The sequence below is a fragment of the Triticum urartu genome, chromosome 4, assembly GCF_003073215.2.
Source record: "Triticum urartu cultivar G1812 chromosome 4, Tu2.1, whole genome shotgun sequence".
Classification (NCBI taxonomy): domain Eukaryota; kingdom Viridiplantae; phylum Streptophyta; class Magnoliopsida; order Poales; family Poaceae; genus Triticum; species Triticum urartu.
The window spans coordinates 113293479-113365567 of NC_053025.1; the positions used below are offsets into that span (position 1 = coordinate 113293479).

The following is a 72089-nucleotide window of genomic DNA, read 5'->3' on the forward strand; positions in this document are numbered from 1 at the left end:
TAGGCTATGTGATGATATGAGATCGTGGGACTATAAAAGATTGAAGCTGGAATTTCATCCAAAATATTACCCTATGCATCTTGTTCATCGTGATCGCAATTATATATATAATTTCTGGCCTCGCGAAGGAGAAAGCATCGCTCAAGCTTGGGGGAGGCTTAAATCAATGTTATATTCATGTCCCAATCGTGAGCTCTCAAGAGAAATAATTATGCAAAGTTTTTATGCTCGGCTTTCTGAAAACAATCGCACCATGCTCGATACTTCTTGCGCTGGCTCTTTTATGATGAAGACTATTGAATTCAGATGGAATTTATTGGATAGAATTAAATGCAACTCTGAAGATTGGGACCTCGACGAAGGTAAGGAGTCAGGTATGACACCTAAGTTTGATTGTGTTAAATCTTTTATGGATACCGATATTTTCCGTAACTTTAGCACTAAATATGGACTTGACTCTGAGATAGTAGCCTCTTTCTGTGAATCTTTTGCTACTTATGTTGATCTCCCTAAGGAGAAGTGGTTTAAATATCATCGTCCCATACAAGTAAAAGTAACTGCACCTATTAAAGTTGAAGAAAAGACTGTCACTTATAATGATCCTATTGTTCCTACTTCTTACATTGAGAAACCACCTTTCCCTGATAGAATAAAGGATCATGCTAAAGCTTCAACTGTTGTTCGTAAAAGCAATATTAGAACTTATACACCTCCTAAGCAAGTTAAAATAGAACCTAATATTGCTATTGTTAAAGATCTCTTGTCTGATAATATTGATGGGCATGTTATTCGGTTCGAAGGTGAAACTGCTAGAATTGCTAAACCTTGTGATAAAGATAAACATTGACCTGTGGTAGGTGTGACTGTTATTTCTATTAAAATAGGAGATCATTGTTATCATGGCTTATGTGATATGGGTGCTAGTGCTAGTGTTATACCTCATGACTTATACGAAGAAATTAAGAATGAAATTGCACCTATTGAGTTAGAAGATATTGATGTTACTATTAAACTTGCTAATAAAGATACTATTGCACCAATTGGAATTCTTAGAGATGTTGAAGTCTTGTGTGGGAAAACTAAATATCCTGCTGATTTTCTTGTTCTTACTTCTCCGCAAGATAGCTTTTGTCCAATTATAGTTGGTAGACCCTTCTTAAATACTGTCAATGCTACCATAGACTGCACTAAGAATATTGTTACTGTTGGTTTGGATGATATGGTTCATGAGTTTAATTTCTCTAAATTTAGTAAACAACATCGTGAGGAAGAATTACCTAGTAAGGATGAAATTATTGGCCTTGCTTCTATTATCGTACCTCCTAGTGATCCTTTAGAACATTATTTGCTAGACCATGAAAATGATATGTTCATGAATGAAAGAAGGGAAATAGATGAAGTATTCTTTAAACAGGAACCTATTCTGCATCACAACTTGCCTGTTGAAATTTTAGGGGATCCACCTCCACCCAAGGGTGATCCCGTGTTTGAGCTCAAACCCTTTCCTGATAATCTTAAATATGCTTATCTTGATGAAAAGAAGATATATCCTCTTATTATTAGTGCTAACCTTTCAGAGCATGAAGAAGAAAGATTATTGAAAACTCTGAAGAAGCATCGTGCTGCTATTGGATATACTCTTGATGATCTTAAGGGCATTAGTCCCACTCTATGTCAACATAAAATAAATTTGGAAGCAGATGCCAAACCAGTTCGTGATCCTCAACGATGTCTGAATCCTAAAATGAAAGAGGTGGTAAGAAAAGAAATACTAAAGCTTCTGGAGGCAGGTATAATCTATCCCGTTGCTGATAGTGAATGGGTAAGTCCTGTCCATTGTGTCCCTAAGAAGGGAGGTATTACTGCCGTTCCTAATGATAAAGATGAATTGATTCCACAAAGAATTATCACAGGTTATAGGATGGTAATTGATTTCCACAAATTAAATAAAGCTACTAAGAAAGATCATTACCCCTTACCTTTTATTGATCAAATGCTAGAAAGATTATGCAAACATACACACTATTGCTTTCTAGATGGTTATTCTAGTTTCTCTCAAATACCTGTGTCGGCTAAAGATCAATCAAAGAGTACTTTTACATGCCCTTTTGGTACTTTTGCTTATAGACGTACGCCTTTTGGTTTATGTAATGCACCTGCTACCTTTCAAAGATGCATGATGGCTATATTCTCTGACTTTTGTGAAAAGATTTGTGAGGTTTTCATGGACGAATTTTCCGTCTATGGTTCCACTTTTGATGATTGATTGAGCAATCTTGATCGAGTTTTGCAGAGATGTGAAGAAACTGATCTTGTCTTGAATTGGGAAAAGTACCACTTTATGGTTAATGAAGGTATCGTCTTGGGGCACAAAGTTTCTGAAAGAGGTATTGAAGTTGATAAAGCCAAGGTTGATCCTATTGAAAAGATGCCATGTCCCAAGGACATCAAAGGTATAAGAAGTTTCCTTGGTCACGCTGGATTTTATAGGAGGTTCATTAAGGACTTCTCGAAAATTTATCGGCCTCTGACTAATTTATTGCAAAAAGATATACCATTTGTCTTTGATGATGATTGTGTAGAAGCATTTGAAATACTTAAGAAAGCATTAGTTTCTGCACCTGTTGTTCAGCCACCTGATTGGAACCTACCCTTTGAAATTATGTGTGATGCTAGTGATTATGTTGTAGGTGCTGTTCTAGGGCAGAGAGTTGATAAGAAATTAAATGTTATTCATTATGCTAATAAGACTCTAGACAATGCTCAAAAAAATTATGCTACTACTGAAAAAGAACTCTTAGCGGTTGTATTTGCTTGTGATAAGTTCAGATCTTATATTGTTGATTCTAAAGTAACTATTCAAACTGATCATGCTGCTATTAAATATCTTATGGAAAAGAAAGATGCTAAACCTAGACTTATTAGATGGGTTCTCTTGCTACAAGAATTTGATTTGCATATTGTTGATAGAAAGGGAGCTGAGAACCCCGTTGCAGACAACCTGTCTAGGTTAGAAAATATCCTTGATGACCCACTACCTATTAATGATAGCTTTCCTGATGAACAATTAAATTTTATAAGTACTTCTCGTAGTACTCCATGGCAGGCTGATTATGCTAATTATATTTTTGCTAAATTTATACCACCTAGCTTCACATACCAACAAAAGAAAAGGTTCTTCTATGATTTAAGACATTACTTTTGGGATGACCCACATCTTTATAAAGAAGGAGTAGATGGTGTTATTAGACGTTGTGTACCTGAGCATGAACAGGAACAGATCCTACGCAAGTGTCATTCCGAGTCTTATGGAGGACACCACGCTGGAGATAGAACTGCACATAAGGTATTGCAATCTGGTTTTTATTGGCCTACTCTCTTCAAGGATGCCCGTAAGTTTGTCTTGTCTTGTGATGAATGTCAAAGAATTGGTAATATTAGTAGACGTCAAGAAATGCCTATGAATTATTCACTTGTTATTGAACTGTTTGATGTTTGGGGCTTTGATTATATGGGACCTTTTCCCTGCCTCTAATGGATACACACATATTCTAGTTGTTGTTGATTACGTTACTAAGTGGGTAGAAGCTATTCCAACTAGTAGTGCTGATCATAACACTTCTATTAAAATGCTTAAAGAAGTTATTTTCCCGAGGTTTGGAGTCCCTAGATATTTAATGACTGATGGTGGTTCTGTTGGAAATATGCCCTAGAGGCAATAATAAAAGGATTATTATTATATTTCCTTGTTCATGATAATTGTGTTTTATTCGTGCTATAATTGTGTTATCTGGAAATCGTAATACATGTGTGAATACATAGACACCAACATGTCCCTAGTAAGCCTCTAGTTGACTAGCTCGTTGATCAACAGATAGTCATGGTTTCCTAACTATGGACATTGGATGTCATTGATAACGAGATCACATCATTAGAAGAATGATGTGATGGACAAGACCCAATCCTAAACATAGCACAAGATCGTATAGTTCGTTTGCTAGAGTTTTTCCAATGTCAAGTATTTTTTTCCTTAGACCATGAGATCGTGTAACTCCCGGATACCGTAGGAGTGCTTTGGGTGTACCAAACGTTACAACGTAACTGGGTGACTATAAAGGTATACTACGGGTATCTCCGAAAGTGTCTGTTGGGTTGACACGGATCAAGACTGGGATTTGTCACTCCATATGACGGAGAGGTATCTCTGGGCCCACTCGGTAATGCATCATCATAATGAGCTCAAAAGTAACCAAGTGTTTGGTCACGGGATCATGCATTACGGTACGAGTAAAGTGACTTGCCGGTAACGAGATTGAACAAGGTATTGGGATACCGACGATCGAATCTCGGGCAAGTAACATACCGATTGACAAAGGGAATTGTATACGGGGTTGCTTGAATCCTCGACATCGTGGTTCATCCGATGAGATCATCGAGGAGCATGTGGGAGCCAACATGGGTATCCAGATCCCGCTGTTGGTTATTGGCCGGAGAGCCGTCTCGGTCATGTCTACATGTCTCCCGAACCCGTAGGGTCTACACACTTAAGGTTTGGTGACGCTAGGGTTGTAGAGATATTAGTATGCAGTAATCCGAAAGTTGTTCGGAGTCCCGGATGAGATCTTGGACGTCACGAGGAGTTCCGAAATGGTCCGGAGGTGAAGAATTATATATAGGAAGTGCAGTTTCGGCCATCAGGAAAGATTCGGGGTCACCGGTATTGTACCGGGACCACCGGATGGGTCCCGAGGGTCCACCGGGTGGGGCCACCCATCCCGGAGGGCCCCATGGGCTGAAGTGGGGAGGGGAACCAGCCCCTGGTGGGCTGGTGCGCCCCCCTTGGGCCCCCCATGCACCTAGGGTTGGGAACCCTAGGGGAGGGGGCGCCTCCACTTGCCTTGGGGGGTACTCCACCCCCTTGGCCGCTGCCCCCCCTAGGAGATCCCATCTCCTAGGGCCGGTACACCCCCTAGGGGGCCTATATAAAGGGGGGAGGGAGGGCAGGAACACCCCAAGTCTTGGCGCCTCCCTCTCCCCTGCTACACCTCTCCCTCTTGCAGAAGCTCGGCGAATCCCTGCTGCGATCACTGCTGCATCCACCACCACACCGTCGTGCTGCTGGATCTCCGTCAACCTCTCCTTCCCCCTTGCTGGATCAAGAAGGAGGAGACGTCATCCGCTCCGTACATGTGTTGAACGCGGAGGTGCCGTCCGTTTGACACTTGGTCATCGGTGATTTGGATCACGGCGAGTACGACTCCATCATCCACGTTCTCTTGAACGCTTCCGCTCGCGATCTACAAGGATATGTAGATGCACTCCCCTCTCGTTTCTAGATGACTCCATAGATAGATCTTGGTGAAACATAGAGAAATTTTTTTGTTTTCTGCAACGTTACCCAACAGCGGTATCAGAGCTAGGTCTATGCGTAGTTCTCTTTGCACGAGTAGAACACAATTTGTTGTGGGCGTAGATGTTGTCAACTTTCTTGCCACTACTAGTCTTATTTTGCTTCAGCGGTATTGTGGGATGAAGCGGCCCGGACCGACCTTACACGTACGCTTACGTGAGACAGGTTCCACCGACTGACATGCACTAGTTGCATAAGGTGACTAGCGGGTGTCTGTCTCTCCCACTTTAGTTGGAGCGGATTCGATGAAAAGGGTCCTTATGAAGGGTAAATAGAAGTTGACAAATCACGTTGTGGCTTTTACGTAGGGAAGAAAACGTTCTTGCTAGAACCCTATTGCAGCCACGTAAAACTTGCAACAACAATTAGAGGACGTCTAACTTGTTTTTGCAGCAAGTGTTTTGTGATGTGATATGGCCAAAGTTGTGATGAATGATGAATGATATATATGTGATGTATGAGATCACGTTCTTGTAATAGGAATCACGACTTGCATGTCGATGAGTATGACAACCGGCAGGAGCCATAGGAGTTGTCTTTATTTTTTGTATGACCTGCGTGTCATTAAGAAACACCATGTAAATTACTTTACTTTATTGTTAAACGTGTTAGCCATAGTAGTAGAAGTAATAGTTGGCGAGCAACTTCATGGAGACACGATGATGGAGATCATGGTGTCATGCCGGTGACAAGATGATCATGGAGCCCCAAGATGGAGATCAAAGGAGTTATATGATACTGGCCATATCATGTCACTATTATTTGATTGCATGTGATGTTTATCATGTTTTTGCATCTTGTTTACTTAGAACGACGGTAGTAAATAAGATGATCCCTCATAATAATTTCAAGAAAGTGTTTCCCCTAACTGTGCGCCGTTGCGACAGTTCATTGTTTCGAAGCACCACGTGATGATCGGGTGTGATAGATTCCAACGTTCACATACAACGGGTGTAAGACAGATTTACACTTGCAAACACTTAGGTTAACTTGACGAGCCTAGCATGTACAGACATGGCCTCGGAACATAAGAGACCGAAAGGTTGAACATGAGTTGTATGAAAGATACGATCAACATGGAGATGTTCACCGATGATGACTAGTCCGTCTCACGTGATGATCGGACACGGCCTAGTCGAGTCGGATCATGTTTCACTTAGATGACTAGAGGGATGTCTAATCTGAGTGGGAGTTCATTGAATAATTTGATTAGATGAACTTAATTATCATGAACTTAGTCTAAAATCTTTACAATATGTCTTGTAGATCAAATGGCCCACGTTGTCCTCAACTTCAAAGCGTTCCTAGAGAAAACCAAGCTGAAAGATGATGGCAGCAACTATACGGACTGGGTCCGGAACCTTAGGATCATCCTCATAGCTGCCAAGAAAGATTATGTCCTAGAAGCACCGCTAGGTGACACACCCGTCCCACAGAACCAAGACGTTATGAACGCTTGGCAGACACGTGCTGATGATTACTCCCTCGTTCAGTGCGTCATGCTTTATAGCTTAGAACTGGGGCTCCAAAAGTGTTTTGAGAGACACGGAGCATATGAGATGTTCGAAGAGCTGAAAATGGTTTTTCAAGCTCATGCCCGGGTCGAGAGATATGAAGTCTCCGACAAGTTCTTCAGCTGTAAGATGGAGGAAAATAGTTCTGTCAGTGAGCACATACTCACTATGTCTGGGTTACATAACCGCTTGACTCAACTGGGAGTTAATCTCCCGGATGATGCGGTCATTGACAGAATCCTTCAGTCGCTTCCACCGAGCTACAAGAGCTTTGTGATGAACTTCAATATGTAGGGGATGGAAAAGACCATTCCTGAGGTATATTCAATGCTGAAATCAGCAGAGGTAGAAGTCAAAAAGGAACATCAAGTGTTGATGGTGAATAAAACCACTAAGTTCAAGAAAGGCAAGGGTAAAAAGAACTTCAAGAAGGACGGCAAGGGAGTTGCCGCGCCCAGTAAGCAAGCTGCCGGGAAGAAGCCAAAGAATGGACCCAAGCCCGAGACTGAGTGTTTTTATTGCAAGGGAAGTGGTCACTGGAAGCGGAACTGCCCGAAATACTTAGCGGACAAGAAGGCCGGCAACATGAAAGGTATATGTGATATACATGTAATTGATGTGTACCTTACCAGTACTCGTAGTAGCTCCTGGGTATTTGATACCGGTGCGGTTGCTCACATTTGTAACTCAAAGCAGGAGCTGCGGAATAAGCGGAGACTAGGGAAGGACGAGGTGACGATGCGCGTCGGGAATGGTTCCAAGGTCGATGTGATCGCCGTCGTCACGCTACCTCTACATTTACCTACAGGATTAGTTTTAAACCTCAATAATTGTTATTTAGTGCCAACTTTGAGCATGAACATTGTATCAGGATCTCGTTTAATTCGAGATGGCTACTCATTTAAATCTGGGAATAATGGTTGTTCTATTTATATGAGAGATATGTTTTATGGTCATGCTCCGATGGTGAATGGTTTATTCTTAATGAATCTCAAGCGTAATGCTACACATATTCATAGTGTGAATACCAAAAGATGTAAGGTTGATAATGATAGTCCCACATACTTGTGGCACTGCCGCCTTGGTCACATAGGTGTCAAACGCATGAAGAAGCTCCATGCAGATGGACTTTTAGAGTCTCTTGATTACGAATCATTTGACACGTGCGAACCATGCCTCATGGGTAAGATGACCAAGACTCCGTTCTCAGGAACAATGGAGCGAGCAACCAACTTATTGGAAATCATACATACTGATGTGTGCGGTCCAATGAGTGTTGAGGCTCGCGGTGGCTATCGTTATGTTCTCACCCTCACTAATGACTTGAGTAGATATGGGTATGTCTACTTAATGAAACACAAGTCTGAGACCTTTGAAAAGTTCAAGGAATTTCAGAGTGAGGTTGAGAATCAACGTGACAGGAAAATCAAGTTCTTGCGATCAGATCGTGGGGGAGAATACTTGAGTCATGAATTTGGCACACACTTAAGAAAATGTGGAATAGTTTCACAACTCACGCCGCCTGGAACACCTCAGCATAATGGTGTGTCCGAACATCGTAATCACACTCTATTAGATATGGTGCGATCTATGATGTCTCTTACCGATTTACCGCTATCATTTTGGGGCTATGCTTTAGAGACTGCCGCATTCACTTTAAATAGGGCTCCGTCGAAATCCGTTGAGACGACACCGTATGAATTATGGTTTGGGAAGAAACCTAAGCTGTCGTTTCTAAAAGTTTGGGGATGCGATGCTTATGTCAAGAAACTTCAACCTGAAAAGCTCGAACCCAAGTCGGAAAAATGCGTCTTCATAGGATACCCTAAAGAAACTATTGGGTATACCTTCTACCTCAGATCCAAAGGCAAGATCTTTGTTGCCAAGAATGGATCCTTTCTAGAGAAAGAGTTTCTCTCGAAAGAAGTAAGTGGGAGGAAAGTAGAACTTGATGAAGTATTACCTCTTGAACCGGAAAGTGGCGCAACTCAGGAAATTGTTCCTAAGGTGCCTGCACCGACTAGAGAGGAAGTTAATGATGATGATCATGAAACTTCAGATCAAGTTGCTACTGAACTTCATAGGTCCACAAGGACACGTTCTGCACCAGAGTGGTACGGCAACCCTGTCTTGGAAATCATGTTGTTAGACAACGGTGAACTTCGAACTATGAAGAAGAGATGGCGGGCCCGGATTCCGACAAATGTGTAGGATCAAAAGTATGTCTAGAGGGGGTGATTAGACTACTTGACCAAATAAAAACTTAAACTTTTCCCAATTTTAGTTCTTGGCAGATTTTAGCTATTGTAGGACAAGTCAAGCAATCATCACACAATTCAAGCAAGCATGCAAAGAGTATATTGGCAGCGAAAAGTAAAGCATGCAACTTGCAAGAATGTAAAGGGAAGGGTTTGGAGAATTCAAACGCAATTGGAGACACGGATGTTTTTCCCGTGGTTCGGATAGGTGGTGCTATCCTACATCCACGTTGATGGAGACTTCAACCCACGAAGGGCAACGGTCGCGCGAGTCCACGGAGGGCTCCACCCACGAAGGGTCCACGAAGTAGCAACCTTGTCTATCCCACCATGGCCATCGCCCACGAAGGATTTGCCTCACTAGCGGTAGATCTTCACGAAGTAGGCGATCTCCTTGCCCTTACAAACTCCTTGGTTCAACTCCACAATCTTGTCGGAGGCTCCCAAGTGACATCTAGCCAATCTAGGAGACACCACTCTCCAAGAAGTAACAAATGGTGTGTTGATGATGAACTCCTTGCTCTTGTGCTTCAAATGATAGTCTCCCCAACACTCAACTCTCTCTCATAGGATTTGGATTTTGTGGAAAGAAGATTTGAGTGGAAAGCAACTTGGGGAAGGCTAGAGATCAAGATTCATATGGTAGGAATGGAATATCTTGGTCTCAACACATGAGTAGGTGGTTCTCTCTCAAAACATATGAGTTGGAATTGTGTATGTGTTCTGATGCCTCTCTCCACGAATGAAGAGGAGGTGGAGGGGTATATATAGCCTCCACACAAAATCCAACCGTTACACACAGTTTTCCAATCTCGGTGGGACCGAATCAACAAACTCGGTCGGACCGAAAAGGTAAACCTAGTGACCGTTAGAGATTTTCGGTGGGACTGACATGCAACTCGGTAGGACCGATATGGTTAGGGTTTGGGCATAACGTAATCTCGGTGAGACCGATTACACAAACTCGGTGAGACCGAGTTTGGTAATAAGCTAACCAGAGAGTTCGTCAGGTAAACTCGGTGGGACCGATTTGCTCTTTTGGTGAGACCGAAAAGTTACAAAAAGGAAACGGAGAGTTTACACTGCAATCTCGGTGGGACCGATTCGCTCTTTCGGTGAGACCAAAAAGTTACGAAAGGGAAACAGAGAGTTTGCAATCCCATCTCGGTGAGACCGAGATCCCTATCGGTGGAACCGAATTGCTAGGGTTTGGCAGTGGCTTATGACAAGTGAAACTCGGTGGCGCCGGATAGAAAGAATCGGTAGGACCGAGTTTGGCTTAGGGTTTAGGTCATATGTGGATATGGGAAAGTAGTTGAGGGTTTTGGAGCATATCACTAAGCACATGAAGCAAGAGGCTCATTAAGCAACACCCCATCCCTCCTTGATAGTATTGGCTTTTCCTAAAGACTCAATGTGATCTTGGATCACTAAAATATAAAATGAAGAGTCTTGAGCTTTTGAGCTTGAGCCAATCCTTTGTCCTTAGCATTTTGAGGGTTCCACTTTCACATCCATGCCATGCCAATCATTGAGCTTTCCTGAAATAGTCATCTTGGAATAGCATTAGCTCAATGAGCTATATGTTGTTATGAATTACCAAAACCACCTAGGGATAGTTGCACTTTCAATCTCCCCCTTTTTGGTAATTGATGACAACATATAGATCAAAGCTTCAACAAATGATAATAAGCATGAAATATATCGTTGCTTTGAGAAGTATGTGACAAGTAAGAGCTCCCCCCTAAATTTGTGCATATTTAAAATTTGCTTTGGACTGCAAATGCACAAAGAGTTAGAGTCATGGGTTGCTCTTCCATGTCACATACATCTTGGTGGAGCGCTTAAAATGATAAGAATGAAATACATGCACTCATCACCAAGAATAGTGAATGATCACATAAGATAGATAAGATGATAATATTAAGCAAACATTAAGTGTAGCTTATGATCAAACACATGATCATCAATGTCTCACGAGCAATGACATAGTATCTCACACAAAAGCAAACAAAGTTCGAAAAACCACCAAATAAAACAAGAGAGAATAAAAGCAACACTCTCTCTCGAAGCCTATGATCTATACATTTTCTCCCCCTTTGGCAACAAGTTACCAAAAAGTTCCTAGAAAATGCATAGTGCTAAGTCGACACTCAGGCTTGATCTTCAGGTGGTGGTGGAGTCCGGAGCACTCCAAGGACGAAGCCTTCTGTAGACATGGTCGGAGTCGAGGCTGAAGTGGACGCTGGAGCTGGTGGAACTAAGGCTGTAGCTGGTGCAGACGCCTCTTCTTCTTCATCCTCATCAGAAGAATCTCTCCTCATGGAAGGCTTGCCAACAACTTTGGTAGTGGTAGTTCTGGCCCTCTTCTTTTTCTTGTCCTGGCCAATTTCTTCCTCTTCAGATTCCATAGTGAGTTTCATAGTTTCCTCAGGAACAGCCTTCCTAGGCTTGGAGGTAGGAACTCTCCTAGTAGGTGCCTTTTTGTGCATTCCTGGCTTGATGGCTGCAGCTGAGCCATACTCTTTCTTGAGCACAACTCTCTTGGAAGTTGCTTCCTCTTCTGCCACATAATCCTCATCTTCTAAGTCTGAGGTTCTCTTCTTTCTCTGTCTTGTGGCAGCTTTAGGCAGATTGCTAGGGGTGCTCCTGCTGCCATCATCTGAGGAACTTGAGGGACTAGTGCCCTCACTCATCTGCACTTGCTGCTCTAACAAGTTCTGGCTATCACTTTGGTCTGACATGATGCAAACTCTGACTGCTGACCCTGTGAATAGGTTATAGATGAGATAGAGTGGATAAGCATCACAAAATGCAGATATTTTTGCAAAAGAATAATTCAAAAACTTAGTTTTAGTTTCCCACTGAAAGCATCTCGGATCTACCGATTTCTAAACTCGGTGATACCGAAGCAGTTTTGGCACCTAAACTAGTGAACTCGGTCAGACCGAGTCACAGTTCGGTGGCACCGAGACTGCTAGGGTTTCACAGAGTTCCAAAATCTGTCACACCGATAAGTAATTTTCGGTCAGACTGAGTCTCACTTGTGCAATGGCATAAGCCAAATTGGTGGGACCGAGTTTTTCAACTCGGTGGGTCCGAGATGGTTTCGGCGGAAACCTAACCCTAAAATTTTCGAATTAAACATAATCTACGAGTTCATTGGCTGGATAGAAGTTTAACAAACGTGGCAAGAATCATGATGATCACAATGTGCTAAGAATCGGATTGGGGAATAGCACAAAGATCGAGTCCATACCCTAGTTCGGCGGAGACTCGCTACGGCGGCAACGGCGGGGTTGAATTTCCGTTGACGGCGACGGAGACCAGCGACTGGAGGCGGCTGGCGGCGAGGAGACGATCCGGAGACCAAGTTGGCAGAGCAGGCTATCGCGCGGGCGAAGGGGTTCGGAGAAATTTCCAAATTTTTGCCCGTGACTATATATAGCCCGACCCTGTCGGTGTGACCGAGTGGAACAACTCGGTGGCACCGAGATGCAAAACTGTATACAGTTGTTGCAACTCGGTGTGACCGAATGGTTCAAATCGGTTGCACCGAGATCGAAAACCTAGATCAACTTAATGATCTCGGTAGGACCGAAAGTAGGGTATCGGTCAGACCGAGAATCATAAAGAGGTTTTGGAAGTTTAAGTCTATGACGAATCGGGGACTCCGAGCGCTCCTCACACAGAGTGGTTCGAATCTGACTTGATCAAATTTTGTGATGTAGCATGAATAGAGTTTGAGACGAGAAAAGCATAGATAGCTAGAGGAGGTTCTTAGGCATTCTTGTCCATCCACTTGGAAAAAGGAAATAAAACCAAACAATCAAAACAACAAGTGGATGTCCTTGAATGAGTAAAATACGCAACCAGCATGCTCACACAATAAGATGGCAAATGAAATATGTGACAAGGCATGCACAACCAATTCTAGCATCTATCAAGCAATTTGCGATGACAAGGTCATCTATATATGAGTATATTGACTTAGGAGTCAAGTGAGAACACTTGATCATAGGTCATACTCATCGTTTAAGCTCAAGTGGGGTTACCACTTTTACATAAAGCATTGTTGTGTTCACATCTTTAGAGTTGCTTTAGCTCAAGTCTTAGAGTAAAGCTCCCCCTAGATGTGATATCCCCCCTTAGAGGGATGAACTAACCACGGGTTTTGTCGATGATGACTTCATGTACATGTTGAAGATGTGGATGCTCAATGTTGATGTAGATCACTTGGAGCTATCCATTTGAGTGAATTGCACTTTCAATACCTACATGGGTTACTCCCGCAAGGAACAAACAAGGATATCCATAGACATAGAGTGATGCACACACAAGATGATGTCCATGAAAACTTTTAGATTACCTTGTCCCTTGTCTTACCAACAAGAGGGTTTGTGACTCCTTGAACTAGTGCAAGATGTGGAAGTTGATTGCACTTGTTCTTGCCAAAATGATAAGAGTGAAGTATGTTGGCGGAGTCATCCTCAAGAACTCTCTAGTTCTTCTTCTTTTGGATCCACACCATCTTGATGGGAATCCTTGGAGTTGTAGTCGTACTTGATGAAGTGGAACTTGAAGTAGTCTTGGGAATCCACTTGACTAAGGTCTTAGGAGCTTCTTCAAATGCATCAATTTCCTCTTGAAGCTTGTCCTTGCCTTTTTGCTTGTAGTCTTGTGGTGGAAGATCATCTTGAGCTTGTGTCCCCTTGAAAGAAGTATCATACTTCTATTGTTGAGGAACAAACTTTGTCTTGGGGTATTGATCTTCTTCCCACTCAACTCCATTGGCATTGAACTTTCGTTCAAAACCAACACCTTGATTCTTCCGGTGCATTCCTTGCTTGCGCACAATTTCCTCGAATTGCTTACTCCCGGCAAGGCTTTTGTACACTCCTTTCTCTATAATTCCCTTCAATAAGCTATTTTCTTGCTCAAGTGTACCTTGGCTAAGAGAATCATTAGTGGAATCAAGAGAACTACTAGAAGCAACAATATTGGATTTAGCATGATCATTGTTACTGCTAGAGGAAGAATCTTTCTTGTTCTTGTTACTAGACTTGACTTGAGGCATGTAAGTGGATAAGAGTAAACGCTTGGCAATGTAAGAAGAACTTTTCTTGCGGAGATCATCATTGATTGCTTTTAATAACTCATGCTCTTGCTCAAGATTGAGCTTTTCAAAGCGTAATTTCTCATGAGCTCTTAAAAGTTCTCGATGATCTTCGAAGATAGTTTCATGAGCTAACTTAAGAGTGTTTAGTTCTTTAGTTAGAGCCTCAATCTTCTCCTTATCATTGTCATTCGTTTTAGCATGATTAATTGACGTTTCATCATAGTATTCATCACTAGAGTTGTCAACAAGCAAATCATCACCTAACAAGTCATCTTCATCACTATTGAAATCAACATACTCGGGGTGTGTTACCTTAGGACCTTTGGCCATGAAGCATCTTCCAATTCCTTCATTTGGTGAGTCAAATATGTCGTAGGAGTTGGTTGACACAAGTGCTAGACCGGCAACACCTTCATCTTGAGTATCTTCGGAGTCGGAGTGATAACTTCTCTCGGAGTGGCTGTCGGATTCGGAGCCGGATACCCATTCACCAACATGAGCTTGATGTCTTCGTTTTGTGTAGCTCCTTGATGATTTTTCCTTCCTTTCCGAATCCTTGCTTCTCCATGAGTATCTTCGTTCATAACGATCATCTCTACTCCTTCTCTCTCTTGGTGGTGATTCTTTGCTTCTTCTTTTTGGAGAATCTTCTCTTCTCTTGTAGGGAGCCGTACACTCATTGGAATAGTGTCCGGGTCTTCCACAACTATAGTAGTTTCGCTCTCGACTAGAAGATCTTTTGTCATTGTAGGACCTTGACTTGAAGCTTCTATCTTTGCTTCTACTCTTGTAGAACTTGTTGAAGTTCTTCACCATTAAGCTCAATTCTTCATTGAAGTTTTGTTTCTCACTTGATGATGTAGGGGCTTCACATGAGGCTTTGTAGGCACCACTTGATTTGTTGTGAAGTTCCTCTTTATCCTTAAGTGACATCTCATGAGCAACAATTCTTCCAATCACCTCCGTTGGCTTGAGATCTTTGTAATTGGGCATCATTTGGATCAATGTGCACACGGTATCATATTTTCCATCCAAGGCTCTTAGAATCTTCTTGATGATGAATCTATCGGTCATCTCTTCACTTCCTAAGCCGGCAATCTCATTTGTGATGAGAGCAAGCCTAGAGTACATTTCAGCGACACCTTCACCATCCTTCATTTTGAACTTGTCAAGTTGACTTTGAAGCACATCCAACTTGGATTCCTTAACGGAGTCGGTACCTTCGTGCATATCAATCAAAGTGTCCCAAATTTCCTTTGCATTCTCAAGACGGCTGATTTTGTTGAATTCTTCGGGGCACAATCCGTTGAAGAGAATATCACAAGCTTGAGCATTGTATTGCAACATCTTCAACTCATCCGCGGTAGCTTCACGGTTTGGTTCTCTCCCATCAAAGAAGTCACCTTGCAAACCAACACACACAAATAGCCCAAACGGCGGGGTTATGTCCAAGAATATGCATTTTCATTTTATGCTTCCAACTAGCAAAATTAGTACCATCAAAGTAAGGACCTCTACGGTGATAATTTCCCTCGCTAGACGCCATACTCTCCTAGGTTGTGAAACCAAGGCTATGACCACCAAAAGCTATGGAGATCAAAGCAAATGGAGACCAAAGCTCTGATACCACTTGTAGGATCGAAAGTATGTCTAGAGGGGGGGTGATTAGACTACTTGACCAAATAAAAACTTAACCTTTTCCCAATTTTAGTTCTTGGCAGATTTTAGCTATTGTAGGACAAGTCAAGCAATCATCACACAATTCAAGCAAGCATGCAAAGAGTATATTGGCAGCGGAAAGTAAAGCATGCAACTTGCAAGAATGTAAAGGGAAGGGTTTGGAGAATTCAAACGCAATTGGAGACACGGATGTTTTTCCCGTGGTTCGGATAGGTGGTGCTATCCTACATCCACGTTGATGGAGACTTCAACCCACGAATGGTAACGGTTGCGTGAGTCCACGGAGGGCTCCACCCACAAAGGGTAATGGTTGCGCGAGTCCACGGAGGGCTCCAACCACGAAGGGTCCACGAAGAAGCAACCACCTACGAAGGGTCCATGAAGAAGCAACCTTGTCTATCCCACCATGGCCATCGCCCACGAAGGACTTGCCTCACTAGCGGTAGATCTTCACGAAGTAGGCGATCTCCTTGCCCTTACAAACTCCTTGGTTCAACTCCACAATCTTGTCGGAGGCTCCCAAGTGACACCTAGCCAATCTAGGAGACACCACTCTTCAAGAAGTAACAAATGGTGTGTAGGTAATGAACTCCTTGCTCTTGTGCTTCAAATGATAGTCTCCCCAACACTCAACTCTCTCTCATAGGATTTGGATTTTGTGGAAAGAAGATTTGAGTGGAAAGCAACTTGGGGAAGGCTAGAGATCAAGATTCATATGGTAGGAATGGAATATCTTGGTCTCAACACATGAGTAGGTGGTTCTCTCTCAGAACATATGTGTGGGAATTGTGTATGTGTTCTAATGGCTCTCTCTGCGAATGAAGAGGAGGTGGAGGGATATATATAGCCTCCACACAAAATCCAACCGTTACACACAGTTTTCCAATCTCGGTGGGACCGAATCAACAAGCTCGGTCGGACCGAAAAGGTAAACCTAGTGACCGTTAGAGATTTTCGGTGGGACTGACATGCAACTCGGTAGGACCGATATGGTTAGGGTTTGGGCATAACGTAATCTTGGTGAGACCGATTACACAAACTCGGTGATACCGATTTTGGTAATTAGCTAACCAGAGAGTTGGTCAGGCAAACTCGGTGGGACCGATTTGCTCTTTCGGTGAGACCGAAAAGTTACAAAAAGGAAACGCTGAGTTTACATTGCAACCTCGGTGGGACCGATCCGCTCTTTCGGTGAGACCAAAAAGTTACGAAAAGGAAACAGAGAGTTTGCAATCCCATCTCGGTGAGACCGAGATCCCTATCGGTATAACCGAATTGCTAGGGTTTGGCAGTGGCTTATGACAAGTGAAACTCGGTGGCGCCGGATAGAAAGAATCGGTAGGACCGAGTTTTGGCTTAGGGTTTAGGTCATATGTGGATATGGGAAAGTAGTTGAGGGTTTTGGAGCATATCACTAAGCACATGAAGCAAGAGGCTCATTAAGCAACACCCCATCCCTCCTTGATAGTATTGGCTTTTCCTAAAGACTCAATGTGATCTTGGATCACTAAAATATAAAATGAAGAGTCTTGAGCTTTTGAGCTTGAGCCACTCCTTTGTCCTTAGCATTTTGAGGGTTCCACTTTCACATCCATGCCATGCCAATCATTGAGCTTTCCTGAAATAGTCATCTTGGAATAGCATTAGCTCAATGAGCTATATGTTGTTATGAATTACCAAAACCACCTTGGGATAGTTGCACTTTCAAAATGGCTGGAAGCCATGAAATCCGAGATAGGATCCATGTATGAAAATGAAGTATGGACTTTGACTGACTTGCCCGATGATCGGCGAGCCATAGAAAATAAATGGATCTTTAAGAAGAAGACAGACTCGGATGGTAATGTGACCATCTATAAAGCTAGGCTTGTCGCTAAGGGTTATCGACAAGTTCAAGGGGTTGACTACGATGAGACTTTCTCTCCCGTAGCAAAGCTGAAGTCCGTCTGAATCATGTTAGCAATTGCCGCATGCTATGATTATGAGATATGGCAAATGGACGTCAAAACGGCATTCCTTAACGGTTATCTTAAGGAAGAACTGTATATGATGCAGCCGGAAGGTTTTGTCGACCCTAAGAATGCTAACAAGGTATGCAAGCTCCAGCGATCCATTTATGGGTTGATGCAAGCATCTCGGAGTTGGAACATTCACTTTGATGAGATGATCAAAGTGTTTGGGTTTATGCAGACTTATGGAGAAGCCTACGTTTACAAGAAAGTGAGTGGGAGCTCTGTAGCATTTCTCATATTATATGTAGATGACATACTTTTGATGGGAAATGATATAGAACTTTTGGACAGCATTAAGGCCTACTTGAATAAGAGTTTTTCAATGAAGGACCTTGGAGAAGCTGCTTATATATTAGGCATCAAGATCTATAGAGATAGATCAAGACGCCTCATAGGTCTTTCACAAAGCACATACCTTGATAAGATATTGAAGAAGTTCAATATGGATCAGTCTAAGAAGGGGTTCTTGCCTGTGTTGCAAGGTGTGAAATTGAGCTCAGCTCAATGTCCGACCATGGCAGAAGATATAGAAGAGATGAGTGTCATCCCCTATGCCTCAGCCATAGGGTCTATTATGTATGCCATGCTGTGTACCAGACCTGATGTAAACCTTGCCGTAAGTTTGGTAGGAAGGTACCAAAGTAATCCCGGCAAGGAACACTGGACAACGGTCAAGAATATCCTGAAGTACCTGAAAAGGACTAAGGACATGTTTCTCGTTTATGGAGGTGACGAAGAGCTCGTCGTAAAGGGTTACGTCGATGCTAGCTTCGACACAGATCTGGATGACTCTAAGTCACAAACCGGATATGTGTATATGTTGAATGGTGGGGCAGTAAGCTGGTGCAGCTGCAAGCAGAGCGTCATGGCAGGATCTACATGTGAAGCGGAGTACATGGCAGCCTCGGAGGCAGCATATGAAGCAATTTGGGTGAAGGAGTTCATCACCGACCTAGGAGTCATACCCAATGCGTCGGGGCCGATCAAACTCTTCTGTGACAACACTGGAGCTATTGCACTTGCCAAGGAGCCCAGGTTTCACAAGAAGACCAGGCACATCAAGCGTCGCTTCAACTCCATTCGTGAAAATGTTCAAGATGGAGACATAGATATTTGTAAAGTACATACGGATCTGAATGTCGCAGATCCGTTGACTAAACCTCTCCCTAGGGCAAAACATGATCAACACCAGAACTCTATGGGTGTTCGATTCATCACAATGTAACTAGATTATTGACTCTAGTGCAAGTGGGAGACTGTTGGAAATATGCCCTAGAGGCAATAATAAAAGGATTATTATTATATTTCCTTGTTCATGATAATTGTCTTTTATTCATGCTATAATTGTGTTATCCGGAAATCGTAATACATGTGTGAATACATAGACACCAACATGTCCCTAGTAAGCCTCTAGTTGACTAGCTCGTTGATCAACAGATAGTCATGGTTTCCTAACTATGGACATTGGATGTCATTGATAACGAGATCACATCATTAGAAGAATGATGTGATGGACAAGACTCAATCCTAAACATAGCACAAGATCGTATAGTTCGTTTGCTAGAGTTTTTCCAATGTCAAGTTTTTTTTCCTTAGACCATGAGATCGTGTAACTCCCGGATACCGTAGGAGTTCTTTGGGTGTACCAAACGTTACAACGTAACTGGGTGACTATAAAGGTATACTACGGGTATCTCCAAAAGTGTCTGTTGGGTTGACACGGATCAAGACTGGGATTTGTCACTCCGTATGACGGAGAGGTATCTCCGGGCCCACTCGGTAATGCATCATCATAATGAGCTCAAAAGTAACCAAGTGTTTGGTCACGGGATCATGCATTACGGTACGAGTAAAGTGACTTGCCGGTAACGAGATTGAACGAGGTATTGGGATACCGACGATCGAATCTCGGGCAAGTAACATACCGATTGACAAAGGGAATTGTATACGGGGTTGCTTGAATCCTCGACATCGTGGTTCATCCGATGAGATCATCGAGGAGCATGTGGGAGCCAACATGGGTATCCAGATCCCGCTGTTGGTTATTGGCCGGAGAGCCGTCTCGGTCATGTCTACATGTCTCCCGAACCCGTAGGGTCTACACACTTAAGGTTCGGTGACGCTAGGGTTGTAGAGATATTAGTATGCAGTAATCCGAAAGTTGTTCGGAGTCCCGGATGAGATCCTGGACGTCACGAGGAGTTCCGGAATGGTCCGGAGGTGAAGAATTATATATAGGAAGTGCAGTTTCGGCCATCGGGAAAGATTCAGGGTCACCGGTATTGTACCGGGACCACCGGATGGGTCCCGAGGGTCCACCGGGTGGGGCCACCCATCCCGGAGGGCCCCATGGGCTGAAGTGGGGAGGGGAACCAGCCCCTGGTGGGCTGGTGCGCCCCCCCTTGGCCCCCCCCCATGCGCCTAGGGTTGGGAACCCTAGGGAAGGGGGCGCCTCCACTTGCCTTGGGGGGTACTCCACCCCCTTGGCCGCCCCCCTAGGAGATCCCATCTCCTAGGGCCGGCGCACCCCCTAGGGGGCCTATATAAAGGGGGGAGGGAGGGCAGGAACACCCCAAGTCTTGGCGCCTCCCTCTCCCCTGCTACACCTCTCCCTCTCGCAGAAGCTCGGCGAAGCCCTGCTGTGATCACTGCTGCATCCACCACCACGCCGTCGTGCTGCTGGATCTCCGTCAACCTCTCCTTCCCCCTTGCTGGATCAAGAAGGAGGAGACGTCATCCGCTCCGTACATGTGTTGAACGCGGAGGTGCCGTCCGTTCGACACTTGGTCATCGGTGATTTGGATCACGGCGAGTACGACTCCATCATCCACGTTCTCTTGAACGCTTCCGCTCGCGATCTACAAGGGTATGTAGATGCACTCCCCTCTCGTTGCTAGATGACTCCATAGATAGATCTTGGTGAAACATAGAGAATTTTTTTTGTTTTCTGCAACGTTACCCAACAGGTTCACACTTTATTCATGGTGCTTTCTATAAAATGCTTGCTAAATATGATGTTAATCATAGAATTGCATCTCCTTATCACCCACAGTCTAGTGGTCAAGTAGAGTTGAGTAATAGAGAGCTCAAATTAATTTTGCAAAAGACTGTTAATAGGTCTAGAAAGAATTGGTCTAAGAAACTTGATGATGCATTATGGGCTTATAGAACTGCATACAAAAATCCTATGGGTATGTCTCCACATAAAATGGTTTATGGAAAAGCATGTCACTTACCTCTCGAACTAGAACATAAGGCATATTGGGCTATTAAAGAGCTCAACTATGATTTTTAACTTGCCGGTGAAAATAGGTTATTTGATATTAGCTCACTTGATGAATGGAGAACCCAAGCTTATGAAAATGCCAAGTTGTTTAAAGAAAAAGTTAAAAGATGGCATGACAAAAGGATACAAAAGCGTGAGTTTAATGTAGGTGATTATGTATTGCTATACAACTCTCGTTTAAGATTTTTTGCAGGAAAACTTCTCTCTAAATGGGAAGGCCCCTATGTTATCGAGGAGGTCTATCGTTCTGGTGCCATAAAGATCAACAACTTCGAAGGCACAAATCCTAAGGTGGTAAACGGTCAAAGAATTAAACATTATATCTCAAGTAATCCCATAAATGTTGAAACCAATATTATTGAAACCGTAACCCCGGAGGAATACATAAGAGACACTTTCCGGAACGTTTCAGACTCCGAAAAGGAATAGGTATGTGGTACGGTAAGTAAACCGACTCCAAAACAAATTTTAAGGCAATATTTCTCCGTTTTGGAATATTTAGAAAAATAGAAAAATAAGTAGCAGTCCAGGAAGGACACGAGGGCCCTAGGAGGGTGGTGGGCGCACCCTACCCCCCTAGGCGCGCCCCCCTACCTCGTGAGCACCTCGTGTGCCTCCCGGACTCCGTTTTCTTGCACGTTACGTATTTTGGTCGGTAAAAATTCATTATATATTCTCCCGAAGGTTTTGACTCTCGTATCACGCAAACGTCCTCTGTTTTTGTTTCGAGCTGTTTTTCTGACATATCTAGGTTATCATGACGGCCCCAAGTGCCACCAAGGACAAGTTCTTCGAGAAGGTCATCAACCCTTACCTCGCGGAGGTGCTGCGACACCCTCAAACCATTGAGTTGCGTGATGAGTTGCTACACATCCGCGAGGAAGAGGAACCAAAGGGGACCAGAAGCATAGAGACGAGGCTCGAAGCATTGGAGCAACAAGTTTTCAAGTGCCAGGGGATGGTGGAGCATGGAATCAATGCCAGCCACACGATGCTCGATCACTAACAATTACAAGCCAAATGCCAAGAACACCGAGGAAGCCATATTCAAGCTATATGAGAAGATCGAGCACCTCCAAGCCCAAGTCTATGACCTTTAAAACCAAAACTGTGAGTATGAATATAGATTCAAAAGAATGAGTTTGGCTGTAGATTTGAGGATTCCGGAGACTCGGTCATCTTTCTATGATGGTGAACCTATGCCTTGGAAGATGGATGACAAGCCCGCATCATCAACAACACCTCCGCCGTCTCCTCCAACAAAGAAGAATTGAGTATCTGGGTATGGGCACTCCCCTTGGCAACTGCCAAGCTTGGGGGAGGTGCCCCGGTATCGTATCACAATCACAACTCTTATCCTTACCATTTTTCTTAGTTCAATCCTATTAGTAGTATCTTGATCTAGTAGAATAAAGTTTATGGCATGATCTAGTTCTGGGTTTTTCTTTATGATCTCTCTATGTAATCGAGTCCGTGAGCTATATATAATAAAGATTAGTGTTGAGTCAAGGGCTTGATTATTTTGCCATGATCTTGGGTGAATAAAAGAAAAGAGAAAAAGAATAAAAAGAAACAAAAAGTTCATATTGATCTTATTGATAGTAATGACTTCACATAGAAAGAGTATGATGATTAAAAGTTTTTGGGAGTTGGCAGACATAGCTTTGGTCATTGTTGCAATTAATAGGAAGTAATAAGGAAAGAGAGGTTTTCACATATAGATATATTATCATTGACATCTTTTATGATTGGGAGCACTCATTAAAATATGACATGCTAAAGAGTTGATGTTGGACAAGGAAGACAACGTAATGAGTTATGTCTTTCTTATATCTGAGATAAAGTATGTTGTCATGGATCCTCTAACTTGTTGAGTTTGCCTTTCCCCCTCATGCTAGCCAAATTCTCAGCACCAAGTAGAAATACTACTTGTGCTTCCAAATACCATTAAACCAGTTTTGCCATGAGAGTCCACCATATCTACCTATGGATTGAGTAAGATCCTTCAAGTAAGTTGTCATCGGTGCAAAGCAATAAAAATTGCTCTAAATATGTATGATTGATTGGTGTGGGAGAAATAAGCTTTATACGATCTTGTGATGTGGAAGTAATAAAAGCGACGGACTGCATAATAAAGGTTCATATCACAAGGGGCAATATAAAGCGACGGACTGCATATATCCAACCATAAAAGCGCATGGCAACCTCTGCTTCCCTCTGCGAAGGGCCTATCCTTTATTATTATCTTCTACCTTATGTAAGAGTCATGGTGATCTTCAACTTTTCTTTTTCATTTTATCCTTTGGCAAGCTCAGCATGTTGGAAAGAACATGATATATATATATATATATCTAATTGGATGTAGGGGAGCATGAACCATTATTGTTGACATTACCCTTAAGGTAATAGGTTGTGGGGCAAAACTATAAGCCCCTATCTTTCTCTGTGTCCGATTAAAACTCCGTAACCACAAGTATCGCATGAGTGTTAGGAACTATGGAGGACTAAATGATAGTTGAGTATGTGGACTTGCTTTTTAGCTCTGACATAGACTCTTTCCGTTGTTATGATAAATTGCAATTGCTTCAATGACTAAGATTATAGTTTGTCGGAGCCCAATAAGGTTTATGATTTATACTTTTGCATTGTGAATAGATCATCACTTGAACATAAGTAATCATATGACAAAATCTATATATGTTGCTGGTATGAGAATAATCATGATACCTTCATGTCCGTATTTTATTTTTGTCGACGCCTCTACCTCGAAACATGAGGACATATTTATTGTTATCGGCTTTTCGCTTGAGGACAAGCGAGGTCTAAGCTTGGGGGAGTTGATACGTCCATTTTGCATCATGCTTTTATATTGATATTTACCGCATTATGGACTGTTATTTCACTTTATGTCACAACACTTATGGCTATTTTCTCTTATTTTAAAAGGTTTACATAAAGAGGGAGAATGCCGGCAGCTGGAATTCTGGTCTGGAAAAGGAGCAAATATTAAAGACCTATTCTGCGCAACTCCAAAAGTCCTGAAAATCCACAGAACGTTTTAAAAGAAATAAAGAAAAGTCCACGCCAAAGATGAAGGCCAGGGGGCCCACACCCTTCTCAAGAGGGTGGGGGGCGCCCCCCCCCTAGGGCGCCCCCCTACCTCGTGGGCCCCCTGGTGGCTCTCTGATGCCCATCTTCTCCTATATGAGGTCTTTCGATGAGAAAAAAATAGGGAGGAACTTTTCGGGATGAGACTCCGCCGCCGTGAGGCGAGGAACCTTGGCAGATCCAATCTAGAGCTCCGGCAGAGCTGTTCTGCCGGGAAAACTTCCCTCCCGGAGGGGGAAATCATCACCATCGTCATCACCAATGCTCCTCTCATCGGGAGAGGGCAATCTCCATCAACATCTTCACCAGCACCATCTCATCTCCAAACCCTAGTTCATCTCTTGTATCCAATTCTTGTCTCAGAGTCCGGGATTGGTGCTAGTAGGTTGCTAGTAGTGTTGATTACTCTTTGTAGTTGATGCTAGTTGGTTTAATTAGTGGAAGATCATATGTTCAGATCCTATATGCATATTTATTACCCCTCTGATTATGAACATGAATATGCTTTGTGAGTAATTACGTTCGTTCCTGAGGACAAGGGAGAAGTCTTGCTATGAGTAGTCATGTGAATTTGGTATTCGTTTGATATTTTGATAAGATGTATGTTGTCTAGCCTCTAGTGGTGTTATGTGAACGTCGACTACATAACACTTCACCATTATTTGGGCCTAGAGGAAGGCATTGGGAAGTAATAAGTAGATGATGGGTTGCTAGAGTGACAGAATCTTAAACCCTAGTTTATGCGTTGCTTCGTAAGGGGCTGATTTGGATCCACATGTTTCATGCTATGGTTAGGTTTACCTTAATGCTTTTGTTGTAGTTGCGGATGCTTGCAATAGAGGTTAATCATAAGTGGGATGCTTGTTCAAGTAAGAACAACACCCAAGCACCGGTCCACCCACATATCAAATTATCAAAGTATCGAACGCGAATCATATGAACGTGATGAAAACTAGCTTGACGATATTCCCATGTGTCCTCGGGAGCGCTTTTCCTATTATAAGAGTTTGTTCCGGCTTGTCCTTTGCTACAAAAGGATTGGGCCACCTTACTGCACTTTATTTACTTTTGTTACTTGTTGCTCGTTACAATCTATCTTATCACAAAACTATCTGTTACCACTTTTTTCAGTACTTGCAGAGAATACCTTGCTGAAAACTGCTTATCATTTCCTTCTGCTCCTCGTTGGGTTCGACACTCTTACTTATCGAAAGGACTATGATAGATCCCCTATATTTGTGGGTCATCACCCACCCTTGTGGACGATGGGTGCCCCCCCTCTGGTACTTCTTTCACCCAATATCTTTTATATATTCTGAAACATGCTCCCGTGAAGTTTGAGGACTTTTGGAGATGTGCATAACATGGCTCTAATATTTGCTCCTTTTCCAGCCCAGAATTCCAGCTGCCGGCATTCCCCCTCTTCATGTAAACCTTGTAAAATAAGAGAGAATAGGCATAAGTATTGTGACATAATGTGTAATAGCAGCCCATAATGCAATAAATATCAATATAAAAGCATGATGCAAAATGGACGTATCAGCTCCCGTCTGGTAATTCACTTCACCAGTATTTTTTATATATTCTGAAAATATTCTCTTTAAATTTTCAGCTCAAAATCCGAGAACTTTTATTTCTACACAAAAACAACACCATGGCAATTCTGCTGAAAACAACGCCAGTCCGGGTTAGTTCCGTTCAAATCATGCAAATTAGAGTCCAAAACAAGAGCAAATGTGTTTGGAATAGTAGAGATGTTTGGGACGTACCAGTTTGTCATGCAGATGGTGCTAGGTGAGGCTGCGTTTAAATAGTGGGTGTCGTCTAGCCCAAGTGGCGGTTTGTGGCAATGCGGGCGACAGCGTGGGTATCTCGTACGTTGCGCCTATTTAATGTCGGCAAGCGGACAACGGTCATTTTGAATGCATTAGATAGTCATCCAATACCGTCCATTCCGGCATTAACATGCACGGAGACTTGGACACGGCGCAGGTGGTGCTCTCGGCCGGCGCACCGCTTCAATGCCAGCTTTAGCGAGAGGTCACGACCACTTTGGGCCGGCATGAATGCGGCGCTTGCGCTCTAGACCAACATGAATGTGCGGTGATCGCTTCACACGGGAGAGGGCACATGAGAGGTTTATAGGTGGGTCCGGGGTGGCGGACACGTACGTGGTAGCGATCCAGACGCCCGCAAAGCCACCCTAGTTTGCGTCCGGTTTACAAGATTTCAGTCATTCGAACTGGCCCATTGACCGATGAGGTATCGTGTTGGCTAGCAAACTACGCACGGATAGCTATGTTCAGACGTATGCAATCATTTTGAGGGGAGATGACCTAAGTTTGGATGTCCCAAATTGTCAGGGACGTCATTTCTCTAAGATTCATGTTTTTCCTTTGCAACTAGACCTTCGGCTTTAGCAATTTCTTTTCATGCAGTCCTATCTATTTCACAAACACACCTTTTATTTCTCTGATGCGTCATTATGCGGTCCATTTCAGGTTCTATTTTTCATTGTTGATTAACATGATTAACAAGAATCATGAACCGATGCATTTTAGGGCATTGCTCCAACGTCGTCCATCAAAACTTCGCTAAACGTCCGGAACGTGCGGTCCTGACACTTTGTGCCCACCAATGTCGTGCATCAAACGTCCTCGGACCGTCCACACACCACAATTTTGTACACTAGAAGTAAAATGGAGGGGGGGTTAGTGGGCATCCGGACCTTTACCCCATAGGCGTCCGACAACCCGGACCCAACCAAAAACCTCGCCCGAAGCCCCGCTTTTGTCACTCCTTCCCTCCGACCTTCTCATGTATCTGTGTAGTCCGAGATTGATGCCACTCTTGTACCACTATTTCACAACCCATGCCTTGTTGGACCCCCGTCACTCCACTCAGGCACCAACCCCAACTTGCATATGCCTCCCTTCCACCCCTGGTTCGGGCGCTGCCCAGGTACCATCCTTCCCTTGCGCATTGTTGTCCATGGCCAGGAACACGCATCGGCAAGTGTTCGACCATGTACCATAGCCGAATTTATTCATGTTTTTATTGTTTACTAGGAAGTAAACATGATGGATTCGACCATGGGGGTACTTCTACGCCAACTTCATGGATTCGTGCTCCTTAGATGAGGACGAATATGAGGATGAAATGCGATAATGCGTGTAGTCATTGAATATTCCCAACGTGCGGAGGAGTATCTTATCAATTTCTAGGGATCAATCAAGGGGGCATCGTCTGATGAATAGACAAAGGGCAGTGGGCATATGATGCTGATGGACGACTAGTTTGTCCCCGATGCAATTTTCGGGTCCTTTTTTCGCTATTGATTCAGATGAGCCGAACTGTGTTCGATCGCCTCTACATTAGTGTACGGCCTTATGATGACTACTTCATCTTGAAATAAGGATGCTTTTGGAACCATTGGCTTCTCTGGTTGCCAAAAGGTAACTTACCATAATGATGCTTGCCTATGGTACGACTGCAGGTTCGTGGACGAGTACCTCTGGATTTCTGAAAGCACATGCCTCAAAGCCATGCTCAAATTTTCTCCCGCAGTGGTCAAGGTGTTTGTACCAGAGTACTTGAGAGAAACCAACTGCCCAATACATCGCATGGCTAAGGGCATCGTCGAAAGCTAGAGGGTTGCTAGGTATGCTTGGATCCCTGGATTGCACATATGTTCTACAAGGGCAATATCAGGGCCGTTACAAGAAGCCCACCATCATTCTTGAAGCAGCTTCATCACAAGACCTCTGGATTTGACACTCTCTCTTTCGAATATCCGGGTCTCACAATGACATCAACCTGTTGCAATGCTCCCCAAGTTTGCAAGGTTGTGTACGGGACAAACTCCTTTGTGTAACTATGCCATCAATGGCCATGACTACAACTCGGCTATAATCTTTGTGATTCTATTCATCCTTCACCGACCTTCATCTCTGAGCCAATGGGGTGAGAAAATATATTACTTTTCCCAAAGACGAGAATAAGCTAGAAAGGATGTGGAGAGAGCATTTGGAGTGCTCCAATCCTGTTTTGCAGTTGTTCGACAATCAGCAAAAATATGGGATGCAAAGACGTTGTGAAAGGTGCTGACAACTCGTGTGACCATGCATAACATTATTATAGAGGATGAGGGTGATAGAGCTTGCCACTATTTGGAATTTGAGTGCATGGGTGATCCTATTGAACTTCCAGAGCAGAATCTGGCGATGTTTGAGGATTTTTTATTCGAATGCATCAACAGATTTGGCATCGAGCAATTCATAAACAACTTTAGTATGATCTGGTTGAGCATTTGTGAGCGCTTCGTAGTGAGAACTAAAAGGATGTGTGAATAAGTTGATTTCAAATTTGATGGAATATTTGCACAACATGATTATGAATATAGGATGATATTTATCTTTAATTATTTTAAGTGCTCCAGAGATAGAAAAAAACAGGGGTGAGCATTTGTGAATACGATGGACGTGTCCACTAAACGTTATGGGTGTTCGATTTGATGGAAGGAGTTGGAGATGCCCGTAACATACGGAGGATCTTAGCTTGAACATTTCTTCACCAGTTTTCACATAAATAAATATAAAGACAAAATAAGAAGAGAGAAGTCCATGTTACCCCCTTTAATTTGCCTTAAGGTTTAACTTACAACCCTCAACTTTGATTAGGTTCAAGTTTCACCTTTTAACTTTAGAAACTGTACATAACACAACCTTGAGATGGGTTGATCTCACTTCGGTAGAGATCGTCATCAGCCAACTGTGGTCATGACCTACGTGACATACGTGCCACACCCCCCCTCCCCCAATCAAGGCAATGGCCATGTGGCGTGGATTCTCGTCTCGGTGCAGAGCCACCACCTATAGAAGGAGCATCCATGGCATGATAGATGCCCCGCAAGGCCAACATTACTGTTTTGATCTTTTAGAGCAACTCCACCGTGTGGCGACCCATTTCGTCCGCAGCTGTCTGTTTGAATCGCCGCGGAAAGAAATGATGGCCCAACGCGCCGGGTCATTTTCATATCGCGTCCGGGCGAACCCATTTTCAGCCTAAATTTGGCTGAAATGCGTCGGCGCGGATGCGAAACAGACACGTGCGCGTCCTCTTGGTGTCTGCCGCGTCCCCATGTGACGACGGGCCAACTACCACCCGCGTCTTTATTAATGACACGGGACGCCCGTGGGCCCATGCGTCAGCGACTGCGGGGCGTCCTTTGTCAATCTGAGGGGCCCGTCCTCATCCTCTTCCGCCCTGTCCCCATCTAGCCACCCTCTGCTCCCCCATCGGCGTCAACCCTAACCATCCATGGGGTTCTTCTCTGGCAAGAACAAGGGAAAGGCCCCCGTCGGCCCTGCGCGCGCTCCCCTCGCCTCCACCGGCGTCTTCCCGCCGACCACTTCAGCGCATCAGCGTCCCAGTGCATCAGGCGAAGTGGCACTAAGAGCACCCCGTCCTCCTCCCCTACCCCGATGTCACGCTGCCGCAAGACTGGCACTTGGATCCCGAGAGGATCCCAGTGCCGGCAGAGCCGCGACCGGCGCGGCGCACGCGGAGGAGGTGCGACGCCGCCGGCAACAGCTTACACCGCAGCAACGCCTCAACCCAGTCTACGCATCAGACTCTCCCGAGTGGGAGGTCTGGTTCGCGTTGGAGCACGAGGAGCAGTGCCATCATGGCGTCCATGATGTGGAAGCTGGCAACCCGCGGTCCCTCGTCGTGCACGGCGACGACCAGGAGGCGGAGGCCACCTACCAGGCGGCGCTGGCGGCTGTCCTCCGTGAAAACGAGGAGGAGGAGCGGCGCAAGGAGGAGGAGGAGGCGTACCAGGCGCGGTTGTCAGAGGCCATGGCGCTCTCCACTGCCGGCGACCGCGTCATCTCGCCACTGGCCCGACCATCCCCTGAGCCGGCGCCGATCCCCGTCAAGCCCAAGTGTTACACATGGGACGGGTACGTGTGCGAGTGGGTCAGCTTGCCGCCTGTCTGGTTTGGGGTGATGCCGGCCCAGGAGGAGATGTACCTGGAGCAATGACGGCAGCACATGCTCGCGGGGGAGCGCCACGAGGGCGAGCGACTCGAGCAGCTGGAGCGCGATGCTGAGGCGGAGGAGGAGGAGAAACGTTGTGCCCGTGGTGGCGCAGCCAGCTAGCGGCGGTACAGCCACCGGCGGACGACGTCGCCGTAGCCTGGGAGACGGCGTTCCGGTGGGCTGGCCCGGCGCCAACACTCGTCGATCTCACCGGCTCCGATGACGAGGACGAGGACGCCTAAGACAGCGCGCCTCCTAATTTTTAGCTTAATTAAATGTTTGTACTTAATGTAATGTGGACTCGTGGATTCTCGCCAGCCTTTGTGGCCGGCATTAATGTTTAATTAATGTTTTCTATTTTTAAAATATTTATGTTTTTTTTTCACGCCACCTTAGGAATGAGTCGGGTCAGCGTTGGACGCAAGCGCCGACCCAAATATGAAAGCGGACATGAATGTCCGTCGGGCCGACCCAAACGAACAAACCGCCTTTCGTTCGGGTGGCGCGTCGGAGTTGCTCTTAAGCAAATTTAGTTCAATTTAACTCCAATTTGAAAGTTTCTTATGATCAAATCCTATTTGGCGACGCTCCACAACAGGGGAGGGTAAATATGGACTTGAAGGAGGTACTAATATGGACTTCTCTCGAGACATAATAAAATTCCCATTCTTATACCCTAGCTAACCCCAAAAGCTCGCCGGAACCGCCGCCATGTCTTCGAAGGGCAAGAAGAAGCAGAAGCCGTCGGTGTCCCCGCAGCCGTCACCTCGTACCCCCCTCTCTCGCGCCCGTGAAGGCACCGGCGGCTGCATCCTGGACCTCCCGTCCACCGCTGCAGCGGCAGCGGCGCGGTACCCGGCGCTCGTACCCCGCGGAGGCGCCGGTTGTTTCACCGGCACCGTCTTCGATGTGGTCTCCAGGGGCGGGATTCGTGGTGGCGAGGGGAGGCTCTGGCTCTCCGGGGACGCCATGGCCAGCTCCGGGCTGCGGCATGGGTGTCTCGTCTCTGTATGCTCCTCAAAATTAGGATTTCTTTCTGCACCGAACTAGTTTACTAGACTTTACACTTCAATCCATGCTCCATGTAACATCAGTTCTTGCTATTGAAATTTCGATTGTGAGCCGACCTTTGACTGTGTAGATGTATCTCACAGTGGCCCCTTGATGTTCTATCTGCTCAATTGAATATGTGCTGATTGATCCACACTGTTTTTCAATACTGCCACAAAGCATCATATTTACAGCTTGTTGCTGAAAACAAGATTAACACATACAGTGGATTATGATACCCTGGTTGTAGAACTGACATTCGAGCTTCCCATGGGTTCCAATGAAGATAAAACTTTAGCTTACCAGTGTCTATCTGTTGTTTTGTTCAAGTCAGCTGAGCTCTGTCTCCTTGTTCTTAGGTGTCACTCATTTCTTCAAGTAGTAACAGTTTAGATGAATTCCCACTTGATAGCTTATTTGAGGAGTGCACCAGATTCTTTGATCTTGATGTGGACAATGATCTCATCTCTAATGAAGCTGGGGTGAACTTTGTGACTGCCAAAGTTTTCCCTTCATGTGAGGTACGTGCCTTTGTTATCTTTCTTCCCTTCGTGTATAATTGTCGCGAATACGAAACTATAAAAGTTTTTGATTGGATGGTCACTCTTATCAGGTTCAAAAGAATGGCATCAAGCTCTCTTGGGACCTTGCCTGCACGCTGGGATACCCTGTAGTAGGTCGTCCTTTGTTAATTAGCCCCCTATATACATCTCAAGCCCCAAAACAAACTGATGGTGGTGAGTTTTTGAGGGTGATAAAATGCAGCGATCTCTACCTTAGTCTAGTTCCACCAAAAGTTGCACCATGCAGCCATAATAAGTCAGAGTCTGATTGCCATCCTGTAAGAAATGTGATGGTTATGGAGTCACCTAAAAGGATTCCTTCAACTTCTCCATGCAGAAATGAATCCCATCACGGTGCATCTTACAGTGGTTCTTCATTGTGCTTGGATCAAGCCACTGCAAAATCAGTATTGGCAGATGATAAAATAAATGACTTGCTGCAGACTTCTGCATCACGGTGGCTCAGTGGTAGGCACTTACTGAAAGGAAACTACGTTCCTCTCCCAATGTGCGGGAAACTATCTATGTTTGTAGTTTTGCGTGCAGAAACAGATGGTTCTGCCCTGGATGTAGTGCATGAGAAAAACAATTCAATGTCTAATGCAGAGGTCTCTGGTAAATTGGTTGAAACCCCTGCTTTGTTCCTTGTCAACAGAACCACAAAAGTGCACCTTTCTGATTTGTCATCTTCAAAGGAGTTTGGGTCAGATAAGCTAGGGCTCCCACCAGAATATTCCGTGTGTGCTGATACAGGAAATGAAGATACCAATCCTAACCAAAGGCTTGGTGGGTTATCTGAAGTATCAGCAAAAGTAAAAGAAATGATTTCATTTTCGCTGGCAGATCAAATTAGTCTGCCGAGGAATGGTTTGCATGATTTACCAAGGTATAGTGTGAACTTGTCCCTGCTAAATTGCACACACATTTATTTGTTAGTTAAGAATATACTGTTGGTTCATTGCAGGTATAAAGGTATTCTTCTTTATGGTCCACCTGGAACAGGGAAAACCTCTCTTGCTTCTTCATGTGCCTATGATCTGGGAGCCAATCTTTTTACAATCAATGGACCAGAGATCATTAGTCAGTATCACGGTGAAAGTGAACAAGCATTGTATGATGCTTTCACTTCAGCTAAGCAAGCTGCACCTGCTGTGGTTAGATTTTCTTCTAATGGCCAACCACTTCTTTTTATTGTCATGTCAACTGCACTTGAAACTTACTTCTAATATACTACTACCTCCGCCCGGAATTAGATGACGCTCAAACAGATGTATCTAAACGTATTTCAGTGCTAGATACATCTGGACGGAGCAATTCCGGATGGAGGAAGTACCTTTTTAGGAGGCTAATGTCATAATTTCTTAACATTATCTCCCTCACCCTGTATCATGGGTAGAAAAATGAGCAATCTTTTGTTCATGACTTCTGGAATCTGAGTTAAAATGATTCCTATTCTCAAATGTTTATCCCTTAGTGTTCAAAATGAAAATAAAGGTTTGATAAAAGTATTCAACATGCCTATATGCATTTTACTGGATATCCATCTTTGGAGGAACCTCATCCTTTACAATTTTTGTTTTACATTTTAAGTGAAGTTACCATTTTAAAATCGATTTAACACTGTTATTTTATTTGAAGAAGATAAAAAACAAAAATCTCTTATGAAGTAGATTTTGGGTAATAGCTGTCATTACTGATCAAAATTAGTAATAGCTGCTGATTATCAACGTTTATGGATTGAATGAAGTATGTAATTACAAATGGTTTCTCTATACTATGATGAGGACTTATGAATGGTCTAATTAACAATAGCTGCTGATTATTTATGCCTATGGATTGAGTTACTTAATTACCAATGGTTTCTCTATATTACAATGAGGAAGTATGTTATCTCTTAATTATAACAATATTGAGGATTGATAATATGTACCTTCATTGATATTAGATATTTATTGATGAATTGGACGCGATTGCTCCAGCCAGGAAGGATGGAGGCGAGGAGTTATCTCTTAGAATGATTGCCACTCTGTTAAAACTGATGGATGAGATTGGCCGTAATGATCGTGTTATCCTGATTGCTGCTACAAATCGGCCTGAAAGTATTGATCGTGCATTACTGCGCCCAGGAAGATTCGATCAAGAAATTGAAATAGGTAGATCTCTGATGTTTTTCATATACCGCAGCTTTATATCTATTCTAGGTCAGTGTTTTTCTCTTTTAAGGTATTGTGTGCAACTAAAACCAGTACCAGTATATGTGCCGAATCATCTAGGATTCTTTTTGGTGGTAACATGATCTGTTTGGGGTGAAATGACAATTATCTTGCATTCTAAGTACTTTGTGCTACTTAAGAGACGTTATGCCCCTGTATATACTGTTACTTGTGTCACTTCAGCAGCTGTTTTCATAACTTAGGGTAAACTGAGGTTGGCCATGCGCTTATAGATGGCATCAAATGCAAGCTGACTATTATCAATGACAAGCCTAATGTTGAAATAACACGGTTGTCCAGTTGATAAATTGTTAAGTAACTCATAGTTGATTAATTCGTTGTCTGTAAAATGGCTCACTTGCAGGAGTACCATCTCCAGGACAGAGGCTGGACATACTTCACCTCCTTCTAAGTGGAGTTCACCACTCTCTCACTAGTGAGGAAGTTGAGTGCCTTGCTTTTGCCACTCATGGATTCGTGGGTGCTGATCTAGCTGCACTCTGCAACGAGGCTGCATTGAGTGCTCTTCGCCGTTATATCAGTGTAAAAGAAAGTTCAACTCAACCACTTGGTGATCGTGCCACACATGCAGAAAAGACTAATATTCAAGAAATTGATGGCCTTTTGGGTTATGAAATAAGCTCATTATCATCATCTCTCTCAAAGTTAACCATGTCAACGGAGGATTATAGCTGGACCAATAGAGGTGATATCATAGAAAGTAGCGAGCTGAATGATAAGAAAGATGAGTTGCTATTGTTGGTGATTAAAGATGACTTTGAACAAGCTAAAATGAAAGTTAGACCAAGTGCAATGCGTGAGGTATCATTTTTACGCACCTTATATGTTCATTTAGTGTTTCTTTTTTCAGATTTCTTCTCTTATTACTTGCTGTGGTTTCTTTCATAATAGTTCTTATCTTGTAAGAAACATTTCTTCTCTCTCTTTTTTTTCCCTTTTTCTTTTCATATGTTTGTGTCAATATCCGCGTCATGAATTCCAACCGACGAGAAGTGAAAACTAGACTAAAACATGCACAGTTCAGGATGATATGAAGTTCTGTTATAATGATCCAGTTTAATGTTAGGTGCTCTTGATTTGGTTGGTTGAGATGCTCTGTGATGTGTTATTATCTTGTGAGAAATAAACATCAACATCAGTAAAATATGTGTGATCTGTAGAACATAGCACAATGATGATACCTCCCATCATTTCCTGTACAGGTAATGCTAGAGCTTCCGAAGGTACAATGGGAGGATGTTGGTGGTCAAGCCAGGATTAAGAAGCAGTTAATTGAAGCCATCCAGTTGCCACAGAAATGCCCAGACGCATTTGAACGCTTAGGGATCCGCCCTCCTAGAGGATTGTTAATGATTGGACCACCAGGTTGCAGTAAGACATTGATGGCTCGCGCCGTAGCTTCTGAAGCAAAAATGAATTTCCTTGCAGTTAAGGGTCCTGAGCTTTTCAGCAAATGGGTCGGTGACTCTGAGAAGGCAGTGAGATCATTATTTGCGAAGGCGAAGGATAATGCGCCTGCAATATTATTTTTTGATGAAATAGATGGGCTTGCAGTAACTCGTGGCCATGGAAATAATGGCATATCTGTTGCTGATAGGGTACTCAGTCAGCTGCTACAGGAAATGGATGGTAAGCCTTAGTACTTCCTTAGGGACTGTTGGTTGATTTCCCTACTTCCTTTGGGAGTAGGTTACTCTTGTGATTATTAGGCCGTCGCTACACAAACCAAGCAGTCAAGCATGCAAATTAGATTAGATCTGACGTCTCTACGATTTCTTTAGGTTCTACTGGTTGATTCCACACATGTGGTTCATTCTTGATACAAGTAACAGAATAATCTTATATAAGAAGCCTAGGTTACATACATTAAAATGGATGTTATTGCTGCACCCAAGGTGTTCACATAACTGAGCACCTAACATTAATGGGCTAACGGTAATTACTAGTCAAAATTGAGGCCCTGGTATCTTACTGTGTTATTAGTTACTTGGTTCTGTGCTATTTGCTTGTCTTTCCATTCTTAGTTGGAAATGCTGATAACCTACGATTTGGACTCATGTTAAATATCTTTGCTGGTTAGGTTTTAGCCATTTATAATTACTCTGATTGCAACAGGTTTGGACCAAAAGATTGGTGTCACTGTTATTGCAGCTACGAATCGTCCTGACAAAATCGACATTGCACTTCTGAGACCAGGTCATCCATCTTAACTACACGGACTATGCACATGTATTTTATGGCCTTTGTTCCTTGCTTGGGTTACATATGAAATGCTTTCTGTATTATGTTGGTTCAACTAAATGAATGATGTATGCACTAGGTCGTTTCGATAGACTGCTTGATGTTCAGCCACCAGATGAAGCTGACCGTGAAGATATTTTCCGGATTCATACACGCAGCATTCCCTGCAGTCACGATGTTAATCTAAACGAACTCGCTAGACTCACAGAAGGCTACACCGGTGCTGACATAAAGCTCGTCTGCAGGGAAGCCGCTGTAGCTGCTCTTGATGTATGCTACCTGCTCTTTGCCCATTCTGGTACATGATGAGTAGATGTATTTTCACTAGAAGCTTGCTGATAGACTATTTGCATTTCCACCAGGAGAACTTTGACATCCCAGAAGTAGCAACTACACACTTCAAGTCGGCAATCGACCGAGTAAGTCCATCAGATATGAAGTTTTACCAAGAACTCGCGGCACGATTCCGCCGACTCGTTGATGACACAGATAAAGCAACAATGCCCGGAACACATACCGAACCTGCCATTTAGTGGCCCATAAGATTCTTCTGTCTGTACATAGCAGAGAGCAGTTCACTGTAAGCCATCCCTCATCTTCTCCATACTACCTCGAGTCATTGAATTCTAACGTGTTGTTTTTGTACTTTATTGGTTCCGCTAATACCAGAAGCTGTATGCACAAGACTGCAATCCTCATTTTTGGTAGTGCCAGCTATGATATGGGATCGGCAAGAGAAATGGGCGTTATTGCTTGGTCTGCAGTCGTTTTCTCTTCACTTGGTTATTGTATCTAAGCCTGATGTTCACAATGATTCTACTGATCTGCTCCGAAGAATCCATGTTGGCCTTGCCAAACAAAAGGAAAAAGGAATCCATGCTGACAGTTGTACTATGATCTTCTCCAGCATTTCATGCAGCTGATTTCTTTTTTGTATTTTTGGTTCTGGTGAAAGCTAGTAGTGCATGTCATGAGTTTCATCCTTTTCATGGATCTCCATCTGATCTAGCAGTACTAATTTTGTAGTGGTAGCTCTTGAAATAGAGGATACTGATCACTAAACAATTGCCTGTGCAATTTCAATAGTCGAGTACCCGTGGAGTGTATAGAATTTTTTGCTGTAGAGATTGCTAGATGCTGGTCGTCACACCTATTCAAATTTGTGCACATTTAGACCTGTTCCAAATGAAACTTTTTTAGGGAAATGTTCCAAATGAAACTGAGCCCACCAGTAATGGCATTGAGTGGTCTTTCGCACGTGAAGTTTTGGCAGGGGGAGTTTGGAATCCCTGCTCGAGATCCCGTGATCGCGGGATGAAAAGGCTAGAATCCTCTGCATTTTGGTTCAAACAAATGGAACAGAAGGAAATATGAAGCAAGTTTCCTTTGATCTCTATTTTAAAGGACAAGAAACACGTGAATTTTACAATTCACTTGCACCTCCTTTTCAAATTACTACGCATTTAGAGTTATTGATTTACGCATCACACATGAACTACTCCCTCCATTCCACAATGTAGTGCTTCCTCTATCCACGTGCTTTAATTTTGATCGTAAATTTAACTACCAAGACCGATTGCGGTGGGAGCAAAAATTATATCAGTGAATTCGTACTCGAAAGAAGTTTTCAATTATATAATTTTTCTTCCGCTGTAGTTGGTCTCGTTGGTTAAATTTATGGTTAAAGTTGGACCTCGGGAAGCGCGGGCGCACTGTATTTTGGAATGGAGGGAGTAATATTTATGGGGCTGGAGACTTTGCCAAAGCATGCACATCTTAGGCCCTGTTTGGTTCATAAGTCCTAGGACTTTTTCTAGTCCCAACTAAAAGGTCTCTAGTCCCTAAAAAGTCCATCCTTGTTTGTTTGCAGAGACTAAAAAGTCACTAGTCTCTTTCTAGAGGTTACTAGAAGAACACCCGTGCGTTGCAACGGGGCCATATTAACTTTAAGAGTTCAATATTAATCATGTTAATAATACATTTAATATTCTCATACATATCAAGTGACACTGGCGACCTTTTTTGTCAATTAGCAACGGGCTCAGTTGCAACGGGCTCTTTATACATATCAGACAACTCGCTACTACTTAAACTACAACTATGGCTATCAATATTTTTTTGTCAATTTAGCTCAGCAATAGTGCCTGGCTTAATAGACTGCTTTGCATTCACCCCCTCAGAAGACAGAGAGAACCAACTCAACATGACAGAAGATTAACAGAAATTTCATTTGTATGGCATGAACATATAGCAGGAACAGCAACACATAGATCAGCAGAGAGCAGAGCACAACATGCACACACTCGGGCCATCTATATCATACACACACAGCAACGCACACACGCATCACGCTGGCATACACATACAGAAAAGCAGGCACACACGCATCATGCGCATTGGCCGGTGGGACGCACGCAGAGCAAGTACGTACGCACGGAGAGCAAGCTAGCAAGCACGCACGCGTCCAACCCCGCCGCTGCATGCGCTGGCAGAAGGTGAGGCAGCAAGGGAGACTGCACATTGAAGCTGTCCATGTAAGGCTGGAGGTGCTGGGCCGGCGACGGCGGTGTCGGGATGGCTCTTGATTCGTTCCCGGTGGCGTGGAGCTTGGGGTGGCAACGTGGTGATAGCTAGTGCTCGGGGATGGGGGTTTGGGGCGGGGGCAGTCGACCCGATGGCTGGCGAAGTTAACGGGCTCGGGCGGCTGAAAATTCGGCGGGTGGCGGCGGCACAACGCGAGGATGGGACAGGCGGAAAACCTAGCGGGCGTTCAACTACCAATACCCACGCCTTTTTTAGGGGAATTGCTTGTGAAAATAACATGCGACGACGACTTAGCGAGCGGATCCCCTTAAAAAAGACATAGCGAGCAGATTCCCTTAAAACTGGTAGGAATGGATACGATTGATGACGTTGATAAATAGTGGTGAATGTTGGCCTAATTTACTATTATCATGCATGGAAACGAATCATCAAGAAAAAGAATACTTCCTATTACTACACTCATAGGAAGCTTCCTAATCTCTGCTATCAAACCGTTTCTGCCCAAACAAGGAAGGAAAGTTATGGACGTGATTCGGAAGGAAACAAACGTTATGAAGATTAATTAATTTAGATTTGATCTTTAGAGATTGATTGTGATTGATTCTTTTACATAAAGACATTACTAAATAATTTGCGTCAGTATGGAAAGTTCTGATCCGTTCATTTTTTTCGTTGTGTGAGAGGGTGAAGTGAAAATAAACCGATGAAGTGGGGGAGGCGACGAAAAAAATCTACGACGGTTAACCTACGAAAAAAACCGGACGAAAGTGGTGGGACAAAAAAACCTGGAAGCGAGACTACCAAGTGGTGGCGATAGCTAGTGCTCGGGATGGGGGTTTGGGGCGGGGGCAGTCGACCCGATGGCTGGCGAAGTTAACGGGCTCGGGCGGCTGGAAATTCGGTGGGTGGCGGCGGCACAGCGCGAGGATGGGACAGGCGAAAAACCTAGCGGGCGTTCAACTACCAATACCCACGCCTTTTTTTAGGGGAATTGCTTGTGAAAATAACGTGCGACGACGACTTAGCGAGCGGATCCCTTTAAAAAAGACATAGCGAGCAGATTCCCTTAAAACTGGTAGGAATGGATACGATTGATGACGTTGATAAATAGTGGTGAATGTTGGCTTAATTTACTATCATCATGCATGGAAACGAATCATCAAGAAAAAGAATACTTCCTATTACTACATTCATAGGAAGCTTCCTAATCTCTGCTACCAAACCGTTTCTGCCCAAATAAGGAAAGAAAGTTATGGACGTGATTCGGAAGGAAACAAACGTTATGAAGATTAATTAATTCAGATTTGATCTTTAGAGATTGATTGTGATTGATTCTTTTACATAAAGACATTACTAAATAATTTGCGTCAGTATGGAAAGTTCTGATCCGTTCAGTTTTTTCGTTGTGTGAGCGGGTGAAGTGAAAATAAACCGATGAAGTGGGGGGGCGACGAAAAAAATCTACGACGGTTAACCTACGAAAAAAACCCGGACGAAAGTGGTGGGACGAAAAAAACCCTGAAAGTGAGACTACCAACTGCTCCATTAGGAATAGAGATTAAATGACCATATTGCCCCTAGTATATAGAAAAATAACAATCAAACAACACCATAGGGTGGCGGGCCATTAAATGCATGGAGGGGCATTGTTAGAAAAGTTCCAAAAAGTCCCAAAAAAGACTCTCCTTGAGAGTCTTCTTCAATTAGTCCCAAATGTCTAGTTTAGTTCCTAAAAAGTCCCTCCCGTTTGGTAAAAAAGTCTTTAAAAGGGACTTTTTTTAGTCCCTATACAAAGAAGTCCCTGGAAACAAACACCCCCTTATACTCGGGAATTCATTGATAGTGACTTTTGAACTTCAGGGAATGTTTGGGGTTTGACTTTGAGTTGACCATCTTTATCGGAATTCATGTGTTTTTTCCTATTCCTTTGAACCAGTTCAGGGCCTTTGATTCAAAGAAAATCCATCGAACTAGTCAGTCAACAAAGTTGTCCTGAGCAAAGATGTGCCAGTCTTAATGTTTATTCGCATGCCATCCTTGGAAGCAAATCCAGTACTCCCTTCATTTCACAATATAATGTAATCATGCTTTTCGAGATTTAAATTTGACCATAAATTTAACCAACGAAACCGACTGCAGCGGGGGCAAAAAATATATCACTGAATTCGCAGTCGGTCTCGTTGATTAAATGTATGGTCAAACTTAGTTCTTGAAAAACGGGGATGCACTACATTGTGAAATGAAGGGAATACTTTTCATAGAGGCAACAATTTCGGCATATGAAACACCAACAACCCTGAACATCTCCTTTCTAAGGGCCAGTTCTTTTGGGCGGCTTAAAAAATAAGCTGCTTCTCCCCAGCTTAAAAAATAAGCCGCTCCCAAAATTCATGGAGGCTTCTAGATTAGTAATCCCATAACTAGTTCAGAAGCCCCAATAAATAAGGAAGGGGGCTTATGACAAAAACTAGGGAGGAGGCGGCTTAATTTTTAAGCCGCCAAAAGAACTAGCCCTAAATCAAGGATGCAAAAGCACTTGATATCTCAAAAATTATCAGCGGATGTGAAAAATCTTAGGGATGTGGAACTTGTGAGGACGATTCCATCTTAAAAAAAGAGGGTTTAATTGAGCATCGAGGAACAAAAGAATTTAGTCTAAAATACTAAAAAGAAGATTGGTTTTTTTCATTCTTCAAGAACTTCATATCTTGCCGAGATCTTCACCCCTAAGAAAAGTTTTCCCAACACGGGAAGGAAGTCTCTTCTAAATTGGATTTGTTATTGTAAGGGGATTTTTAAGTATTTATCTAAAAGGAGGAACAAACGAGAATAAGAGAAATTTGTTACATTAATCCTCTCATACCTACTAATTGGTGTACTTGAGATGTATTTCCTCTGGCTCCTGAAAAAGACATTAAATAGACTGGATTAGAAGGATCTGTTATCCGAAAATTTGAATTTATTTCTTGTTTCAAATATTCACTTGTCGCATACCATATCTTAACAGATTGGCGTAATTTTTCTACCGCGTGTACAGCCCCATAATAATAGTGTTTCTCCAAAAGAAAACTCTGTTGTTCCGCGTCTTGGACTGAGGCAATCCTTCTCTTCTCACTTCAAGATTGATCATCTCGAGCTATCCGTTGAGGGTGGAAATTTAAAAATAAATATGTAAGATCAATGACTTAGGACTTAGATGTGCAATACTTATGCACATCTAGATGTGCTTTAGCAAAACTGAATTTTGATATGGGTTGCAAACGTCATTAGCCATTTGCAGGCGACATGTGTCATGTTAATTCTGTTGGGTTTTGTCCTGGTCACCACGAAATCACTAATTAAGGAGTACTCATTGCAAAGAACACTCCACTTTCCCAGGTTGCGACAAGTGGCGCACATGTAGCGCGCCACTTGTCGCAACTTGGGAGTTTTCCCTTTTTTCATAGATTCGTTTATTCAAAACGTTTTATCTCTTAAACCGTGCATCCAAATCTCGAACCGTTTTTACCACTGGATTCCTCGCGTCGAGATCCTCAAAACTAGATCTCATGTTGATAGGTTTTGACGAACTTTTTTTTTCACGAAAAAATCAGACGAAAAAAACCGGGTGAAAAAACCGAACATGGAGCACGGTTTTTCCCTTTCCAAAAGAGGCACGCCCGTGCCTCTCGCGAAATCACAACCGTGCCTCTCGTGAAAACAAAACCGTGACTCTCGTGGAAGAAGAAAAAACAGAAAACGTGTTTTTTTTCGTTTCCGAGAGGCACGGCCGTGACTCTCGCGAAGGCACAACCGTGCCTCTCGCGAAAGCAAAACCGTGACTCTCGCAAAAGAAAAAAAAACAGAAAACACGTATTTTTTCCCCTAGAGGCACGGCCGTGACTTTCGCGAAAGCACAACCGTGCCTCTCGCGGAAGCAAAACCGTGACTCTCACGGAAAAAAACAGAAAATGTGTTTTGTTTTTTCCTTTCCTAGAGGCACGGTCGTGACTTTCGCGAAAGCACAACCGTGCCTCTCACGGAAGCAAAACCGTGACTCTCACGAAAGAAAAAAAAACAGAAAACACGTTTTGTTTTTCCCTTTTCCGAGAGGCACGGCCGTGACTCTTGCAAAAGCACAACCGTGCCTCTCGCGGAAGTAAAACCGTGACTCGCGAAAGAAAAAAAACCGAAAACGTATATTTTTTTTGTTTCCGAAAGTCATGGCCGTGACTCTCGTAAAGCACAACCGTGCCTCTCGCGGAAGAAAAACCGTGACTTTCGCGAAAGGAAAATAAAAGAAAACGCATTTTTTTCGCGCAAAAAATATTTTTTTTTCAATTTTTTTGATCGAAAAGCTAAGAAAGACCGGGGAAAAACCAAAACGTCAAAAAACCCGGGAAAAAACCCGTTTAAAAAGCCGAAAACGTGTGCGAAAAAAAAACAAAATCCGAAGGAAGCGTCCAGAGCGCAACACATGGCGAATGGCTGAGAGCGCGCCAAATGGCGCTGATCGTTGCGATGCTCCCGAAGGAGCGCTCGTTAACTTTTTTTTTGAGGGGTGAAAACCAGGTTTATTCATGAAAATCCACATGGTGTGGGATACATCTGAGGTCATGGGGTGCACCAAGCCATACATGGCGACCCGGTCCTCTCGTAAAAGAAAACTTGGCTAGGCGGTGTGCTTCTACATTAATAGCACGACTCTCGAAAACAAAATTACAAATAAAAGGTGATGATCTAAGGTTTATCTCTCTGATAATTGCTCCATAAGTTCCTCTTGCTCCGATGTTGATATCCGAGACCACTTGTTGACAATCGGAGGCGACCACGAAGCTTTGGATTCCCAGGTCTTCTGCTAGAGCCAAGGCCTCTCGACACGCCATTGCTTCTAGAGTTGGTGGATCTGTGATTCCTTGAACGACAAGTGCGGAGCTACCCATATAGTTCCCATGTTCATCTCTGCATATCGCTGCCGCCGAACCTCCCCTGGTTCCTAGCACTCCGCCGTCCACATGGATTTTGTAGTGTCCCGGCGGTGGCTTACGAGGTCGGGTGTGTATCTGTCTTGCAGTAACACTCCTTACCACAGTTTGCTGCATCTTCTCCTTGACTATGCCAAGCTCAGCCATGTACCGTGTGATGAAATCATGGGTCGCCTGGAGCGACTGGAAAATAGCTTCGTGTATTGCCTTGCGCCTGCGTGCCATATAGACCATAATGCCACCGATACAAGTGCAAATTCATCACGTGATAACAACTCCATCAACGTAAATAACCATTGCTTTGCTTGTGGCTCAACTGTAGCTATTATTTTATGCGTGATTTCCTCATCAATAAGAGCCCACACGCTCCTAGAGGAGGTGCACTCGATCAGTGAGTGACGCCAGGAATCCCAAACTCCACATAGACCGCACTGCGGCGAGTCAGTCATGTGGCGATGAGCACGGACGTCATTGGTCGGTAGCGATTGCTTAGATAGTCTCCAAAGAAACATCCGTACCTTGCCCGGTACTTCCGTTTTCCACAATGTTTTCCAGGCACCTTCTTCGGCCCTCGAGCTGGAAGGACCCGGGATTTCTTCCAACCACGCTTCTCTCCTGTTTCTGATGGCTACTAGCATCTTATAGGCTGATTTAACACTGAAAGTACCATTTTTCTCATGAAACCAAGCCCAAAAATCTATGATGTTTCGAGTGCATATTGGCATACCGAGGATAACTGTAGCATCCATAGGCATGAAAGTTTGTTGGACAAGCTGTCTATTCCATGATGCGGTCACAGTAGTTATGAGCTCTGACACATGTGTTGGTGAATTTGGCGAGATACTCCCGTAGGGACGCATCATCTCCTCTCTGGGTAGCCAGTTATCGGTCCATATGTTTGTGTCTGCTCCATTGCCAATTCTCTTTATCAATCCTTGCTTAAGAACATCCCTTCCCTCTATGATGGCCCGCCATACCTGGCTCGAATGGCTGCCCAATTCAGCCTGGAGTATATCGGAAGACGGGTAGTATACACTTTTCAATACTCGAGCACTCAACGACTCTGGGTCTTGCAACAAGCGCCACGCCTGCCTGGCGAGCATGGATAAGTTGAAAAGTTCAAAATCTTTGAAACCCAGACCTCCCATTCCCTTGGGTTGTGTCATCGTTTTCCAGGAGACCCAGTGTGGTTTACGTTTTCCATCCTTTGCACCCCACCAAAACTTTCGAATGAGCATATTCAAGTGTTCACATAAGCCTCTAGGTAATTTGAAGCATGACATGGAAAATACGGGGACAGCCTGCGCAACAGCTTTGACAAGAACTTCCTTACCAGCCGAGGACATAGTACGTTCAATCCATCCTTGAACCTTGCTCCAGAGTCGGTCCTTGAGATATTTGAAGGCACCGTTCTTTGAGCTTCCTATGTCTGATGGCATACCCAAGTACTTCTCGTTTAGTGTTTCATTGGGAACGTGGAGTGTATCTTTGATCTCCTGTCTGACCGCATCAGGAACCCCCTTACTGAAATAGATTGAAGATTTGGAGTAGTTGATGCGCTGCCCAGTCGCTTGGCAATAAGTGTCCAAGACATGGTGCACCTCAGTTGCCCCCACATTGTTTGCTTTGAAAAACAGCAGGCTGTCATCAGCGAATAGAAGATGGCTTACCGGTGGCGCCGTAGGGGCTACCTGTAGTCCACCCAGGTTGGATGACTCACTTTTAGATTTTAACAGGCACGAAAGGCCCTCCGCTGCCAACAAAAACAAATATGGAGAGATTGGGTCCCCTTGTCTGATTCCTCTTGATGGAATAAATTGTTGTAACTTCTTCCCATTGAACAAAACAGAGAACTTGACTGTGGTGACCAAGCTCATTACAATATCAACCCACCTGTTTGTGAAACCAATCTTTAACATTATGGCCCTCAGATAAGACCACTCCACCCTATTATAAGCTTTCATCATATCAAGTTTGAGAGCACACGACTGATGTTTCTTGGCCTTGTTCCTCTTCATAAAATGTAAACATTCATGCGCTGTGATGATGTTGTCTGTAATCAGCCTGCCGGGAACAAAAGCTGATTGCTCCTCTGATATTATTTCAGGTAGAACTACCTTGAGCCTGTTAGATATAACCTTGGAAGCAATCTTGTACAAGACATTACATAGACTGATTGGGCGAAACTGAGATAGTAGGGTTGGATTTTTTTACCTTTGGTATGAGTACCAAAATTGTGTCATTTATACACTCCGCCGACTCCGTACCCTCCACTATCCTCAGGACCGCCTTGGTAACCTCATCCCCACAAATGTCCCAATGGTGTTGGAAAAAATGCGCTGGGTATCCGTCGGGACCAGGTGCTTTCATTGGGTACATCTGAAACAGAGCCGTTTTCACCTCCTTGCTTGTATATGGGGCATTTAACATGTCATTCATAGCTTGAGTTACTTTTGTTGGGACCGTACTCAATACCTGCTCCATATCGTGTACCCCCTCTGATGTATAGAGATTTTGATAGAAGGCTGTGGTCATGTTCTCCATCTCTATAACATTTTCCGTGACCTGGCCATCCGGACGCTGGAGGGACTTTATTTGGTTTTTTCTCCTTCTTCTACTTGCCCGGAGATGAAAGAAATGTGTATTTTTATCGCCATGCATCAGCCACTCCAACCGGGCACGTTGCCTCCAAAGTATCTCTTCTCTGTGATAAAGCTCGGTCAATCTATCAATTAATTTAATCTCCCAATGATTTGGCCCGAATCTGTTTGGGATCGCTCATAACTCTTGTAGTTGTGCCTTTAGCTGCTGAATCTCACGTCGCACATTCCCGAAGTGGCTACGGTCCCACTGGCCAAGGTCCTGTGCTAATGAATGCATCTTGTCGCTTATCTCCCTCACCGAATCTCCCGCGCTACTCTGCCATGCGTGTTGGATAACAGGGGACAGAGTCGGGTCCCGTTCCCACGCCACCTCATATTTAAACGAGCGCGGGACCCGGCTGCATGCGCCATGCACGTAGCTCACGATGAGCGGGGCGTGGTCACTCGAGGCCGCTGTTCCATGCTCCAATGTTGCTGACGGGAAAGCAATCGTCCAGGCCGGGTTGGCAACCCCTCTGTCCAGACGGACACGTGTATATGTTCCGCCTGTTACCTTTCTCTCAAACGTCCAGTCCGTGCCAATATATCCAGTGTCCGCGAGGCCACATGTATCTAAAGCATCCCTGAAAGCCGCCATCTGTGCTTGGCTTCTGCTCCCTACACCGTCATGTTCGTGAGCGTGCAACACCTCATTGAAGTCGCCTAGGACTAGCCAGGGTATATCGCTTGAGCCAACGATTCCCCTGAGCATATCCCAGGTTTTGTATCTTTCACTGACCTGTGCTTCACCATAGACAAAAGTCACCCTCGTTTTAACATCTACAAGTTCATCAATAATTGCATCAATGTGATACTGAGAATAGCCAACAACTTCAAGCTTTATTTCATCATTCCAGAAAATTCCTAAACCACCACTCCTTCCCGAACTACTAACAGCATAACTTTTATTAAAACCTAAAGAACCAGCCATATTCTCAACTCTGGATCCCTCTATATGAGTCTCAAGAATGCATAATACAGAGGGGGCATATTGCTTCATTAGTTCACGAAGCTCTTGAACTGCGGCGGGTTTGCCAGCCCCGCGGCAGTTCCAGCAGAGTAGACTCATTGCGCTAGGCGCGACCCCACTGGGAGGCCCGCCAAACGCGCATCATTGTTCTTGCTCGTAGCTGTGTTCTTTCCGCTGTTTTTCTCACTGGATATGGAGTTGGTCTTGTTCCTCTTTGCCTCTTGCTTGGATGACGGACTCGGTGGGATTTCGATGGAGGACGACGCAGCAGGGTTGATTGAGTTGTCCACGGGTGCTGGTAGCAGCAGGACAGGATCCGCCACTACAGCCCCCCTCTTTCTGTTTCTGTCTCCTTCCTCCATATATGTGTCCCTCTCCTGCGTCCCATCCTTCTCACTGGTGGCTGACATATTATGGTCGTTTGCACGACCCCTTCCTCTTCCCGCACGGCCAGAACCCCGTCCACCTCCTCGGCCAGTCCTATTTCCAGAGTTGTCACCATTGGTTCTTCCTTCTCCAGGTCCACTGCCCGGGCCCCTGAACCATGATGCTTTCAGATCTTTAAAAACCAATGCCTTTGGATCGTGAACTCCATCCCCACACTCTTTGAACAGGTGACCCATGTATCCGCACACGGCGCACCAGTCAGGGAGACGTTCATACTTCACCTTGTATATTTCCCTATGTATAGCATCTTTCTTCTTCACCACCAATGAAACAACATTCTTGAGAGGCTTTGTTACATCAACCTTCACCCGCACCCGTGCAAAATTGCCCTCAAAATCTTGGGACCGTGGCTCAGCATAGATGAACTCTCCCACTGTTGACGCCAAGGCCTTGATTTTTGAGAAGAAACCATCCGGAAAATCATGAATCTGAATCCACATGTCAACCTTGTTTAGCTCAATGGTTGACGGTTTTGTGAACCCGTCGTATGCCTCCAACACCACTGCTTTACCCTTGAAACTCCATGGACCATCCTCCATCACGCACTCCCAGTCACCTAAGCACTCAAATTGCATTGTGTACAGGTTATCTTCAAGCGGCCTAATCTTCACTTCTTTTGCCAAGTCCCAAGCCACCCGCATATTTCTGTAAAACCAATATTGACTATAGGTCTTCTTAGTATGAACCCTAGCGATGGCCATCCAACGGGTCGCCTCGACTGGCAACTCATCGTCCTCGATCACCACATCCTGGAGTTCGTCCTCCTTCAGGCCCAGCTCGTCCATCATGGCTTCCAGATCTGTCACGCCGCTACCCGATCCCGAAGTAGCTTTCTCCATCTTCCCTTGCCCGAGGGATTTGGTTCCGCGGGCGGTATGGTCCCTAAAACAACCTTGCCCCCGCCAGTCTAGAGGTCCGTAGAGCCCCTAGCGTCGGCAAAGAGGGAAGGAGAGGGGAGCGAGGGACTCTACGGTGGCGCGATCGATCGCCGCCGCCGAGAGGAGCCGAAAACCCTAACGAGAGGGGAGCACGAAAACGCTAAAAAAACTTGTTTGCCTCATGGCACGCGGAAATCCGCTGCCGCACCTGGTAGGAGCGCTCGACTAGTTGCTCCTTGGTCACCAGGAGAGGATTAAATTACTCTGGTCACTGGGCCCGTAAACAGGTCTTTTTTAACACGTTACCCGGCCCAGCCAAACGAGGCGTGGGGCCCCAGGTCCACCGCGGAAGCCACGCCACCCCACGTCCATCCGCATATAAGCCCTCCCCGGCTCCAACCCTACTGCTCCTGTGTTTCCTCTCGCCGCCGCCGTCGCCTCCTCCTCTCCCGCCTGCGTCGCATCGCCACCGCCTTCGCCATGGGGAGACGTAAGATCGCTCGATCCGTCCCATCTCCGTTCCCTACCTCCCTTTTCTTGTAATAATCTCGCTACGTTTCGATCCGTGCGATGTGTGGACGCGGCTGTGAGGTAGGGTTTTGTCTCCCGTGCCTTGGTCTTGCCTGATCTAGCGGTCTAGCCCTGTGTGAGATGTCGACGCGCGCGAGTTCCCTTGAGATGGTATCATGTTAGGGTTACGTCTCTGCCCACCGCTGTCGAGTTTTCGGTGTTTGGCATCTCTGCGCCTATGCGTTTCGGGTAAAATTGGATGGATGCCGTGGTTATTCCCTTTAGACTTGGCAATGCTGGTTCTATTTGCATTTGACACCTTGTAGGTAAGTTGATGCTCTGGTCCTAGAGTTTTTCCCCGTGTTGTATGATGTAGATTGTGTGGCTTTGATCGGCTGTTGTCTATACAAATCTTTTTTGCTATCATCAATATCGTGTTAATGTTGAGCTCTAACCTCTTCAGAACTAGGGCAACAGTATTGTCTAAAAGCTGTTCGTTTGGCATGGTTTCCAGGGAATTTTACTCTCCTAATCATTTCTGTTTCATGTGTATATTGTGATTGCCAATTTGTAACCATGCTACTCTGCAATACCTCTGATTTTTCTTGCATGGGTCTTGTTGTAATAATATGTTAATGTGTTTATAGGTTTCAGATGTGACGTATGATGTTGTTACTAAAAAATGTTAGTTGTACACTGTCTGTTTATTAGGATCCACATCATTTTCTGTGGACTTCGTTAAAACCAGAATTATTGTTGTGGAGTATATGATGGTGTTTATCTATGTCACCCCATTCCATTTTTGTTGCTTGATTTGTGTTAATGTTGGTATTAACTATTACCTTCTGTATACATTTCATTGGTTAAGGCTGTAGGTTCACTGTAATTTGTAGAGAATCTTTGTATGATTTAAATTTGGCCACACAGCCACAACTTTCCCTTTGGGTTATGTAAGAAGTAAATTTCTACCTGTGCTGCTTTCATGGAAAGCCATGACTGCAATATTTTCTATTTCTGCTGCCACCTTACATATTATAAACTGTGTGCTGATTTTCTGAGAAGTTTTGGTTAGTGAAAGCATTTCTGAGGTGTCATTCAAGTTGACTTGTTCCTCTCTGATTGCACCTAGCTAATGTATTTTGTTGATTGATATGAGCTTTACCTCTTCTATTATTCAAATTTTTGTTTCCTGATTCAATGCTGATAATTGAGACCCCTCCATGTGTATTTGGTTTCTAATAATTTTGGTGCTTTGTTCCTCTGATCAGGACCTGCTAGGTGCTACCGCCAGATAAAAAACAAGCCATACCCCAAGTCAAGGTACTGTCGTGGTGTACCTGACCCGAAGATCAGGATCTATGATGTTGGGATGAAGAAGAAGGGAGTGGATGAGTTCCCCTCCTGCGTCCACCTGGTCAGCTGGGAAAAGGAGAATGTCTCTAGCGAGGCTCTTGAGGCTGCCCGTATTGCTTGCAACAAGTACATGACGAAGAATGCTGGAAAGGATGCGTTCCACCTGAGGGTCAGGGTCCATCCATACCATGTCCTTCGTATCAACAAGATGCTTTCATGTGCCGGGGCTGATAGGCTCCAGACTGGAATGAGGGGTGCTTTTGGGAAGCCTCTGGGTACCTGTGCTCGTGTGGACATTGGCCAAGTACTCCTATCTGTGCGCTGCAAGGAGAGCAATGCTGTTCATGCTGATGAAGCCCTCCGCCGTGCCAAGTTCAAGTTCCCTGGCCGTCAAAAGATCATTTGCAGCAGGAAGTGGTATGTCACCTGTCTTATCAAATTATACTGGTTGTTTCATTGTGTTATGGAAAGTCGGAAATTCTATGAGATGACTAGATTGAAGCATTGCTAATCTGCACTTGATTTTCCAGGGGCTTTACCAAGTTCAACAAGGCTGATTACATCAAGTACAAGAGTGAGGGAAGAATCGTGCCTGATGGTGTCAATGCTAAGGTGATACATTTTTTCCCACTGAAACATCTTAATGTTTGCTTCAGTTCTGTTCTACTAGACTATACAATTCGCAAAACTTAAAATGTAATGTTGGTTGCTTAATTCCATTCCACATTTTTACTGCTTGTTACAGTCAAGTCTGAGCTCCAGTTTATTGTTGTGTGTATCATAATATAAATATTCTGATTCCTAATAATAATCTATCAGTGGTACTAAGTTGGTCAAATTTGTTCCATGTTAACATGATGCTTACTTAAGGGTTAATATCAAGTTAAACCTGAATGACCATATGTTTTTTTTAATAACTATCTTTATATTCCTATATACTGCTTGTCATAGTTCTCTTGCATCATATTCTGAACTTGTATAATTCTATGTATTGTTTGCTGGTATATTTTCGTTCCATGTACTTTCATATTGAATTGCTTGTCTATTGTTGGTTCTTATACTTGTAACATTTATCTCACACAGTCTCGTACTGATTCTTCTTCCAACTCTTGTGCAGCTGCTTGGTGTCCATGGCCCCATTGCTAAACGGCGCCCCTGGGCAGGCGATCCTGGCTTGAGGCAGTTGAAGCATGCACAGACCATTTCCTTCGCTAGATGGAACTCATGAGTTTTGTTTTTGCTTTAGCCAGTATATTTCCCCATGCTTGAACGAGTGTTAAGTAAAGATGGCAGCTGGCTGCAGTATAATCTACTTCTGTAGTTCTTTACTGTAGACCGTTTCTCATGGTGGAGGTTGACATATCTGCAGTTGTCCTGTTTTAGCACTTTCTTGAGATTGTTATCTACAAGTGCTGGAATTTTCTGGATCATCTATGAATGATGTATAACTTTTGCCTATGCAAAATCACCTTTCATTGATGTGTGGCTAGTTATGCTTGTTTGTTTGTTCTGTTCTACTTGAGGCATTCAAGTAAATATTGGTAATGCTGCTCAAATTGCACCTAATCTGCTTATAACAGTTTAGTGTTCAAGGGAATGTTGCTACTGCGTTCAGTTGCATTTAACCTAGTTTGATTGTATTTCCACAATGTTCTCCATTGTCTCCCAATTTTCCTTGGCCTTGACAATCAAGCCGTGCCTTGGTGGAGCGCTGGTGCGACAGTCAGGGCGGTTCTGCGCACTTGCGGCAATCTCACGGCAGTTCCATGTGGTGGGCTTCTTCTCCACTAATAAATTTACATGTTCAACTTGCTTTGAAAAAATGGTTTCTATGTAATAAGTTGTTAATATTCAACAACCCTGTGTAAAAAATGATCACATAAATCTAAACAGTTAACCTTCCATCTATAAGGTAGAGCGGTGGCTACTCCTCCGATGCTAAAGTAATTGTGCACCATTCACATAGTACATGTAGCGGCTTCAATATATGGAACTTTGTTTACCCACTTTGAATTGAGGATCCGTTTCCCTCGTTCTCCCTTTAGGGCCAGAAGTCCTATATTAATCGAAGTGCCTCAAATCATTGCTATTTGACTCTGGACTGGTTCTAAATAAGTCGAGGTATTTCAAATAGTTTGTTGACATAGACAAAGGGAAAACCTTTGAACAAATTTCTGTGTTGATCTTGGACATATAAGAATTTTAAATCAAATCTCTTTAGAAAGATGATCTTTTGTCTCATAGTAGTCTGCTTCGTTATCTGGTTAGCCATACACTTCACATAGCGATTCACATGGCATCATCAAATGATATAGATCTTAACGAACGTTTTAGCGGGCGAGGGCTTCAGTGGGGTCATGCGTCATTTCTCCTTTTTATCCTTTGTGTGCTTGCTTTGTTCGTAACTTTGTTAGATGTGCTCATGAGCACCATGTATCTAGCTTGGCCGTGTGGGGTTTCATCCTAAGCTCCTTCTTGGTTTGACAGTTCATAAAACGGGACAAAAGCCTATCTTCCAAGAGTTTTCAAATGCATGTTGTATACATCTAAAAAAAGATCATGTTGTATAGAGAGGATGGCATATTACTTAAATTCGACTTTGAGCGCATTGAACACAGGTACCGTAACATGGCCAACAAAATCAATTACTCTACCTCACTTAAGATGAGTTTGCACAACATCATCATGCTAAGAACAAGATCCAGGCATCCAGCAGTGAAAAAAGAGAAGAAAAACGAGATCCAGCAAATAAATGGGCGATATACACAGGTTACAAAGGAAAGTAGGGTGCTTAAGTACAGATTCACCATCATCATTTTCTGGTTCCCATAACAAGATCAATTGTTTTCTTTACAGCTTCCGGAAACCTCTAGAGAGCTACTACAATCAATCCAGAGTCTAGCGGGTTCATGAACATTAGAAAGAGATGATCAGCAAAAGGAAAATCATATATTTCTCACCTTTTCAAGAGCAGAAACCAGAATATATTTCTCAATTCAGTTCTGTTGAGAAGTCTGTCTGTACCATACCAACATACGTGAACCAATTCAACCGTCCCCTTTTCTTCTTCTGTCTAGCTATAAGTCCAGTATTTTCCAATCATTGTTGTGTGAGGTTAGTCAATCGGTGCTTTCATTGGTGGCAGGACTCAAGTCGCATGCTCACCCAGGTTCAGAATTCTATGCAGGGTTCAGAATGTTACCTACTATACCATCATTGCCCTTTCATATACACACGGACTATAAAAACTTTTGGAAACTGCTCACATCCTAGGCCTCATTAGGTTTGGAGGATTTTTATAAGAAAAACATAGGAACAAGGATTTCATAGGAAAATTTCCTATATATGCATTCAGTTTGTAGGAAATGCGTACAGGAATTTCATAGGAATAATATTCATTTTTTGTATTTTTGGAGAAAACTACACATCTACTCAAAGCTTATTTTTACGCGTAGGAATAAGGCAAGTCAATTACTCAATTCCTCCAAACCGAACGAGCCCCTACTAATTTTCATATGATTTCTTCCATTGAGTTTTGCTCTGTTGAGGCTGTTTGTATCACCGGACGAAGTTGGAATGAACACATCTGTTTGAGCGCCAACTAATTTTGAACAGAGAAAATAAGAAATTTCTGGCACCAGCAGGGGCAAGGTGGATGCATCCTTGGTCTGCCCGGATGTACGTATCATGTATGTATAATCTCGCCGTCATCATCAGAAACACACAGATCTGATCTGAATCCGTGGGCCTTTCCCCTCCCGCGGCCAGTGCAGGCCAAGGGAAGAAAGGCTGCCACGAATTGAAACTGGAATTCAAAGGACCCCATGCATGGAATGGAACCGGTAGGGCAGTCAAGGCGGCCATGATCAGATCAGGAGCCGTGGTGAGTGGTGACCGCCAGTTTTGGGAGCGATTGCGAGGCGGAGGAGATGCAGCAGCTGCCCGAAAGACGTAGTACGCCGCACGGGGCAAAAGCTCGCCCGGCCCGGTTCTTCTTTTCTGGTGGCAGCTGGAGCCTGGCTAGCTAGAGTAGAGGGTTGGGTTGTGTGGAGCTGTGATGATGAGCGGTGGATCTCGGTGGCCCGTGCGCGCGTCCCGGCCGGTCGTGAAGTAGGGCCGTACGTGGTGATTAAGATCGAACGTAGATCGCACTATATATGGTATATGTGTATGTATATTTGTACCCCTGTGCATCGTCTTCGAAGCTTTGCACGATGCAAATAGTATTTTTTTTCTAGAATACACAGAACGTGCGTATCATATATTAAAGACGATGCAAATTATTGATTGATGGACAAAAGCATGTATTGTTTTTCTAGAGTACGCACATATATTAAAGACAATGCAAAATTGTTGATGATGGACAAAAGCATGTACGTATTGCCGTATTGGTTTATAGAGCATGCATGTCACATGTTTTCTGCCACACGCCCTTCCTTCTCTTCAGAGTTTTCTTTTCATATTAGTACATGTCTCATTCATATAATAAAGATCAAGTTACAAGTCACGTAAACACCGATACACCGACTCTTCTCTTCAGAGTTGAGAGGCGGTATTCCTTGTTTAGTTAACTCATAAACCTAGCTAAGTTCGAATGATACGCCTCGTGTTTTCATGACTAATTAGCTATATTTTGTTTCATATTTTTTTAACACAGTACAATCAAAGTCGCTCACATACATAAGCATACAATCCTTATGAACGCACACCTTATCCCTATAAGCACCTCGGAGAGACTAATAAGCCAACATAACATCTTGAGACTAATTAGCTGTGTTTTGTTTCATATACACAGAGCACGGACGGAAATGCACACAAATAAGATTGGGATATACGTACGTATATGCACCAGGAATTTTGTAGTGCATGCAAGACTATACGGTGCCACTTGGAGCTAAAGCAATGCACGGCGGGGGTGGCAAAAAGAAAAGTAGGCCGACCCGACTAGCGTCTCTTCCGGATCTAAACACCGCAATGATGCCAAACATGCCTTTCGCCTTTCTCTTTCGCTTGTGCGTTTGTGTGTGCTGCTGCTGTGGGGTTGGAAACTTGGGATATGGCCTAGCTGCATGCTCCATACATCCATGCCTCCAAACACAGGTACACGTCTTCTCCGGCCGTATGTCCACCTTCAGCTGCCTGGAGGTATACTTCCTGCAGGACGAGGCGCTGGCACTAGAGTTTCCATGTCACCTTTTGGCTGGTTTCTGTACAGATAGGAATTTATTGATAGGGCTCAAGACGCTTAAGGTTTAGCGTTGAGAGTTTTTACGGTACATCATACTACCGGATATAATGGGTGGTATTGAGTTGATCCAATGGCTAGCACAATTCAGCTTAGAATTTGTTTGAGGATAGATCGGTAATTTCCCAACAGGATTAAATTTCTCCTTCATTATCCTAATAATTAATCTAGTTAGTTAACTGAGATAGTCGCAGCTGTATGACGCACTAACGAAGTTCCTTCCGCCGGTGCAGTTGTATGTCCTTCGTCGGTCATCCCGCCGCCTTCCCCCACCAGTTGCACATCCCTGCCTACCGTCGCGCCAAGGCCCAAGAACGAGTCCAAGAGTACCCTGCATACAGGGCGCTGCCTTGAACCTAGAACCGGCGGATCCCTCGTCTGCATGACTAGTAGCACCTTCGTCTTCTTGCCTTCTCTTCTTTTCCCCACACAGACTGCACATCGGTTTTCCCCCTAGTACGTGCATGTGTCCATGCCCCCGGCGACGGCTGGACCGAGGTCGCCGAGCTGCTGTGCAGGGAGATGGTGGTGGGGAGATGAACACGATGGAGGAACGGATAGGGGCGGCGAGGGAAGGGGAGGCGTGAGAGGTCAATACATGGTGTTGCATGGGTGCGGGCGAAGGACGGCAATGGCAGGGCGCCAGACGACGCTGGCTGTAACCCGCCCATTGTAGTGCCGAGAAGATGCGACGCTGGAGAAGAGATGACATGGAATTCCAAATCTCCCCTTCGTCTTAATTCTGGATAGAGCCTGCTGCTGCGGGTGTTTATGACCATGAACTACCCAAAATGCCCCTGAGGCCGAAATATACTACCCGAATTCTGGTGTAGTATTACGACTTCTGGGCCATTGGATCATAAAAATAAACGGCCCAAAATAGTTTGATGTACCGTAAAAGGTCTCTTAGCGTTTCACATGGGATAGCTAGCTAGCTTTTGGTAAACATGTTTCCAGCGAGTTAAAGTCACCTTTTTGCCTGTGTCATGCCAAAATATTTTTCTCTAACTCTAGAGATTATGTGGATAGAACCTATATAGTAGTGCAAGCAATTTTAACATGCTCCCTCTTACCCCTCCTCAACGGCTCAGATTAATTTTATACTCTTACCTCATGTGAAAAGGGGAGGTAAGAGGGAGCACGCTAAAAAACCTCAGTGTGAGCAACTTAATTAGTTGCGGCAAACTGCAATTTACTCCTTTTATTTTTGCCGTGGCCTTTGATTACTTTTAGTAGCAACTTTCAAACATTTTTAATTATGCGAAGGGTCCTATTAGGACATTCGACGATAGAGGAGTATGCACGCAGTGCAAAATGGGATAAAAGCCTGCATAAAACCATTACTTGGCGACGGTGAACATGTGCAAATACTACTACTCCAAATAGTAGCACATTAATACAGAAAGGCTAGCCTTTATGCCACCTTTTTGTCTAATTTCTGGCTTTACCCTTTTATCATAGCCTAATGCATGCCCTAATGGCCCAGCTTTTGTCCTTTGGATCTGCAACATTAAGAAAGTAAGGCAGGCGAGAAAGACGATAAAAGGAACAAAACAAAGGAGAGAAAAAAGGGGGTCACAAAAGGTGGCGAGGAAAGGAAAACAAAGTGATCATCATCATGTTTTCTTGTACGCATGTCGCCTCGTTAATAGGCTCACTCATCATCATCCTCTCATCTCTGGCTCAATTAGCTTAAAACGGGACATGAAGTTAATTACCCAGGTGCTGTGTACATCCTCTTCAAATTTTGCTCATGGTTAAGTACGCATGCGTGACTCAAGCTTTAACTAGTTCATGTGTTTTCCATGATAGCAGAAAGATTTGGCATTATCATCATCGTTATCAGCAAGAGATTAGAGTTCCCAGTTGTGATCAATGCATGCCCATAATTAACCAGGTTCATGCATGTACGCTTCTCGGCGCCTCGAGAAGTAGTTTCTTGACCAGACGTTTGTTGACTAAAATTATGCTTCCAAATGATCACGATCGCCAGAGGTGTATACGATTATGAAGATCGATGCTACTCCCTTCATTTTTATATACAAGGTCACAAACTCAAATTACAGGTACCAAAGTGAAATTTAATACATACTTTATAATCCAACTTCTGTGGACACGACCGGTTGAAATAACCAGAGTGAAATTTCATAGGGACCTACGGCTATGGGTATTGTGCTTAGTGTGGAACTTCTGATGACCAGAGTGGGATAATGACAAGATGTGCCTAAACACATCAATATCATCGACAAAGACAAGCTTTAGCACCTCTTGCACCACCCCCTTATTCCACGCGAAATCTCACAACCAAGGCAAAAATGTGTCGGACGGTCCGGATCTGCTTTATTTTAGTCTCAGACAACCTTCCGAAATTCCAAGCCGCTACTACAACTACCACTAATAATTCACCAACATATTTTCTTGCTGGCCAACATAATATTAATATAATGTACTGAAATTAGGTTATCACCTTGTCGTCCTAGAGCAACCATTTCTTGAGAATGCCTACCCAGCAGACTCTAAAAATTTTAAATGGTGGGGGTGCCCTCGAGCCAATGCATCCATGGATGATCTTGATGTATTTTTTTAAATTTATCTATATTGCTAGATCCAAGTCCTTTTCGGATAAAAATGTTAAGCCATTTCGTAGCAGTGGGCAGACACAGTGACCGTCCACAAAGTAGGATTGCCCGTCCATGTTTGGCTAGACGAGTGGGTAGGGCTAGCCTGATGCAGCGTGAAATGCACACGTATGCCTGTGCATGTTTGTGCCTTTCTAGGTAGCTTAGGATTATCATGGCTCAACTGGCATCATTTTGACACGACCGTCTCGAATCCAGGTGATTGCATGCTCGACGCCCCTTTAACTGTGTCGTCGTGTCAATCCATAGTTCTACATAACATAGGGCACCACACGAATGTGCGTGCGTACGTGCATGCATCATTGATTCATGGAGTGACCGAGTGAGCTGGACTAGCAGGCAGAGACCTAAATCCTTTCTCCCCATTTTGCTAGGGGTAGATCGGTGATCGTATAGGTGCCCCGATCCACGGCTAGCTATAGCAGCATGGCTTTGTGAATGCTTAACTATATAGAATCGAATGGTGAAATATTACACCCTCTGTTCGTGAACACAAGATGTTTTGGATATTATAAATTACATACGGACTGAAATGAATGAATCAACAAATTAAAATGCATCTATATACATCTGATTCATAAAAAGGTAGAACATCTTATATTTGTGAATAAAGGGAGTATTTGATTAAACCATGATAATGAAAAATAATCATCATTTGCTATATAAAGATGATTCACCTTGCAGTGCTTTCAGTTGTGAGTCGTAGCACAATGCATGAACACCACAGTAACATGATAAGGAGCATAAATAAGACATGCAGAGCTGAATGAAATGTTTTCCTAGGGTTTGCTAGAGAGGAGGTGATCAGGAGACGACTAGCTTGTCCCCTCTACCCATCGACGGCGTCGCGGGTTCCCCTGGCACCCGTCTGCCATTGCGGCAGCGGGAGGATGGAGGAACCCCTAGTCGAGTTTCCCGGTCAGTGTCTCGTAGGATCTTGGAGTTTGTCTTCATCGGTGAAGTTGGGGCAGCGTCGACAATGCGAATAATGGTTTCTAGACTTTCTCTATATCAATGTTGTTCCTCGGAGTGACATCAACGAGTTGCGGGATGGTGAAGATTGTCGGACACTCAGTCTAGCGAGGTTAGCTTTTGTTCACGACAGTGACAAACCTACAAAGGGGATGACATTGCACTTGTTTTTGTTCTACATTTCCATTTTTGCCCGATGAAGCTCGGCAAGATATGGCTCCGTCGGGTAACTTGTGAGGTTTGTGTCCACCTTCTCTCTCCGGCTGGAGTTGGCATTATCTTCTCGCCCTCTTTGGTGTTGGATTCTCCTTTACGGCAATTCTTTCAGTTTGGGATTGCCAGTGTCTTCTGATTTACATTGAGAACATCCTGACCAATCCTTCTACAAACTTCTGAGTTTCGACAAGGTTGCTCCGATGAGATGGAGGCCGAGAGGTGTCAACGAGTATTTCTCATGCCGCGTCACGCATCGCAAGTGGATGCAGAAGGAGGACAATGCTCATATCTTCAAAGACTGCCTGTAATTTTTTATTCTTCTTGTAAGGAAGTTCTTATAAGATTTTGTTTTATTTAATAGCCTTCGGCCTTTCTGAAAAAAAAACATGAAAGCGGTGATTATCCTTGTTTCAGATGGCACAACGTATACCTCCTAGCTGTATGATTTGCAGCAGTTTCGATCTCCATATATCCTCTAAATCTTGATTATTCCTGCCACGATTCTTTTCACAAGATAAAGTGTAATTTAGGCAGATACCGACCGGCCGTGTTTGGAGGCAAAGATCTCATCCTAATCAAATCTCATCTCAAGAATTAAGTAACCAAAAGGAACACGTGCAATAATCACTGCACCGTATCCAAACCAAGGATCACAAAGGACAATTGATCTTCGAGAACCTAGAACAATATTTTCATATAAGATCGCAATCAGATTACTGCAGGATTAAGCATGACAAGACAAACTTGCGTGGATGCATGCATGCATGCATATTGGGGGTTCGAGCATCAAGAACCATCGGCCAACTACAGTTACTATATTGGGAGTATATATATTTTTCCTTTAAAAAGAGGAGTTATTTTTTGTTTTTGTAGTAGAATGATATGTTCTTGGTAGGCGGTGATTTGAAGTTGATGCGGCTAGCTAGTGCGTATTATGTTGTGTGTGTGTGTGTGGGGGGGGGGGGGGGGGGGGGGGGGGGGGTGTTGTACGTGTTCCTTTTGGAATTTCCCGGTGCATGCAAAGTAGGGTTGCGAAGCAATAATTAAAGGGAGCGGACAGCAAGTACTGCACCGTGCATGGTGGAGGAGATGATGGTCTCATCCCCACCATGCACCAGCTAGCCAGCCGCACATCCATGCCAAACAAGAAAAATACAAGGTTAGATCCTCCATAGAATGACTTGTCTCAGAGGACATACATGCATGTTTTTTTTTGCGGGTTACATACATGCATGTATGCAAAGGCAAACTGGGACGGATTGTGTATTTCAAATATATGCATTAAAAAAAACAGAAATGTATCTATAGTATTGTAGGTTCACAGTTTTAACATTGCGTATCCAGAGTTTCTTAAACATTTTTGCTATTAGTTTTTTAGAACATTTTGCTATTAATTAGGTTGATTTTTCCTGTTTAATCAGTCATGATTTTCCTTTCCTCTTTGTTCATTTTTTTTTCATGTGCGTGTGTGTGTGTGCATAGGTTATATGTGTGTGTATGCGCGCACACTCGCGACAACACCATCGCCGTGAGGTGCAATCTATCCGAGTAAAATGCATAGAATCATCATAATCGTTAACTCACAGAAAACCACCACTTTACAAAACATGTCAGAAAAAATGCTATAGTTAACAGTGGCGAGAAACACTGCCAAAATCTGAATCTCGTTTTGACATGGTAAATCGCCATCGGGACAAAGGTAATACAAAACATTGACTGGTGGATGTTAAAATGGGCAGTGGCAACTTAAAAGAAGAAACCCTAGTGAATCCCTCTACCTCCAGATCCCCAATCCCCCCGGACCTCCATGACCATCGCCTCCTCCAACTGCTCCATCTCCTCCCCTATCGTCCCCTCTTCGCCTGCCACCGGCACCAAGCGCGAGACTGGTTGCTCCATGTCCTCCCCCATCGCCCCCTCCTCGCCCACCCTTGGCACCAAGCGTGAAATTTTGTCTCCCCGCCGACGCCCTGCCCCTAGATGTCGAGGCGGAGGCGCCCAAGGCGGCCGACCACGGCGCAGACACACCCTGACGCCCAAGGAATCCTACCACGGCGGCAATGCCTTCCTACCCATGGATGTCCAGGCCCAGCCTGACATAGCTAGCCACGACACTGCCGAGGCGCTGCCCTTGACCTGAGGCGCCACCCATGGCCAACCATGATGCGACCACTGAGGCGTCGCCCAAGGCCAACCACTTTGGTGACGTCGTCATGGTGGACGCCGAGGTGCAGCCAACGCAGGAGTCAACATTTGTTAGTTGCCACGGGAAGGGAGTGGTCAAACCGTCAAAGAGAGAAAGAAGATGACTAACGAGTGGGACCCACATTTTTTAAACGGCCGTCAGTCAATGTTTTGTATCCCTTTGTCACGTGAGCAATTTGCCACATCAAAATGTGACTCGAAATTTTGGTCAACATTTTTTGCCACTGTCAACGATAACGCTCGACTCATTCTGCCATTTTGTAAAGTGGTGGTTTTTCTGTGAGTTGTGACATAATTGTGGTGGTATTTATCTTCAATGTGGCGAGAGATGATTAATGTGGCTTTGTTGTTTGAACAACCTTGAGTATGAGAAATGTATACACATAAGTTCTACACAATAAGTGTGCAAATTATATTATTTCCCAAATTCCACTATTATATGCTTGTTTTTCCATATTCTAAAATGTGTAGTTTATGTACGTTTTTTTTGACATAGTTTGTTTTATTTCTTTTATTTTGTTTCCTTTTAGGGCAATGTTTTTGTAAATGCTTAAAACATTATATTTTCAAAGTACTCGATACTACTTTAGGCACTCAGCTGGTGCACAAAGTCCGCTCTAAGAAGTGCATGTGATGGCTATACATCTAGGTACACAAAACAACATCATGAAACTACTACTACACTAGCATGGGTACATAGATATGGCATTGATCATATCTCTTGCACATGATACTCCCATCTTTTTACAAAATCTTGTATGAAATCATTGCCCCGCCCTTCTCCCTAGCCATAGCTTGCACCTCTATATATCTGCCTACATATATGTACACCATCTATCTATCCATACCATATCAACCACTACCACTGCACCATCTCTTATATTCTCCCGACATATTAATTCTCTCCTCCACCCATAACACCATCTTTCTGCTCACCAACTCACTCACTCAGCTCGCCGCTCTTCTTCTCACATCTGTTGCCTCTGTCTCATCAATCTCATTTGCTTCTAGCTACCATCTGTCTGTCTTCGTTGGTTAGTTTGCTCCACCGCCATGATGAATCTTATATCGTTTGAGACGCCTCCTCCTCTTGGTAGGCAAGAGAGCACCGCTGCCACTGCAGCCACCGGCATGAAGGTGGCGAAGGAAGCGAGCTCTAGTGGCGCATGCTTCCACGGTAGCAATCTAGACCTCAGCCTCGGCATCTCCTTGTCTCCCGGAGGTAACTGCAGCGCCGCCAGCTGCGGTGGCACCGCCATGGCACGCTACAACGGTCCTCAAGGTGGCGGCGATGTCGATCGAGTGCAGAGCAGTGACATGGTCATCGCTGGTACCGCCACTGCGAACACGCTTAGCGCAGGGCGTGCTGGTAATTGCCATGGCATTGTGCCTAGCAGCAGCTGGGCGGCGGTGTTCATGCCGAGCCCGACCGGCTTCATGCACCCCTGGAGCCTCGCCGCCCGGCAGCAGAAGGCGGCCGCGGAGCAGGACCGGAGCATTGCGCAGGCGTCGGTGGCAACAACATATGGGACAAGGTGAGCCAAATGTTATGTGCTGATAGTTAATTGAGCAACACACATATATGCATATGCATCTACATGCATATTACCTACTCAGTTTTAGCAGCCACTCCTACTCCTGCATGTTTTTTCACCATCATGGCATCCAACGGCTCTAGCTAGCTAAAAATGTGTCAGCTGTCAAAATATGGATTTCCTGTCGTGTAATGAGTTTATAATGCTAACTACTACCTCCTTCCTGGTTTATTGGTCTTCTTTATAATTTGTGTCAAATTTTGATCAAAGATTTAACTAACGAAGTGTTAATACATGTCAAGAAAAAATATATCATTGGACTCGTATTTGAATATAGTTTTCAATGATATAATTTTTGGTGACATGCATGAATATTTTGTTAGTTAAATTTATGGTTAAAATTTGGCATGGAATACAATGGGGACCAATTTAAACAGGACGGAGGTAGTAAGTTTCAGCACTCAGCAATCATGAATTAAACAAACAAGTATATACGAGGGAAAAGTGCGGGATTAATTCACGTTCTCTACGTACATAGGCACAAATGATTGCAATCATGAACATTTTGAACCCCTACCACTCCACTAGAGCGCATTGATTAGTATTTTTCAGGTCCTCGTGTGCTTAGAACTGCGTTTAGAAATGATTGCGAATAGATTCTTGTACGCATTGTATATGTGTGTGCACCAAATGGAGTCCTTGACATCTAGGGTTTCTAATACAGGGAAAACATGTATATATAACCTCCTGATGGACGTACGTGGGTTAATTCTCACAATGCTTTTGCCGGCCGGCCATACGCGGTCGGATAGATACCGTTAGCGAGTAACGTACATAGAGAAGATCTCCTCTGCTCTGCAAGGAATTAAGCGAGAATATTCAGCGCAGGCCGGCCCAGGCAGGGGAGCAGCAATGATGAGTGCAGCATGGCTCTGCTTGATTGTGCATGCAGCGCAGTGCAGTCTTTCCCCCATCCTCCCACAGAAAAGAGAGAAAGAAAGAAAGAGAACTAGTGCAGTCTTTTCCATAAAAACGACTTTCGTGTGTCCGTCCGTGGATGTGTTGCTCCCAATAATTGGGCGGCTGGACGTGCTAGACTGTTGCCATGTGGCCAGATGACCATATGAAATTCATGTCATCTCATTTATAATTTTAGCATCTTCACCTTTGGACTATTATAGTGAGAATAACATAGTTATGACCGTGCATGCCACATAGGTAAAAAAGATGACGTGACAGATAATTAAAAGGAGAGAAACAAACGGAGTAACATCCGCGTACTCCTCTTTGGTCTTAACGTCTTGGCTTCCCAGACCAATAAATCTGGACGAAGTAATCAACAAACACGTTCATCTTAAATACTCTAGGAAAATAATTAACCACAGGCAAGTAAATTGCATTGCATTCATGCATGTATTATTGCACACATTTGCACCTGATCTGCACAACGTATTCATGGGCGCCTAATATTTGCATTCAATTCTTTGTCATCAGCAGCGATGCTAGTGTGGTCTCAGTGCCTTCGGCAGCTGTGGGCTGGCCGCCGGTGCACACCACCCGGCGCCACCTCGTCACCGCCACGCACGTGCTAAAACCCGACGCCGGCGTGAAGCAGGCCGACGGCCCAAAGAACACGAAGATACCCGCCGCGGCCTCGCCAGCCGATGATGATAAGGAGGTGGCTGGGGCGCCGAGGAGCTGTACGGTCACCGCAGAACCGCAGCGGCTGCAGGCAAACATGTTCGCCAAGGTGCACATGGATGGCTGCCTGATCGTTAGGAAGATCAACCTGAGAGCTCACCGCAGCTACGACTCCCTCTCGCGGGCGCTCACCAAGATGACAAGAAACTTCTTCTGCCGTGAGTACCGCTCTCCATTATTATTTTCCCCAACAAGATACTGCTCTCAAATAGTATATCTAGGGCACACATCATGTATCCTAATTAGTGTACATCTAAGTAACTCAATCAAACATAAAAAAGAAAAAAGAAAAAAGAAAAAATACACGCATGAATCTCCGTCTAAAACGAAGGACATAAAGGATGTAGATATGTAATATTTAGGGCACATCTAGATGTGTTTTAGCAAAACCAAAAATATAATTAGTCACAGAAGCCTTCTGCCCCTCGATCTCGGCAAAGAGATTATGAATTCGCCTCCTCTCTGCTTGCCTCTTCGAAAAGAAATCCTAATGTCTCGGCTCCGGCCAGTAGATAGGTAGGCTTTTTTTTTCTTGGCATGAATGACTCTCGAATGGATGGGGAAACTTCTTAGAGTCAGTCTTCTGGGCTTTGATTCTCCTCAAGTTCGTCCATAGGGACGGATTAAACAGAGCTTTTAAGTAGATTCCTGCCATCTCCTTGGAGCGGCGAGGTTATGGTTTCTCGTCATGCATACGCAACGACGAGATTTGGTGTTAGGTTCATTAGATCGATTCAAGGGCTTAATTGTGATGATTGTGGCTCCGAGGCACTGGTTCTTAGGGACACATGCACGAAGACTTCCTGACCGTTATCGACAAGGTCTGTCTGGCTCCGGTATGGGAGCAACGATAGAGGCTTGTCGGCGGCTTTGTTCCAACAGTGGTGGTTTGGTGGTCAATGGAGATAGATATAATTTTTATTATGTTTGAGGGGATTTCTACTTCTAGTGAATCTTTACAGTTCCTTTCGCATTTTTTGTATATTTTCCTACCGTTGAAAATAGGGCCTCGATTTAAAGAAACTTGACGGTTGGTTGACGACGTTAAATAAAACCCATTTTCCATGATAAAACGAGGTACCATTTTGATTTTTATTTCTTTGATGAGGGCGGTAACATATTGAGTATGTTGTGACTTTGACCAGAGTTCAACAAATTTATAACAAGCTCATTAAGCCCAAATGGGAGGTTAGCATTGTCCATGTCGTTCACCTCGTGTGGCCAATTGGGCCCTTGTCCTCCTGGGTCTAAGGCAATTCATCTTAACCGGGCTATCGCTCACCTACCATGTGAACACCATGGGCTTCACGGGGCCCTAGGTCAATGTACTCTTCCAGTTAGAATTCGTTGTGAAATTAGCATGAGTTTTATTTAGATGGAAATTAAATTGACTTTCACAACACTTAACTATTCCCCTCCTCCCCCGCCCCCCACCCGGTAAAAAAGCCATTTCTAAACCTCGTTAAATAAACTATTTTTAAACATGTATTTCTCATTGGAAACACATGGCATGTTAGAATTGTGCAGTATTGTCTCTCTTTTGCTATGAGTGCGATGTCTTTTCATGTTTTTATGTATCAATTATATTGAATTCTTGGATTGGATTGCGTAAATGCAGCTGCAGATTATCAGAGTTTGGATTCTGCAGAAGGCGATTATGCAAATAGTGACGACTTCATATTTCTATATGAAGACTTTGAAGGCGACCGGATGCTTGTTGGGGATGTCCCATGGGAGTAAGTATTGTTCTTCATACATCCTTCTGCGCCATGAATTAACATCGCAAGAGGATATTGTTAATTGTTGTTTTTGGAAAACTTTTAGTTTTTCACTGATATTCTCAAAAGTAAAAAAGAACAACCATCCCCGTATCATAGATGCCCTAATAGTGCGCGATCAAAACAAATAGGTGGCATAACCGACTACATATTATTATTGCTTTTTATGGTGAATTTTGTAAGAAATCAGAGCCGAAATATGAAGAGCACTTGTGCCGAATTTTTTCCTGAACATGCAACTTTAGAAAGTTGTTAGAAAAACTAAAGCAATTATGCATTTGTCGTTTCTTTCAGGTTGTTTCTTGCGACGGCTAAAAAATTATGCATTGCTCGTCATCCAACATCAAGTGATACCAAAGGTACATTTAGAAGAAGTCATTTCTTATATATTGAAATGTTCAATGTGAGCATGCCCATGAGATAGTTTGTTGCTACTCATCAATTTTAGGTCATGACGAAGCAGCAAAATTAGACGTAAGTGTGAAGCTAGCTACGAATAACTGAACGCCCCACCCCGGAAGCAACTTGATTTGAGGCCCTTTCTGGATAATGAAAAAGAAGAACTCTCCCAACTCGTCATCTAAGAATAGACACACTAAACTTGATCAGCGACATATACGTGCACATTGTATATGCACATCTCTCGATCTGCGGTGTAGCACATGTGTATGGGTATTATTGTACGCCTATGCTAGTTAGATGTGAACAACTTGTTGTGGTGTATCAATGTCAGCACCTCTATGATGTTGTGCATATAATTTTGGAACGTTGTGTAAGAATTAATGTTGGAATGCATGTGATGGATAATGTTTCAGCTAGCTATTGCTCATAGGGTCATCAAACTTGATACAATTTGCATAACCACATTTATGCTTATGGAGTTACCTTTTATCCTTTTCTATTTGGGGTTTCATGGCATGAACATCAAGTTTTCACCTAAAGGGAACGAGTCATTACACTATATTCATCGAGATGGTTATACCCCCCCTCGAGATGCACACACTTAGTTGCACCATTAAAGGATGTACGTGCCATTAGTTGCATTTAAACTTGTCTATCTCCTTACATCCCCACAATCCATGTAAAACCCTTGTGCATCCTACACCTTTAGTTTTTTTTATAGTTCTCTAGATTTTGGCATGCTTGCAATGCTTGGTATCCTCACCTTCTAGTGACCCATTTATCATCTCACCTAGAATTGTTGATTCAAGCGACAACCTAATAATGCTCAATGCCCCTTATATTGATTGGATATAGCTTAGTTGGTCATGGCTTGACACCTGAGATACAAAATCCATTATGATTGAGAAGATATTGTGGCAGGATGATCCTCGTGAATTTTAACCAACATTACTATCGTCGATGCTTCATGACGAGGTCAAGAATGCCCCTAGGTCATTGATGATGATTCTTTGCTAGACTACTAGGAAAAAGAATATGTATTGGCTGCCTTGAAGCAAGTCAACCAAGTATGTCATTATGGATTAATTTCTTTAGATAAAGGATAAGATGATTTGCCTTGATATATAGTATATACGTCAACTGATGGTCATAGGTTCACTTGTTTCCTTTGAATAGTTTAGGACTATCTCAAAAATATTCTTGGTTAGTAAAAATGTTTTATGCTGGTTTATAGTAGGAGGGTTAATCAAGAATATGCTTTTTTAATTTATATAAGTATATAAAAAAATTAGTTGGTGGTCGAGCGATGCCAACTTTTAGTTGTGAACATATGGGTCAATGTGAGGATTGGTAATACAAGAATAATATTAATGATGGAAATGATTCTTGCCATCCAACGGATCCAACTACTAGATCTTTACTGAATCGACCATGATTGTCCATGTATTCTAGTTCTTCGCTTTGTTCCTTGTCATCTCTTTCCCGGTAACCTCTTCTCCAACTCTACCTCATTGTCCTATCCATGAAGGTATGCTTCTCCTCCACTTCATAGTGGTTCCTCCCAAGGTTGTTAGAATCGTGATTCTGTTATACGGTTCTACGACTTTACGATCCAAACTACCCCCTATGATTCTATGATTTTAGTTCATAGAATCTACGTTTCTACGATCCCGATAGTGAAGATTCTACGATTTGCGATCCTACCATCAGAGCTCCGATCCGATTCAAAATCGCAATTCTGACAACCTTGGTTCCTCCTCTTTCGGTGTCCTTCCTACACCACTCCTCTTGCATTGCCTAGACACCCTAGATTGATATCATAAACTCACTTCCATAGTGGAGCTCACTTCCATGGTGGTGCTCCAGATGGATTAATCAAGCTTTATCATACTTCGTGACGTATGGAGTTCCATCGAGCCAAAATTATCCTATGGCAAGCTGTGGTGATGTGACTATCATAGAGATGTGGAGGATGTTGGGCTAGAATTTTTGAAAATTTTATGTTTCAAAGGTTAGGTGGATGTGTTGCAAGCACATGTTTTCTTGTTGCGTACACATGAGAAGTGTGTTGCAACAATGGTTTTGAGTGTGTATTGCAAAATAATACTTCTTATTGCAATGGTGCATTTTCATTCTTGCATCGGTATTTTTATTTTTGCTTACATGTTTTCATGTGCATATCTTGTGACCTATTTTGAAATGATATTTCTTAACGAATGGGAATGTGTTCCGTACATTTGTTGTAACGCCTGGGTAATCATGCTACAGTAATCCCACGTTAACAATGTCACGTCACCTCTGTCACTGTAGTTAATCTCGGGTTAGTTCAAAACCGATTCAAATTCAAATTTAAAATACAGTTAAATAATAAAAGTTTTCAAACATTAAAATAAAAATGTTTGATTTGTACTAAATATTACCTAGATAATTATGATGTAGAAGACACAATTTTATAAAATTCCTAAATAAATTAAAATGTTTTAAAACAGGAAAGTAAATAAATAAAAAGAAAACAAACTAACAAAAAAAAGAGGAAAGGAACCCCCCATCTGGGCCTCGGCCCAGCAGGCCGATGGGCCGCCAGACCGGCCCACCCCGGTCCCCCATAACCCCCTCCACTCCTAACCCTACCCACCGACGCCCCACTCCCCCCACGTCGCTCGTTCCCCTCGCCTCCCGTGATCTAGATCGGGATCGTCCCAATCTCGCCGCCTGACGTCGCCCGACGCCGCCCCGCCATTTGTCGGACCTTCCCGTTGTGCTGCCCGACCCCGACTCTCCCTCACCGGCTCCGTCACCCGCCACCTCGCGCTCCCATCCCCCTCTCCTTCGACGGATCTGCTCGCTCCCGAGGACGCTGTCCCCATCGTCGGAGCATGCCGCCATCAATCCCTCCACGAGCACGTTGTTGCACGTCTACAGGGCCCGGTGAGCGCGCCCTCGATCCCCGTTTCACCCCGTCTCTATGTCGTTCGCCGCACCACGTCCGTTGCTGCGCGTCCGCAGCCACCTGCCCGTGCCACGTTCGTCGTGTCCGCCGCTCCACGCCACCTTCCCGCGCCTGAGGCCGTCATGGCCGTGCTTTGCCCGCGCCCGTGCTTGCCCCTTTGCTCGTCTCCCGCCATCGCTGATGTTGCTTGCCGCCCGCACGCGCCCCGCCGCCTCCGGCCACCATCATCGTTGCGCCGCTGCTTCCTTGCTCCCCTCACCACTCCTACGCGCCGCCCCGGCCGTGCCCTCACGCTGGCCGTGGTTGCCGAAGCCCCACCACTGCCGCGGCACCTCTCCCGCTGCATGCTGCTTGCCGCGGCTCGCCCGCCTGCTGCCGCTGGCCGCTTCTACTTGCTGCGTCCACGCGCCCGCAGCGCTTGCCCGCACAGCCGCCGCCCTCCCGTTCGTCGCTCCGGTCCGCTGGCCGTGCGCCGTGGCTGCCGACTTGCCCGCGCGTGCCTGGGTCCAGGCGACCCGGCGACCGTGCCCAGAACCGCTGACCGCTGACCGGCGCCCGCTATGGCCCTCTGGGCCACTGACTAGGGGCCCCGCGCCCCCGAAACGAGAACGATTAATAAAAAAAGAATTAAAAAAATAAATAGTAAAAATAAAATTAATTAATTAATAACTTAATAACTTAATTAAATCTGTTTAAATCAACTAATTAAGATTAATTGACCTAACAACTAGTTAATCTAATTAACTCCTGTTAATTAGTCAAACAGTCGCTGACAAGTGGGACCCACCTGTCAGGTTGACCAGGTCAACGGTCAACTGTTGACGTCATGCTAACGTCAGCGTGCACTGTTCTGGATAATGTTGATTTAAAATAATTAAATAAATCCTAAAATGATTTAAATCTTTTAAAATTAATATAAAATAAACCGTAGCCCGGATGGGAAAACTTTGTACATGAAAGTTGCTCAGAACGACGAGACGAATCCGGATTCACAGCCCGTTTGTTCGCCACGCACCCCTAGCATAGCTAACACACAACTTTCCCCCTCCGGTTCATCTGTCTGGAAACGCGAAACACCGGGGATATTTCCCGGATGTTTGCCCCCTTCACCGGCATCACCTCATACCGCGTTAGGGCACCCCTAGCACCGCTACTTGTCATGTCATGCATCACTATGCATCTGTTTGCATTATATTCATTTTTTCTTCCCCCTCTTCTCTCGCTAGACACCGAGACCGACGCCGCTGCTACCCAGTACGACTACGGTGTTGACGATCCCTCTCTCTTGCCAGAGCAACCAGGCAAGCCCTCCCTTGATCACCAGATATCGCCTACTCTTCTCTCTACTGCTTGCATTAGAGTAGTGTAGCATGTTAATGCTTTCCGTTATTCCTATTCTGATGCATAGCCTGTCATTGTTGCTATAGTTGTTGATACCTTACCTGCAATCCTAAATGCTTAGTATAGGATGCTAGTTTATCATCAGTGGCCCTACATTCTTGTCCGTCTGCCATGCTATACTATCAGGCCGTGATCACTTGGGAGGTGATCACGGGTATATTCTTATATATATTATATGTGATACATGTGGTGACTAAAGTCGAGTCGGCTCGTAGAGTAC

At 44.1% G+C, this 72089-nt stretch overlaps 2 protein-coding genes and 1 pseudogene across 2 annotated transcripts; all 3 read left to right on the forward strand.

Annotated features, from left to right (window-relative positions):
• The first annotated feature begins 31088 nt into the window (after positions 1-31088).
• LOC125550947 (calmodulin-interacting protein 111-like) lies at positions 31089-37600 on the forward strand. Its single transcript, XM_048714081.1, has 11 exons — positions 31089-31437; positions 31839-32000; positions 32093-32928; positions 33007-33196; positions 33988-34195; positions 34620-35077; positions 35479-35905; positions 36392-36472; positions 36597-36787; positions 36880-37097; positions 37187-37600. Exons 1-10 carry the CDS (start codon positions 31141-31143, stop codon positions 37048-37050), a joined length of 3021 nt encoding a protein of 1006 aa, XP_048570038.1. The 5' UTR covers positions 31089-31140; the 3' UTR covers positions 37051-37097; positions 37187-37600.
• Positions 37601-49319: 11719 nt separating this feature from the next.
• Positions 49320-52286, forward strand: LOC125550948 (60S ribosomal protein L10-like). The gene is made up of 4 exons (XM_048714082.1): positions 49320-49452; positions 50741-51242; positions 51356-51437; positions 51943-52286. The coding sequence occupies exons 1-4, from the start codon at positions 49443-49445 to the stop codon at positions 52051-52053; spliced, it is 705 nt and encodes a 234-aa protein (XP_048570039.1). The 5' UTR covers positions 49320-49442; the 3' UTR covers positions 52054-52286.
• Positions 52287-62896: 10610 nt separating this feature from the next.
• LOC125553648 lies at positions 62897-67938 on the forward strand (annotated as a pseudogene).
• Positions 67939-72089: the final 4151 nt, after the last annotated feature.

Excerpts from the sequence above, each read along its gene's own strand:
- LOC125550947 (XM_048714081.1), top strand. The coding sequence starts at position 31,141 with ATGTCTTCGAAGGGCAAGAAGAAGCAGAAGCCGTCGGTGTCCCCGCAG. Across the intron at positions 32,001-32,092 it reads AAGTTTTCCCTTCATGTGAG|GTTCAAAAGAATGGCATCAA; the intron begins GTACGTGCCTTT and ends CACTCTTATCAG. Across the intron at positions 35,078-35,478 it reads GACCAAGTGCAATGCGTGAG|GTAATGCTAGAGCTTCCGAA; the intron begins GTATCATTTTTA and ends TTTCCTGTACAG.
- LOC125550948 (XM_048714082.1), top strand. Across the intron at positions 51,243-51,355 it reads ATCATTTGCAGCAGGAAGTG|GGGCTTTACCAAGTTCAACA; the intron begins GTATGTCACCTG and ends TTGATTTTCCAG. Across the intron at positions 51,438-51,942 it reads CTGATGGTGTCAATGCTAAG|CTGCTTGGTGTCCATGGCCC; the intron begins GTGATACATTTT and ends ACTCTTGTGCAG.